At 41.1% G+C, this 72089-nt stretch overlaps 1 long non-coding RNA gene across 1 annotated transcript; it reads left to right on the forward strand.

Moving 5' to 3' along the window:
• The first annotated feature begins 14229 nt into the window (after positions 1 to 14229).
• LOC141512590 (uncharacterized) lies at positions 14230 to 28634 on the forward strand. Its single transcript, XR_012475536.1, has 3 exons — positions 14230 to 14443; positions 14606 to 14754; positions 27953 to 28634. It is a non-coding gene; the product is annotated as an uncharacterized LOC141512590 (long non-coding RNA).
• The last annotated feature ends 43455 nt before the right edge of the window (positions 28635 to 72089 follow it).

The raw sequence follows: 72089 nt of genomic DNA on the forward strand, positions 1-72089 counted from the left end.
GTCTATGGTTCCATGCTCATCACAAGCAATCACACAAACAAATGAGTCAAAAAAGAGATTTTTTTGTTCTGGGGTTATTGCTTCAGCCTCCCTGAAATGTGGCCATTTTATCCATGAATGATTGCAAGTTGGCTGATGTGTGTGTGTGTGTGTGTGTGTGTGTGTGTGTGTGTGTGTGTGGTGTGTGGTTAAGATAAGGATTAGGCAATCAAACAAACATTGTGTGAGGAATCTGAGTGAGACAGTAAGGAAGAGGAAGAAGTGACTGCCCCCTTCTCATATGCTATCCGCTAAGTCATAGGATTCAGAACTCTGAGGGACTCACAGACAACTATACCCAATGCCACCATTTAAGAAAGGATCAAACTAAAGCCCAGAGAAAGGATAGGGTTTTCTCAAGGTCATGATAATTGCAAGTAGTATTTTGAACTCAGATCCTGAGATTTCCAATTCAGCCTTTAGACCAGGAGCCAATCCTGCCTCTCTAGCAGCAACCATCCAAAACAAGAGATCCAAGGTCAGCAGTTTTCTGCTTGGGCTAACAGACTTCCTGAACTAAACTTTCTGGAATTAGGAAGTGCCCCTGCTGGCAGACCACTTCCCAGCCACTCACTGTTCCCTGAAGAATACAGGCTGTGGGTATATAAATCCAGTTCATCCCAATCTGAGAGCCATCCCCTTGGCTTGCCTCCTTGGGGCTGCTCCCATCCTGAGCAGCTGGTCTCTGATTTATTGATCCCCTTTCCCTGGTGGGGCTGTGTCTTCTTGGGGCTTGGTAACCCTTTTCCTCTCTCTGAAGGAAAATGTGCACTGGATGCTGGAAGGAGCAGCTTTTGCAATGATGGACGGCTGCAGGAAATGATTTTTCAACACTGAACGGCACACATGTGTGTCCTCACTCTGGTGCCAGGCCCCCACTGAGATTCCCGCTGCTCCAACTCACTCGGCTGTTGTCACCTTTTCCTCTTCTTCTGACAAATAGACCTATTTCACGGCATGAGTGACTCACGGCTATTTTGAGCCATTTCCATTAACCCAAAAAAGACCCAGCAGAATGGGATGACTTCCTTAAACAAGGCTTTGCTCGTGGAACTTTTCTGCTCTAGAGCAGTCAATGGCTCCTACTTATACCCGGAATGAATTCCAAAATCCAGAGCATTGGATTCTAGGTCACCCACCATTTGGACTCATTCTTTTCTTCAGGAATATTTTTGTCACTGCTGTCCAGCATGGGCTTTCTGCTTCAATTAAGCTCTTCTACAGAGACTGGAACAACTCAGAGAGACAGACAGAGGGACAGAAACAGAGACAGAGCAGGATAAAGGTAGTCAGAGGCAGAAAGAGAGAGACAGAGAGAGAGAGACAGAGAGAGAGAGACAGAGAGACAGACAGAGACAACAAAAGAGACAGAGAGAGAAAGGGAAAGACAGAGACAGAGAAAGAGAAAAATAGAGACAGAAGAAGAGAGGCAGATGCTGAGAGACATGAACAGAAAGACAGGGACCCAACTAGGTGGCACTAGAACATCGGCCCTGGAGTCAGAAGGACCTGAGTTCAAATCCAGCCTCAGACATTTAATAATTGCCTAGCTGTGTGACCTTGGGCAAGTCACTTAACCCCCATTGCCTTGCAAAAATAAAAAAGACAGGATTTGAGAGATAAATACATAGAGATAGAGACAGAAATATAGAAACATAGATACAAAGAGGGATAAAGGAAAGACAGATTTAAAAGAAGAGAAAGAATGAAGATTGAGGAGAGATAGGGATAAAAACGAATCTTAGTCACTCATCTGCTGCTACTTGGGAAAGGCAATATTACTGAACATTAATTGCCAGAGATAATAAAAAGCCTTGACGCATTCTGATACTCCAACTTTGAGGAGAAAGATAACATCCAGTTGGGGTGATTTCCTTCTGTATTGTCATGTATATAATATATTATCATCTAGGAAGAGGAAGGAGATGGGGTAATTGGAACTCCACTCAGGGTTGTTCAGTAGTCACATGTCTTCAAACTCTAGTCTTATCAAAACATGTGTTCCTATGGGCTAAGGCAAAGGTATGTTGTGATACCTTTTCAGATAGGCATAATATTCACTAGTTAGGCATTTAGTGAAGATGACATCAATTAGTCTGAAGGCCTTGCTTCCAGGGCTTTATCTTGGTCCCAAGATGTGACTTGGTATTTGTGTTTTACACCTAAGAAGGACAGGACAGCTGTCTTCAAACAGTCGAGGCTTTTCATATGAGAGAGTGCTTGGGCATGTTCTATTTGAAGAACTGTGATTAGGTATATGTTACCAAAGCAAATAAACCAAATGATAAATTTAGGCTTAATGGAAAGAAATATTGGCTAATAATCATAATTATCCAAAAATAGAAAAGACTCCCTCAGAAGGTGACAGGTTCCTCATCACTGAAAGTATTTAAGAAAATGTCATTTTACCACATCAGGTACGTTCTAGAGGGAATTCTAGACTAGGCTTCTAGAATCCCCAGAATGGAGCAACACCTTCTGCTGACCTTGAGGCCAGAGATTTGAGCTTTCTAAATGATCTGTTTTTGCCATCAGACCTCCCTGATGCTCTGCTTTGAATCACATCTCCTCATTAGTAAAATCTGAATCTCACTTCTTACTCTCCAGTGATACCCAGTGATACTTAATCTTGCTTGGAAGAACAAGTCCCTTTCCCAAATCTCATCCATCAACTGTTTTTACTCCTTTCATTTCTTTTAAACTTGCCTCTCTTTACCCCCCAATATTCTGACTCTCCGTTGTATTTCCTGGAGCTCCCATTCTATAATTAAGAATAGATTTCATTTTAGACCTTTCATCATCCTGCCCTTTCCATCTTCTGGCTCTCATTGAACATTGGCTCCTCATGATGATAATGCATCCATAGACACTCTTCCCATTACTGATGATAACTTTTATTACATGTCCCAGCTCACTGAGCTCAATGGTGATGTTGGAACGTTCCTTGCCACTCTCAGACATTCTCCCAGAATCACTCAGCAACTTATCCTCCTCTAAAATTTACACCATCTCAATTCATCAACTCATAGTTATTATATATTGACTCCCAGGACATGATTCCTCATTTCTTTACAATTTCATCAACTCCCAAGATGATGTTTATCTCTAAGCAGATGACTCTGAGTCCTAGTATCTCTCCTGAGGTCCAGTTCCACATCATCAACTGCTTAGAGGACATTTCAGACTAGATTGCCTAGAGACATCTCAAACTTAATATGTCCAAAATAGAATTCCTTGTCTTCCTCCCAAGCCTTCCTCCCTTTCCAACTTCTCTATTACTGTTAAGGACACCACCATTCTCCCACTAGCTGTCTGGATAATTCAAACCCTCCATATCTGCTAAATCATACATCTGTGTCAGGCTTAAGACCTTTTTTTCAAACGATGCTTCTTTCGGGAGTGGGATTTGCCATATGTCCAATAGACGAAATCCCCTTTGTTTCTCCTTTCATTGATATTATCTCAGATGCTGTTCACTACATTTCTATAACTGAGTCCTGACTTTCCTCACATGAATGTACATTTTTGAAACATAGATTTATTCTAATTATTTTAATGAGAACATACTCTTTCTTATCCATATTGACATCATGGTTTCTCTATGATAAACCCTCTAGAATACCTATGAGGATGAATTGACCTCCTTGACTTGGAACCTTGAGTTTCTTTAGTTTGTTGTTGAAATTTGAGATATTTCTATATAAACATTTGAAGTCAGTGGGATTTCCTAATGATTCCTGCCTTGGGCTTTGTCTCCTATGACCTTTGAACTTCTGGCCGGGATTAGGGAGATGATGGTGGTGCTCTACTTTCCCCTGGTCAGATTGCAACTAGAATTTTGTATTTGCTTCAAGAAAGATGTAGATAAATTGAAGAATTATGGAAGAAGTAGCCAGAATTGTAAAATGTCTCAAAATCATACCATGTAAGCCTTCTGGAACTTACATTCTTTTGTTGGTGAAGAAACAGTTTATTTCAAGGCACTTTGAGGAAGGCGTGAATATTAACTAAAGGGATCATGGAAAACTGTATGGAGGAGATGATACCTGAGCTTAGCCTTAAAGAAAAATTGTGGGAGTGGCTAGGCAGTGCAGTGCATAGAGCACTGGCCCTGGAGTCAGGAGGACCTGAGTTCAAATCTGGCCTCAGACACTTAATAATTACCTAGCTGTGTGACCTTGGACAAGCTACTTAAGCCTTGCAAAAACTAAAAAAAAATTGTGAAGGTTAGAAATAAGGAAAGAGAAGAAATTCTAGGCATGGAAAATGCCTTGTGAAAAATTCAGGAAATCAAAGATTAAGTCCAAGAAATATCTATTTAAGTTGAGCTATAATGATTCAGTAGGAATGGGAAGCCACTAGAGGTGTCTGACTAGAGAAAGGACCTAGTCAGACTTATGAATCAGGAAGTTTATTTTGGCAGCCAAGAGCAAAATGGTCTAGAAAAAGGAAAAATATGAATGCCAAAATTCTAATTAGAAAATTATAATAGCATTTTAGATACCAGAGTAGAAATTTGCATTCCTATGGTCTGAATCCCTAAATTAAGCCCCTCCACCACCACTACCAAAGGGCTTCCCTGTAAATTCAGTTAACTCTTAGAAAAGGCATTTATAAACATGTAAGAAGGAGATCCATAGTTGCAAAGCATTCCCACCATAAACCTGGGGCACACCCTTCTTCCAATACAGCATTCCACAGGAATAGGCTCAAGCTTTCAATTATAGTTAAACTATATTTGTAGAATGCATCATGACAAAGGCAACTCACAACTCCTCACACTGTAGGAATTGCAAGTCTTTTGAGAGTTCATGCACAGCTCTCCATGGGTGAAGCATCTCTAAGTAGCTAGATTGATTATTCATCTAGATTCTTGAAGTTTACTCTTCTAAAAAGTCTGATTCTCTTCTCTGCTGCCTCTTCATTCCTTGGGTGATTGTATCCATGTTTATCTGGTGTGTGTGTCCCCTACAGGAATTCTCAAAGCTACTTGGCTAACCTTGAAACTTGGTGGAAGGGGACAGAGAAGGAAGTTCACCTCCACCGATAGCTCCTTGTTTGCCATCTCTTTCACACTTCGACTGCAAAAAAATCATCTAGGACTTAGATACTGGTATAAAACTACCACACTGTGGTTACTTTGTTTTCTCATAAATCCATGGCTTCTCAATTGATTCAGAGAGGTTTGTGTTTCATAGACGAATCAAAAGTTATCACCTCTTGTTATAACAAATTAAAATCTCCTAGAATTCTGTGGCAGTATCAGCTGATTGAAAGGATCACAAATCTCATTCCACTCCCTCATCTGAGATCCTATAATACTATGGTCAAGGTAAACACATGAACAAATTGGCCAGGCCTGTATGCTATGCCTCATTCTGCACCACAAGTTCAATAGAAAGAGGTGGAACACTTGTTTCATCCTTCAGATCATCTACTCTCATTTTACTGAGAAAGAAACCGAGACCTCAGAGAAATGTAATGTCTTGGCCAAGGTTGCACAGATAATGAGTGTTACAGACAAAACTAGAAACCTGACTTTTGGCCTCTTGGGTCAGGGCTATGCTGACTTTCCTATAGAGCTTCCTAAACTCAGACTCACTGAAAGACAAAAGCCCATTGGGCCACGGAGCAGCCAGTGCTTTCATGTCTGGGAAAGTCCCCTTAGCATATCTCTTGCTTTCAAATCTCATCTCTGTTCTCTGTCTGTCATTTTGTATAATGAACTAACTATATTTGTCCAATGTTTTAATAATAGCTGCTTGGATTTCTAAAGCACTCAGAGGTTTCCAGAACATTTTACAAACATGATTTCATCTTGTCCTCACAGCAACCATATGACTTGTGCTATTATTATCCTAATTTAACAGATGAGGAAACCAAGGCAAAGAGGTTTGTCTAGAACAATAATGTGGTTAGTAAGTGGCTAAGGCGAGATTCAAACTCAGCTCTTTCCCATTTCAAGTTCAGTGCCCTGTCCATGGCATTACCCTAGCTGGCTCCCAAGGTTATTGGGATATGAAAACGATAAAACGATAGCTCATGCTGACATATTTATATTTATAATTTTGGATACAGATATATAGGTAAATAGTGTGTGTGTGTGTGTGTGTGTGTGTGTGTGTGTGTGTGTGTGTGTATGAGAGAGAGAGATCAATTGAGATATTTCTATCAGTCTATCTAAATATATATCACTGTGAGTTTGGTATCACAATAGATATGTGAGTGCTAGGTAGTGTTGTGATTATATAACTATCTAGTTAACCATAGGACACCTAGGTGGCACAGTGGATAGAGTACTGAACTTGGAGTCAAGAGGACCTGAATTCAAATTCGGCCTCAGAGACTTAACTCTTACTAACTGTGTGACCTTGGACAAGTCCTTAAACCTGATTGCCTCAAATACAGCTCATCCCCAGGCATCCTGATCCATATCTAGCCACTGGATCCAGATGGCTCTGGAGGAGAAAGTGAGACTGGTGACTTAGCACAGCCCCCTCCCCACCCCAATCAAACTCATGTGCTTGTCATGACATCACCTTCCCTGACATTGTGGTTTTCTTCAAGAATGAAGGACAAGCATTATTATTTAGTTAACTATAAATCTAGTTATAGCTATAGCTAAATTCTTATCCATTTGTCTATCTGCCTATCTATGTCTATATTTATCTAGCTATCTTCTATCTATCCATCTATATAAATTTCTTTCTTTCTATCTTTTTCTTTCAATCTTTCTATTTATCTATCTGTTCTTTCTATCCATCTGTTCTATCTTTCATTCTATCTTTCTTTTTCTTTCAATCTCTCTAACTTTATGTCACCTATCTTTCTATCTATCTGTTCTATCTTTCTTTCTATTTATCTTTCCTTTTATCTATCATCTATCTGTTCTTTCTATCAATCTATCTTTCTAACTATCTTTCTATCTGTTCTATCTATCCATCTTTCTTTGTATTTTCCTTTCTATCTGTTCTTTCCATCAATCTATCTTTCTATCTAGCTATCTATCCATCTTTCTTTCTGTTTGATGGTCTATCTATTCTTTCTGTCTGTGTTCTTTCTTTTTTCTATTTGTTCTATTATCTATCATCTATATCTAGTCTTATCTCTCTGTTCTATCCATCTATGTGTCTATCTATCTATTTATCTATCATCTAACTACTATCTTTCACTATCTCCAATCTTATTGGCTTCTCATTGTTGTGTTGGAAGGAAATGAGCAGGTTTTTGTTTGTTTGTTTGTTTGCCTGTGTTTAGCAGGGGCTAAAATGTGCAGATCATAGCACCACCCCCAAGCTGCACAGGGAAGGCCTTATTGGAGTAGGACCCTCTGCTCCTAGAGTCCCATGATCCTTCAGCCACTCATCACTTCCATGGGAAGAAGCCCTGACCCGAGATCCTTTACCCTAAATGCTTAATCCCTGTTTTCTCCAGTTTTAGTTGAGCTGGAGACTGTGTTTGAGCTAACACTCCCCCCTAGTGGCAAACTGGCTGAATTTTTTCTTCAAATCTCACTGAGATGACTTTAAATTGCATATCATTTAATATGGACCAATCAGAGCTGACAGGACCCCAGAGATCCTCTCGGCCATATCTTATTCTCTCTCTGCTTTTGTCCCTTCATCTTTCCAGCATCTCTCAGAACATTTCTCTGCAGTGTCTCTGACCGCTTGTCTCTCCTACCCAAGATTTGGGTTGTACCTCTGACTAGTCTGTCTTCATCTATCAGAGTCCATCAGCAGACCCAATTGGCCTTTACAGCATCTCTTCTGACTTCTCTTGTCTCTTACTTCACCTGCAGACACCTGGGCACTGTCCTTCAGCACCTGTCGCTAAGCAGCAGGTAGGTCTTCTGGTCTCCACCTCCTCCCTGCTTTGTTTTATGTGTTGATCAGCAGCATTGATTAAGTCTCTCCATGTTCCAGACACTGTCCTGGGCACTGAAGACACAAATATGAAGGATGCAATGGTTCCTTACTACAAAGAACCAGCATTGAACAGGAGGAAAAAACCTACACATTTAGAAATATGCAGCATAAATATACATTTAATAAACACAAATGTATTCCAAGTATTTAAATAAAAGGTGGCTTGGAAGGAGGGCAACAGCTTGGAAGTGGACTAGGAAGGGCTTTTCTATTGAGGAGAGATTCTCTTAAACTGCATCTAAAAGGGAATGAGGAGCTCTATGAGGTAGAGCTGAGGAGGGGTCAAGAGGCTGGGTGGAGGACTAAGGGGTATCCGTGTCTCCATGTGTATATTTGTGTGCGTCATTGTGTCTCTTTTATGTCTGTGTGTGTGCCCACTAGTACAAAGTTCTTACACACCAAAATACTGAATTCTTCACTACATGTGGTACAGAAGCTAGAACTCTGGGCCTGGAGTCAGGAAAGATGTGTTTTTAAATCTAGCCTCAAATACTTACTGGCTATGTGACCCTGGCCAAGTCATTAACCTATGACTGTCTCAGATACCTCAGTTGTAAAATGGTGGCAATAAAAGCATTGACCTCCCAGGCTCATATTTTAAAATGTTTTGTAAAGTGCCTGCCAAATACTAGGTATTAATAAATTATTTCTCCCTCTTTCCCCTCTCCTTCCTTTCCTCCTTTTACCTTTCCTTCTTTCCTCTTTCCTTTTCTAGGGTGGGTAGGCAGATGTGAAGGAGGCAACTAATCCCTCTATTTCTCGCAAGAATATGGTCATTTATATTCTTTTCAGTGACTTGCAATACTTGTGGGTTTGTGAATGGTGAGGATGGCCCCCGATTTTATATGTATAAGAATGTGGCCTAAACTATCTTGGAATTTTACTAATTTAAAAAGAAAACATGTCTTTATTTCTAAACTCCAGTCCTGATCGGGGAACTGTCTTAAGATCATTTTTATAACTAAACGATGCTGTGAGATGATCAGTTAGGATGAACACAGCTCCCGTCAGCAGTTCAGTGATCAAAGACAATCCCGAGAGGGCTGGTATGGAAAACACCATCCACAGCCAGAGAAAAAACTTTGGAGTCTGAATTCAGAGCTAAGTGTTCTTTGTTCACTTGCAAATGGATGAATGGTGAAATTTATCTTTGCTGTAACTAGAAAAATAAAATAAAATAAAAATAAAGTAATAAAATAAAATCATAGGGAATGTTGTACCTAAAAAACCTAAAGAATGTTGTGCTAATTGAATTAACCTAAAATGTATCTCTTGCTAACGGGCTATATTTTTGGACTCCAATGCCTTAGTATTGGTTTGTATGTTCATTTTCTTTTCCATTGGGGACAAATCTTGATTGAAACATTTCTGGTATCATTATTGATGGCACCCAGGCTTTCTAGAAGGATTATGAATGTGAATGCAATTTTAAACTTTTATAGGGAGTAATGTTTCTAAAAAATGGCATAAAAGTCAAAAACAAAAACAAAAAAAGTGTTTATACATTGAACTAATGGGAAATATAGAATTTGGTTCCCGTGACCCTGAAAATGGTCATCTTTCATTAGAGATTACACTTTTCTGCATATAATTCTTTTTAATAAAACACTTAAAATAAAAAATAAAATTTTATAATAAAAAATTTGTGCTTTTCCTAATAATCATAGGATAACCCATAAAACATAGTCCACTAAATTCAATTGATAATATGTAAAAGTTTTTTTCTTGCTAATAATTCCCTAGAATTCTGCAACCTTTTTATGCTGACATCTCAGAAAAAAGTTGAGTTCTGTTAGTATTCACTGTTTTAGCTCCATGAAATCTATTGTGCCATAAATACTGTATTTATTAAATAAATTCTTAAAGTTAAATTCTTAAATACAATTCTTAAAATTAAAATATTTTCATCTGAATTTTACTTTTACTGTGTCAAATGATTCCATGTGGGTGTTGGGCCATGTGCTATCCTACTACAGACCTTTCTTTCATGACTATTTTTTGAAAATCTGGATCTTGAGTCACTGCATCGGAAGATGCCAAGGTTAGTGAGGTTGCCTCATCATCTTCAACACTCTGTCCTCCATGGCTGATGAATGGTGCTGGAGGCCATGAAGGATCCACCAGCTTGAAATTATCCATCAAAGGTGTTTATTTCAGGATGTTTGAGATTCTCAGGGTTCTCCCAACTTCCAGTAACTGCAGATTTTCTGACAGGAAGTTTATTTAGCACCTGTATTTTCTCACTAAGCTTCACCACTGACTTTGTGCACTTGGGTTTAGAGCCCAAAGGACTTGCCCTCTACTTTGGGGTCACCACTGAATCATAAAACTTGAGTTTGAAAGGCAAACAATGAGCTCTTTATAGTCATGGGGTGAGAAGGAGCTATGAAAGACTTAGGAGGATCCTAGTCACCTCATGAAGTTGGTCCCATTGCACTTTTCATTCTTTCTCTATTGCACTTAACCACCAATGTGGGAGGTTACCAGCATGAAAGTGAAAACAAGATTATTCATAAAATCACACATTTCCTTAAGTGTGAATGTTGAGGATTGGCTGTATTATATTCCATAACTTTGTAGACTGGGACATTTGCAGGAGGTGCCGTCTTTTCAAATAGAAGCAATGAATGTAGACTGAGTAGATAAATTAAGATTATAAACAAGGTCATTTGGTTCTGCTGGAGTTCACTCAAAGAGGACCTGAAGACAATTTCATAGCGAGGAATCCACTCCCTTCGTGGTCTCTGATATTGCCATCAGCTCCCTGATGCCGCGGTCTGCTTCAGGAATGACAGACAAACATCATCATCGATAACAACAACCTGAGTTGGAATTATCAGGTCTGTCCTCTTCATCCAGACTCCAGGTTTCAGAGGCTTTAGTATAGGCAGCTCTTGGCAGTATCAAATGAGCCTTGCCATTGCTAATCCAGATGATCATTTCATAATATGTCTAATGAGGCACCTGCTGGTGCCAAAACTATACTCATTTCTATCTACTCATCCCCCTACTATCTGGGACCTGTGGTGAGCAGGTGGTTGCTTAAGTAATGAAGTGATTGGGGAATGTGAAATATGTAGAAACACATATCACAAATACACACAGACATATAGACATATACCTGCATTATGTCCATGACCACAGACAGTTTTTGCTTTACATAAGTAGACATTCCAAATGTGGATTTTCTCATAAATCTTGGAAAGAGAGGGGACCTAGCCCTGCTGGAAGGAGGGTTCCTGTATGTTGTTCAAGGAAATCGGGGCTAGGGAAGGCACTTAGGGATAGAGAAGTGAAAGTAAGAGGGGAACATAGGGAGGCTAGAGTCAGCTATGTGGGGGACTGGCCAAATTTATGAGAAAGAATACTTGGGGGAATGGACACAGACACAAAAGGGGGGATAGGTGACTTTTGGGGGTCAGGGACAGATTCATGGTACCCAAAGGCAGGATTGATTTGAAAGACAAACATACATTGGGCACCTGGCCAGTGGGGACTGAGTGGGGCAAAGTCTCCTCTCTTGAGGGTCCCCATTCAAGGGTGGCAATGGTATGCCATCCTTCTGTTTCCACTTGGGAGGATGAGGGTTTTAGGAGTGGGGGGAGCCTGGAGGACAAGAAGCCCTGAACCAAAGGGCAGGAGAGGAGAGTACACAATACTGAGCAGTAAAGTTAGCCTAGGTGTTTATTTGGGGTGTGAATTTCTTTCAGAACTCTATACAAAATCAAATTTGTTAAGGGAATTTATGTAATACCAGAATTGTCTGACATGCATATTATGACATGGCATCTCCATCTCTCTCTATGTAGTTTTGATAAATTTTCATAAAATCTTTCTATACCAAGGTGAGCATGTTCAGACTTTTTCCTAATAGCTGCTATAACACCCTCATCCCCACCTCTAGATCTCCACCTACAAAGAGTAGAGAACACTTCTACCCCATCCCTGCCATTCCACATCAGTCTGGAGCTGGGGAGTGGTGAGGATGGCTTCACATGATCTTTCAGTCTAAGCACATGAACTGGGATTTATAGAAAATTCATGAAAAGTTAAAATTCCCTTATCTTTTTTTTAGGTTTTTGCAAGGTAAGCGGGGTTAAGTGGCCTGCCCAAGGCCACACAGCTAGGTAATTATTAAGTGTCTGAGACCGGATTTGAACCCAGGTACTTCTGACTCCAGGGCTGGTGCTTTATCCACTATGCCACCTAGCCACCCCTCCCTTATCTTTTTAAAAATTTTGTTTTAGGAAAACTTAAAAACTAGCACATTGACGTGACAAGTGTTCAGAGAAAGGACATGAAATGCCAGCTGGGAGTTGGACTTCCTTCCCCGTCTGACTGTGGCAGAGGTGCCATGGTGGTGGACAGTTCCATTGATCTCCTCACATTTGGGACAACTCTGCTCAGTCTGAGTCACCAAGTTTAGATCCTTGCTGTTGCCACCATAGACCTTGGGGGCATTCCCAGCTCCTCCTTCTCTCCTGCTCAGGCTGGAGCGACAGCGCTGGGGAAGGGGTTCAAAGACACCTCACCCCACCAGGCTGCACTGCCTACTCCTCAGCAATCACTCCAGTACTGACTACTTGGAAGGGATTTCATGGAACAGTAGGTCAGGGAATCCAGTCTTTCTAACCCAGTCCCATGGCTGGATGGTTGGCTGGTTCTTGTCCTTTATTATCAAAGAAGACCAAAGTGACATCACTATGTTTGAGGCAAATGACAGTGTGTCTGACTGTGGTTGATCAAACCGATCAGAGCTCAGAATGTTCTACCATAGGTTGGGCACAAAGAGTCCATGGAAACATCTGGGGCTGGATCTCTAAACTAATAGATGTCACATTTCATTTGAACTGCTTCCAGTCTGTCCTCCTCATAGAGGACAGCATTCTCTCTGATGAGGGCATGTCATACTGGCTGGTCCTCTGCTCATGGCAGGAATGAAGTGCAGGAAGATGGACTGGAAAGAGAATGGCCATCTCTCTTTGGTCAGAGCAGACTAGGTCAGAAGACAGCCCACATGAAGCCCCATGTCCTACCTAATGACCTCTTGTGGGATGTCTTCCTATATATCACTTATCCTGCATGAGGTGGTGGAGGGTGGTTGGTTTTAAACCCACTGCATTTGAGTAAGAAGTAATAACTGATGTTTGTTGATCTTTCTGATCACCCCTAATCATATGGAGTGACCTCCAGGGATACAATCCGTGACAAACCAAACATGTTAAAAAAAAGTGATGGGTAGATGGCAGAGAGACTCAGACTGGGAGTAGAGAATACCTGAATTTGAATCCAGCCCAATACACCGACAAGCTGGGCAACCCTGGGCAAGCCAGTTAATCTCTGTCTCCCTTAGGGCAGGTAGGCCACAGTGGATAGCTTGGAGTTAGGAATAGCTGAGTTCAAAGGCAGCCCACTTTCGAGCTGTATGACCCTGGGCAAATCACTTCACCCTGCTTGCCTCGGTTTTCTCATATGTAAAATGAGTTGGAGAAGTAAATGACAAACTACTCCAGTATCTTTGGCAAGAAAACCCCAAATAGGGTCATGAAGAGGTGGATATGATTGAACAATGATAGTCTTCATTTGGTCTTCATTTGTAAAATGGGGATTAAAAATAGTGCCTTCCTCACTGGGCAGTAGTGAGAATCAAAGGTACTCTCTCTCTTTCTCTCTCTCTCTCTCTCTCTCTCTCTCTCTCTCTCTCTCTCACACACACACACACACACACACACACACACACACACACACACACACACAGAAACCTGAGGGCTGGTCTGCATGGAGATGCCTCGCTGCTGTCTCCCCATAGATGGAGCTCCAGGAGGCCAGGGACCAGCTTCTGTCCTTCTTTGCACCCCCAGAACGTCTCACAGTGCTTACTGACTGAATGATTTCTCCTCAACTTCCCCCAAACACCTTCGCCCCAACTCACCACCCTCCTCTGCCCAAGTAGCTTTTCTAATTACCTTCTAGAGAATGGCATTTATTTATTTGTTTGTTTGTTTATTTTATTTTATTTTTTTTAGTTTTTGCAAGGCAATGGGGTTAAGTAATTATTAAGTGTCTGAATCTGAATTTGAACTCAGGTACTCCTGACTCCAGGGCCAGTGCTCTATCCACTGCACCACCTAGCCACCCCTAGATATGGTTGTTAAGGTGTGACAAGATGCTTTGGAGTTGCTAATTGTGATGTTAAATTATCAATGATGTGCTAACAGGGGGGAAAGAGAGTGAAGGAGGCCCCAGTAATTACCAGATAGCTATCTGGCCCAGCTGTTCTGCAGGATGAGCTGCTAGGAAACCCCCCCAAAGCTGGAGGATCTCACTTACAGTAAGTCCTGAGAAACACTCCACCCATGGCTCCTAGCCAAGCTCTGCAAAACCAGATTGTCTGGGCAAATGGGAGCTGGGACCTAACTAGACAACCTGCCTCTTACACAAGGATCTGGAAGGCATTTCACAGATAAGGGACCAAGGTTTGTAAGGGGCCAAGGTCTCCTTCTGAATCCAAGTCCAGTCTCTAATTTGGGGGGTTTTCTATGGTATGGTGAAATAGTTTGTGATTGTTCCTGGTTTCTCAAACTCATAATCACAATAGTAATAATAACCGAATGCTTATGTGTTTTTTTTTTCTGGAGGCTCCCACACCAAATCCATAGGACTTTAAAAAGAAACAGAAGAAAAGAGAGAACAGGGTCTCTGCTTGTCCCCAAACTGGAAAGCAGAGAGACAAAGGGAGAAAGAGGGTCCCAAAGGACACATGCCAAGGAGGAGACAATCATTAAAGGTGTGACTTGGAGAGTCAAATACAACCAGGCTGGCTCCTGCTGAACCTTAGTGCTGTGAGACCCAGGACTGGTTCCTGATTGTGCAAGGAGGGGCATGGAGGCCTTGAATGAAAAGAGGAGTGGGAAGATGCTTCCCAAGAGGAAGGGGTGTTCATAGGCGGAAGGCCGAAGTGTATCAGTCCAGGTGGTTGAAGATACTGTTCAGTACATAATTTCTCATGTGGATATTTCTTAGGATTTCTCACAGACTTTGAAAATGCAGACAGAATTTCTTTCTCATCCGCCATTGTTGAGTAGTAGGTGGGCTTTAAGAAATACCATTCTGTAGGGGAAGCTAGGTGGCGCAGTGGAGAGAGCACCAGCCCTGGAGTCAGGAGGACCTGAGTTCAAATCCGGATTCAGACACTTAATAATTACCTAGCTGTGTGGCCTTGGGCAAGTCACTTAACCCCACTGCCTTGCAAAAACTAAAAAAAAAAACAACATATATAACTTCTTACTTATAAATGAAACAAATAAGAGGACGTCAAGCTCTGTAGAAAATCTTTGAGAGATATTATCTTTATTTTCTCTTCAGACCCCGAAGTCTTATCTTTTCTGTCTAATTTTTTTATAAGTTGCCTTTTCTAACTAAATCCCCTGTCCTCTTTCTCCTGCTCCAAGATAGCTTTTGGACAAAACCTCCCAAAATATGTTCACTTATTTATTTATTCTCTTATTCATCTATCAATTTATCAATTATCTATCTACCACCCATCAATTTATCTATCATCTATTTGTTCATAAATTATTTTCTGATAAGGGTATAGGATCAACAAGTTTTTCTTAAATTATTTCCTAACAATCTATCTTAGCTCTCCCCTTCCCAAAGCTGCCCCACCCCCACCCCCACCCCCCACACCTGGCAGCTCTTTGCCTGCCAGTTCCAGAAGGACAGCAAGGAAATAGGCAAGCTCAGATGTTCTCTGCTAGCTTAAGACTATCTCTCCCAGACCTCCTGGGAAAGGGGTGGCTTCCAGGAACTAAAATCATTCATTTGAATAGCATCTTTCTTTTCTTCTTTTTTTTTTTTTTAGAGTAGGGAGAAAAATTTCTGAGTGTTTTGAGTTGAAGAGCAAAACAATTTCCTTTCTGCCAATCACTCTAATGCCTTTAGATAATCTTATTAGACTCTGTAGAATATTATTGTGGTTGATAATCCTGCCCATTTCAGCCCCAAGAGCCATTAAAACTCAAACGAAAATCAACTGAACTTAGAATCCGACCTCTGACTCAATGTATTGCAAAATGTTAAGACTTTCCCCAAAACGATGTTAATTCACTCACATTGCTCCCATTATACTATCATTTATAATTATAATAAATAATAATTAAATGAAGACATAAGGTTGCAGAATAATTCATAAAATCAAATTCCAAAACTATGATTTAATACATTTTTATCTCATCATTATTATTTCTGTTCTTGTATTTTATAACAGAGTCTGTAAATGCAGTGAGACATGCTGGAAATGTATAAATAAATAGGTAGGTAGATTAATTAGTAAACAAATGAATGTTGGGGGTTTGTTGGTTTAGTTTTGTTTGGTTTGGTTTGATGGCATTGAATACCCCCCAAAATTTAAAACTCTTTTCCGTAGAGAACTTCTCAAACCACTCCATCCTTTAGGTTATTCAGAAGTGAGGGTTCAGGGAGGTAGGGGCTTTTCTAAGGCCACACACCTGGCTAAGATAAGTGACGCAGCCAGAAACACCCCTGCCAGGCTCTGTGACAGCTAAAGAGTAGCAGGGGATGTTCCAGCAGATGGCAGCAGAACTCACCTCATCACAGCAGAGAGAGGTCCCCCCATTCCCCCCAGGACAGGCTGGTGTCTTCTTTTGTCCCACTCAGGAATCATCATCATGAGCATGTTTTCACAAAAGATGTAAGATGATGAGACAATCTACCAAAATGTCAACTGAGAGAGAAACCAACAACCCATGCTCACACACAACATACATGCACATACATGCATCTACACATACACACACATAATCCTCACCCATAAAGAGCCAACCCATGAAGAGAATCTCTGGAGAGTTGAAGAGTAATTTGAAAAAGTCATAGAATCCCAAGATTGAGAGTTCAGAAGAGTGTAGAGACCAAAGAGCCCAATCCCCTCAACTTATGAAAAAAGGAAACTGAGCTAGAAAGGGGTGCTCTCTCTCCAGGGTGAAATGAGTCCTAATGGAATATTGTTAGAACTTGAACCCAGGGCTTCTGGCTCCTGATCTTTTTCTTGTTCCACTCTCATTGAGAAGACTCTGAATCCCTGGATTGCTTTTCTGTCCGAACATTGTAGCCTACTCCTTTGGCCCCCTAGAAATATGGGCACCATCTGATGACCCTTCCTCGTATTTCTTTATTGGAATTCAGCTCTTTGGCATCAATGTTTGCTGTTTGGCAAGGAGTTGTGGCAAAAGGACTCAATGATAACTTGGAGGACATGGGCTCCATCCCTGGGCCTCAGGCTCATAGAATCTCCAAGTTGGAGATGTCAGAGCCCTACTAGCCCAATCATTATCTGGCCTGGCATCTTCTCCAATATTCGTCCTACCAGACGGTCCAGCCCTTGCCTGGGGACTTCCAGAGTGGGGATCCCACTCTGGGTCAACTCTCATTCTAGAAAGATTTTCTTGCTATAGTAGCCAATTGTCTTCTTAAAAATATATCAGCCATTCAATGACTTGAAAAGAGCTCTGATGTGTTCCCTGAAACTTCTGTTCTCCAGGTTCTTCTCTCAGAGCTAGACTCTGAACCTCCTATGACATGAAGGCAAAGCTCTTCTCCATACCGTTTGCCTCCTCAGGATGGTCTTCAGACCTTTCTAAGCTGTGGTTTAGCTTGAGTTTAATCATCTCTGAGACTTCATTTCTGGACAGCCTGCCCTCTGTATCCTAACCCTCTTTAGGGATGTTCACTTGAAGCAGGGCTCCTGACATCAAGGAGTCTCTCTGGGCTTGGTGTGGTCTGACCAACAGAAAGATCAGTAGAGGCCCTTTCTATGAAATTTATTATCTTAGAGATTTGCCCAAAACACTGAGAGATTTGCCTAAAACAGTGAGGGATTTGCTAATTTATTCATTAGGATCTATTCACTATTCATTATTAATTTATACATAGGAATCGTTGTCCAACAAGGGACATGAATTCAAGGGCTTCCTGACTTTGAGGACAGCCCTTACCCACTATGTCCACTATTTTCCTTTCAACACTGAAGGACAAACCTATAATGATGTACAATAACCACCTTCAAGGACCTTGCCATCTTAAAGAAGGGATTTCTATGCACAAGGCTCAGTGTAATACAGAATGTGATGGGGCCTGAGGAAAACAAGGCTGAGAGACATTTTAAGAGAGTGGGATCACTTTCCTTTCTCCAGTAGATACTAGGGAGAACATCAAAAAGAGAAACCAAATCATTCTCTCTGGGTCTTTGGTGGTGACGATGAGGATGAGGATGAGGATGAAGAAGAAGGTAAAGAAGATGGGGAATCCAAATAATCTTCCCGGGGGGGGGGCAGTTAGTTGTGGCTGCCACGGGAGGCAACCTTGAGGGAGAGGGCAAATAAGATTTTGATTTATTCTGATTTCTGGTTGAGTTGTCTGAGATCTGATGGAAATGGGCTTGGACAACTGAAGGCATTCTTTTTGGGGTCAGGTTTATACAGTTTATTGGGCACATTAGTGCCCATCAAAGATAGCATGTATTCGTCTGCTGTGTTAAATAATCACATGGATTTCCTAATGAGCTAGCAGAGGCTAGGGTCATGGGGGCCATAATGTTTGTGCTCTAGGGAGTGCAGGACTACAGAATCCCCTCCATTAGGACAAAGAAAAGTTTCTTTTACTCAACGGTTATGGTTTTTGTCATTGAAGACTCAATATGATACAATGACATATAGTTCTTACCCCACATGGGTTATATTTACCCTCTGCTTTCATCTCAGGGCGGGAGATTTGCCCTCACTACAATTGCTATTCATTCCAGATACGGCATTTCAGCACCAGCTTAGTTTTCCACCTTTATAGCCACCATATAAGTTCTCACAACCCACTTCTTCTTCCTTCAATCTAATGACTCTAAATGTGAGTCTAATCAGGAGACCCATTTTACTAAAGATAAGTAAGTTTGGAGACATCAGTAGAGGCTACTAAAGGGACAGCCTCTACTAGGGTTTTCGGGGAGGGGGAGATTTTAATTGGTGGGCCAAAGAACACCTAGTAACTGGAGGGATGGGGTGAATCTCTATATTAACTCAGACCCTGGAGTAGGTTGCAGTCAAGGAACTTATGCCTTTTTAAAATTTTTTTATTTATTTAAGACAATGGGGATGAGTGGTTTGCCCAAGGCCACACAGCTAGGTCCTTATTAAGTGTCTGAGGCCTGATTTGATCTCAGGTCTTCTTGACCCCAGGGCCAGTGCTCTAGCCATTGTGCCACCTAGCTACTGGAACTTATGCCTTTTTACCTACCACCATCACTGCAATTGCACACAACTCATGATGAGGATGGTCCTGAATAAGACTTTTCTGGTACTGTGTTTGAGAGACACTGGAGGCCAATTCTGAACTGTCATCAATGTCTTCTCCATCTTCCCCCACAGTCCTTCTGCAGGGTTGGACTTTGGATGCTATTTTATGTACCTATTGATTGAGTTTGATTTCTCCTCCAGGATTAGTTGTTAGACTTCTATTCCATGTGAGTTGTTTGCATGATAGAAGGTTTTCTAATTTTGACAAGGACTGGGATGTGATGGAACCTGAACTCAAATCTCAGCTTCCCTATTTTCTCTCAGCATTCCAGGAAAGATAATGAACCTTTTTGGACTTCAATTTCTCTTTGTGTGCAAATTGTATGGTATAATGTAAAATTATTAATCTCACATGTTGTATAAAAATAGAATGCACTCTGTTGAACATTAGGTGCTTGCAGTATAAACTCTCCTTATTTCATCCATAGCCCTATCGTATAAGGTGAGTGGCGTTGTACCATTGGATACAAAAGCCTAGAAGGAAGAGTTTCTTCCCTTTCATGCTAGATTCTCCATCTACCAATCACTTCACAATATTTTCCTGGACCCCATTAGCGACCAGTATTAACAGAGTGCCTCCATTTTCTGTGTGGCTCCCCTTTTTCCAAGCTGATTCCTGTGGGACAACACTCCCCAATCTTCAAGGCCAACTCCCTTTGCCCAGGTCAAAACTCTAGTTTGTGATTAGAATTCTATTCATTCCACGTTCCATTTGACTAGGTTTCTCCACTCTATAGGATAAGGAGACAATGAAGAAGGAGCATCATGACTGTAGAGGAATCCCATCTCAGTGTATCTGTCATTCTCTCAAATATGAGGACCACTGTTGTGCTAATCAAATCCCTCTATCCCTGAGCACTTTCTCCTTTAGACCCTACTCATTGACACATGCCAGCAAATAGTTCTGTTTATATTCATATGGTGCCCTGATTCTGGGAATTACACAGCTTATTATCTTGTCTGTATTATTCCTGTTTGGAGAGAAGAATGTTATCTAGCAAATTGCTTCATTTTCTTAAAACACCAATGCAATCTTAGGCTACGTTAAATTTAATTTAACATTTCACATTGAGAGGTAAATATAGGGGAGCATCACAGAGGGCAGGCTAACCTGGAGTGAGGAAGGTATATTTTGAATCACAACTCACAAGTCACTTAACTTTTCTCAGACTCATCTTCAGAGGAATCTGGCCCACTGTCAGACCCCATCTTCTTTGTAAATTGGCATCAAGTGTAGGACACTAGGAAGGTGCTTCCTGGAAAGTTGTGATGATGTTTGGGGGGGGGGGCGTACCTATGTGGATAGGTTTTAGTTGGTTCTACTTGGCCTACCATAACATTTGGAAGCACTCTTATCTATTGACTGGAATCAGACCATCTTTTAAAACCCTTAATCAGTTCTACCCCCCTCTATGATACATTTGCATTTGGGAGAAGGAGGTGACTCCCTCAACCCAGAGTCCAATGAAATGAAGTGTTTCAGGGAGGCCAATGGTTCCTTCCCCAACCCAGATCATATGATCCCTGAGAAACGGGGCTGCCTTGATCTTTTTTTCACCCTAGGTTCACAGAATGAATTCTCAGATATTATGTTGTTCAGTTTGACTTCCGAAGGTAGAAACAGGAACAATGGTTGGGGGAAAGGCAGAGTTTTTCCTTAATGTAAGAAGAAAAAACTTTGCAATAATTACACCTGTTCAAAAGATAACTGGGATCCCCTAGAAAATAGTTCATTCTCCCTTAGGAGCTCTTGTTTCAGGTATAAGTTGGATATTTGGTTGTGGCCAACTCAAAGATGCTCTTCCAGGCAATGTTAAAATAATATTCTCCCCAATGTTACAGATCAACTTTCCTAGTATTGTATGACAAGAAAAGTATTGAGCTTGGAGGCAGAAAGCCAGGACTCTCATGCTCTGGCACCATCATTGCTGACTGCATGATGGTGGGTGAGTCACCTTAACTTTCAATCTTCATTGAGAAGGTGAGGATCCCAATACTTATAGGTCTGCTCTGTAAGATCTGCTGCTGTGAGGAAAGAGTTTTGTCCTATAAAAATGTCTTTGGAAATGAGAGTTCTTGTGATTCTCCCAGCTCTGAGTGGAAGAGAAACATAGTTTGCTTTAGCCACAGGCCCTGTCCCTGGTCACTAACTGCTTAGCACCTTTGGGTGCTAAGAAAGCTAACGACCTTTCAATGTGTATCATCAGGGTATAATCTTCAGCTTCTGGGTGGACTTCAGTAGGAATAATTACCCACTTACTTCATTTGGAATGAGACTACATTCAATATTTCTCCTGGATCAATGTTTAACTTTCCTTCCAAAATAACAAGGATGCTCATGTTTCTTCTCCCATCACCTTCCCTCTCCAGGAAGAATCACCTCAGTCCCTCCAACTCCTCCTTAAATGACATGGACTCACAAGAATTTCGTCATCCTCGTTTTTCTCCTTTGGTTCCTTGCCAACTTATTAATGTCCTCCTTATAATGTACAACACATAATTGAATACAATATGATCTGACCAGTACTGAGGGCAAGAGAACCACCAATTCCCTCATCCAGGACATTATGAGAATTAAGAGAATCTCTCATAATGCACTCGAAGATTACAATTGCTTTTTGCTGCCATTATCATACTTTTGACCCCTAATGAGGTTTCCCTACAGTAAACTTCCCATGTTTCCTGACAAATTATTGCCTGCCCATACCTTATAGCTCTTGTGTCTCAATTCCATTTAATTAAATAAATAGTTATTAGATAATAGGTTATGTTCTCTGCGCTGGAGATTTGACAAAATGAAAAATAAGTCCTCACCATCGAGTAGGTGGTATCTTCACTGGGATGGTATTGAGGAGGGGAGGAGGCACACTCTCCACCACTTAGGAACCTCTTTAGGCACTGAACATGAGAGATTCTTTCAAGTGGACATGAAACCATTTTTAGCTATTTACTAAGCTCTACCTTACACATTCCATCTTTTCCACAAAAGGCAGCAGGAAAACCTTAGAAAATGCTTTACTGAAATCTAGGGAAATTATATCTCCGATATCCCCCAATCTAATAATATGAGTCCTATCAAAATAAAAAATTGAATTTGGCATACCCTTTTTGAATGAAGCCCTGGTGACTTGATATTCACGGGTCATTGACTAGACTTTAATAAGATATCAGATTGTTTGCTGCCATGGGGAGGAGAGGTGGAAAAGGAGGGTGGTAGAAAAATGTGAAATTCAAAAGCTCACAAAAAGATAAATGTCAAAAACTATCTTTGCATATAATAGGAAAAAAGTCATTAAAAATAAATATTTTTTTTTGGTTTTTGCAAGGCAATGGGGTTAAGTGACTTGCCCAAGGTCGCACAGCTAGGTAATTATTATGAAGTGTCCGAGGTCCTCCTGACTTCAGGGCCAGTGCTCTATCCACTGCACCACCTAGCTGCCCTAATATATAAAATTTTAAAAAAAGATAATCCTGTATGTAAAAAGTGATTAAATAGGTAATTGCAGAGGTAACTGGAAAGACCTATAGGAACTGATGCAGATTGAAGAGAAATAATGTGCACCATTACAACAAAAAAGTAAAGAAAAAAACTTTGAAAGACTTAGAACTCTAATCATACGATGACAATACCAAATTCCAGAGGATCAGCTGTGAAGCATGACAGCCAGCTTAGGCCACCGAGAGGGGATAGCATAAAAGTTCTATGAGGCAGACATTTCTGGCTGGGGTTAATGGGAGAATAAGTTTTGCTTTGCTATACATATTTAGTATGTGTTTTTTTCTTTTTCTTTTTTTTTTTTTAAATTTCTATTAGAGGTTTGTGAATATGGGAGGAATAGAAAACAGATACTTGTTAGCCAGGGGAAAAACACAATTAAACAGTAGGTTGTGAAGAATTTTGCCCATGTTTGATGTCAACATCACCATACTGCGTTTGCCGACTGTTCTTTCTTCCCTTATTGGGATGACATTTGTCCTCTAGCAGTCTCTTAGCATCTCTCTCATTCACTGCAACCTTTAACAATGGCTCGCTAATAGCAATTTCCAGTTCCTTCGGGACCTGAGAGTATAATATTTCTGGTCATGGTTGCCTGGACTCATCAAGGACATCTAGGTGTTCTCTTAGGCATCTCTTGCTTTCTCCTCTGTTGGGATTTGAAGCTTTTATTAACCATTTTTGCCCTCTCTTTCCTACACCAAGTTGAACAGCTCTGGTGACCATGGGATTTCCTCCATTCACCTGAAACAGTTAGTCCATCCTTTTATTCAACTCCTTCCTGTCCCCAACATATTCATTCCTACAAACATACGTACACACATGCATACGTATGTGTGCATGCTCCCTGTGGCTGTTAATGCTCAACATCAGGGCCAGCTCATTGAGGGACTTGGCAGAGTTGCTATTATTTCCCTCAGCAGACTCAACAACTCTTCTCTGTGCATCCTTAGTTTCTTTCCTTTGCTTCCAAAGTCTTTGAAGCAACCTCAGTGGGAGGTCACATTTCGGAATCTATTTGATACCAGAAAAGACTAGGAAGGGATAAGAGGTCTGAGGCATCCTCCCTGCCTAAGGTTAACTAAGTGGCTGGGCAGCTAAGTGGCACAATGGATAGAACAGAACACTGGGCTTAGAATCAGAAAAAAAACCCATCTTCCTGAATTAAATTCAACCTCAGACCCTTAATGGGTGTATGACCTTAGACAAGTCATTTCACCATGCCTTAGATTCTTCATCTGAAAAATGAGTTGGAGAAGGAAATGCTTACTACTCCAGTATCTCTGCCAAGAAAAGGGGTCAAGAACAATTGGACACATCTAAAATGACTGAATAATAAAAATGTTAAATTAATAAAACAAATAAATAAAAATGTTAAGCAGCAATCAAAAGCAAGATCAATACCATTTGCAAAGATAAATCTTCCTGACTTCAATCCCAACACTGGTTTAAAAGAAATACACAGATGCATAGATAGATAGATAGATAGATAGATAGATAGATAGATAGATAGATAGATAAAATGATCATTTGTTAAATGCTTCCTGGCTGCTGGGATTATGATACAGGGTGGAGATATAAATCCAAACAAGCAAGAGGGTTGGTCCTTAAGGAATTTCCATTTAAAATGGACAAACTTCTGAGAAGGTTGATCTTTGCAAACTCTCAGCAAGTCACTTACCTCTGATTGCCTCCAGTCGTCCTGATTCAAATCTGGCTCTGGACTCAGATGGTTCTGGAGGAGAAAGTGAGACTGGTGACTTAGCACAGAATCTCTGTCACTCAAAACCAATTCATGCACTTGTCATGGTATCACCTCCCCGATGTCATGGTCTTCTCCAAGAATGAAGGACAAACAATACAAGTCTGAGAACTCAGGTAATTTGTGTCTTAAAGGGAAGGGTTGAAACTACTGTCCCCTGGAGATGTGTAGCCATCCCCCAAGCAACTGCCTCCAATCACTTCCAAGTTTTACCCTCTACTCTCAGCTCCATTGGGTAACTAGTTCTAGGGTCTACTGTAAACATTGGGTGTTTGGGGGTCACACAAAGAGGGAAAGGTGAATTTCTAGCTAGTGCCTAAAGTGTGCAAAATACTTTATGATCGTTTTCTCAGAAGAAAAGAAGCTTAATAGGTAAAAGAGGAAAATGAATCAAATAAGTGGTAATATTGACATTTTTCAATCTCAAATGGAACGTAATGAAAGAGACAGCTAACCCCAGCCAGGAGCCACAAGAACCCCCCCCCCCCCCCCCCCCCGCCCAGGATCTGGCCATGCAGACCTGGGCTCTTCCTGCTAGAACATAGATAAGGGAATAAGACTGAAGGGAATCCACCCAGATGGGGCACAGGCAGGAGGGCCATGTCCACATCTGTGCAGACTGAAGGACAGATGGAGCAGCTCAAGCCCAGACCATGGCTGGCTGGCTTAAGCAGTGATTCCCCAAGGAGTTGCCTCCAGCTCCCTTTCCATGCCCAAGACTCACATAAAGCAAAGTCTCCCTGGATTGGTGAGTTCTATGTTCAAGGATACCTGTCTTCTTAGGCAGTGCTGTCCCAGAGTTTGTGACTTCAATTCAGAAGAGACATTTTTTTGGCATCCTGCCTCTGAAAATGACTGTGTAAGGAGGGGAGAATAATTGAATCTCTCCCAATTTCCGTTTCCTAATCCATAAAGTTCAGGGAGAGAAATACCTCTAATACCTGTTTTGCAGGGAGGTTGTGGAGATGTGATGAGACACTGCATATAAAACTCTACCAGCACTGGATTATAGCATCCTTATTGTTGGTGTGAATCCTCTCTGGAATCCATTTTTGTCTATGCTTTGAGGATTTCATTCTTTGGCTCCTTCCAGGCCCTTGTGGCTGCTTCCTCTGCAGACTCTTGGACCAGTGGCTTCTAAGGGTCTGATCGTGTTGGAATCTGCTTGACTGTTGTGGCTCAGCCCAGAGACTTCTATCCCAGGGATCTGGTGAGCATCCACTCCCCCATTGATTCCTAGACCTTCAGAAGGCTGAAGATCATTTCACCAAATCATGACTTTGTCTGCTGCTCTATGTTTTGGTAGAGTAGGAGTTCACAGGCCCAAAGTGTGAAAGGAACCCTAAATCTGATGCTGTTCATACAAAGGAATACATGCTAAGCCCTTTGGTGAAGGACATACTCAGGATGGAGAAATTTAGAAGGAAGCAGGGAAGGAGGCCTTGGGGTGCTCACTTCCTTCTGGATAATCCACAATGGGGAACTTCCTGAGCCTCAAAGTCATGTCCTACTGCATTTCCTCATTCTAACTCCATCTCCTCCTCATCTAAAGCATTGACCTCTACCGCCAGGACCAGGGTCCTTTACCAGGCCCTCACTGTGATGCCTCCCAGAAGCAGCCTTGGGAGACAGGTGGGCTTGGGGATGGTCACAGATCAACAACTCAAACAATGACTGGGAAGGAACGGGCACTTTGCACAAACCCATTAATTGGTTTTTAACAAAGTATTGAAACTCTAGTTAGTCAAAGTCATCAGAACAATATGGTCATCAGAAAACTCTGCCCGGGGACTGGGCAGCACAGACATTTTCTGCCTCTCTTTTCCTGTCTTTGTCTCTCTGTGTCTACCTTTGCCTTTGTCTTTATGTGTCTGGGTCTCCTCCCCCTGTTCTTGTCTCTTTGTCTCTGTCTCTGTCTCTCCCTCTCTGTCTGAATGTCTTTCTCATCTCTGTTTCTCTGTCTGCCTCTCTCTCTCTCTCTCTCTCTCTCTCTCTCTCTCTCTCTCTCTCTGTCTCTCTGTCTCTGTCTCTCTCTCTCTCTCTCTCTCCCTCTGTCTTTCTCTCTCCATCTCTGTCTCTCTGTCTGTCTCTGTCTCTATCTCTTTCATATCTACCTAGTTAGCCTAAAGCAGCTAGGGGTTAGCATGGGCTGAGTCAGCAGGGTGACCAGCTGCCAGAGAAGCTTCCCTGAGCTGAGCCAATATCAGCTGAGGCCCAGCTAGGCAGGATTCTAGTTGCCCCCTCTTCTGCCCTGGCTCCCTTTTACCTAGAGGCAGGCCTGCCTCTCAGGGGCCGATGTAGTGACATCTCAGTCCAGAGTCTCCTGCCTTCTCTGCTGCCATCCCAGACACCCAGACATCAGGTCTCCCCTCTTAGGCTGAGCTTAGCATTTGAGAGATGTCAGAGGCTTCCTGATTTGCTTCAATAGAATGAAAACTTTTCAGACACTTACTAGCTGGGTGACCATGGGTAAGTCATTTAACCTTGTTTGCCTCAACTTTATCATCTGTCAAATGACCTGGAGAAGGACATACCAAACCACCTTGGTATCTTTGCCAAGAAAACCCAAATGCAGTTGGCCATGACTAAAAAATGACTAAATAACAACAGGCCTTCGTACTTTCATTGACAAATTGGAGAAGGGAACAAGAAAATGTTCACATTTCTGCCTAACTTCTGCAGGATTAGGGACATAGAAACCTAGCATTAGACCTTAGAAGCCAGGAGAAGCAAGGTGATATAAGGGTGAGAGCCCTGACTGAAATCAGGAAAACCTGTAGTCAAATCTCATCTCAGAGACTTAAGAACTGTGTGACCCTGGACAAGTCACTTAATTTTTCTCAGATTTGGCCTCAATTGCAAAATGGCAAGGTGGAACTTAGTGGTCTCAAAGGTTCAACTCTAAGGCTGTCCTCCCTAGACCTACTCCACACCTTTCATTTAATAGCTACAGAAATCAACTCCCAGAAAAATCAACTCCCTTATTCTATGGAATAAGGTCACCTAGGAACCAAATATCAGGGGGAAGCCTGGATGACCATTTCTCATGCAGGGTCTTCTGGTTCCAGTGTAAAGGGGATTCAGTAGTATTTGAGGTCCCTTCTAGGTTGAATGCTCTCTGACTGGCTGAATTGGGACCCTGAGTCTGGTCAAGTCTCTGCTAAATTGTGTTGCTTGAGATAGAGGCAGATAAGGGCACATTCATGTCCTTGGGAAGGTCATAATTTATCTATAGTGATAAGATATCTATTCATTAGGCAATAGACAGAGCTATAGTAATTACAGCTCACATAGCTTAATCACTTAAGATGATGGTTTTAAAAAATGTGTTTAAATCATTTTGTTTCCTTAATGTCCCTCCTAGGACTTATCCAAAGTTCTCTGTCAGAAGAAGCTGGGTCTTTGGGAGACTATGCTCATGAGAAGATTTTTCTTGTCAGGACCAGGAAGGGTTCTGGATTCCTCAACTTTAGGACTTGTTCAATATTTGGAGAGTGGCAGCCCTTGAGGATGGTGATAATCAGATTTCTTAGCCACAGCCCATAAAACTCTCCTGCAGTTCTGAAGACTCTGAAATTTGCTTCAGTAGAGGAAGAACCCCCATTTGGAAACCCCAACCTTTTGTAATTTAAGCGACAATTGGTTTTATATCTCATTTATAAATAACAAAATCTTGATTGAGTATTTCTGGGCCAGGATCGCTTGTATCGATTGCCCAAGAGTTTGACCACCTCTCAGTTAAGGACAGTGCCCTAGCTTAGAAGAGACCCCCTCCTTAGAAGTAATCCAAATACTTGATTAATTTGGACAAACTACAGAACTTGAGAGATATGTCAACATTCATCTAGTCCAATTGATACGAGAAGATACTCCATCTCAAACATACTGACAATGCAGCTTCCAGTTTCTGCTTAAAAACCATCAAGGAAAGAATCCAATACTTCTGCAGCAATCCATTCCTCTTGGGGATAGCTCTCAGTAGAAAAGTCTTTCTTGACTTCTAGTCTGAATTGACCTTCTTATGACATCCAATCATTTTATTCTCTCCTGATGAAGCTAAATAGAAAAAAAAATAAAAATAAAAATGCATCTCTCTTTCACTCAGTAGATTTTTCAGGTATTTAAAGACACTTATCATTGCCTCCCCTGAGTTTCCTCATAACCAGGCTAAATGTGCTCAGCATTTTTGTCTAATCCTCATGTGAAATGGGTTGAAGGTCCTTCAATGTCCTGGTTATTTTCCTTCATGCACTCTCTGGATTATTGTTTCAAGGATCACCTTCAACTCTAAGGCTCTGCTCCTCAGATCTGCTTGGTTTTTGAACCATGATGTTCAAAACTAGACATACCCTGACCACTGCACTGCATCCTCCGCAGAATTGAATGTCCTTGTATAGTATGAATGGAAAGATCTCTCTTCACCTGGAGTCTCACCCCCAGACATATTAGCATATAAAATTCTGCCATTAGAATTTGGGGTGTTAATGGAGGAGGATGTTTGTCCTTTGTCCTTAAAGGGAGATGATTTCACAACAAGCACATGCATTGGATTTGAGAGAGGGGGTGCTGTGCTATGTCACCAGCCTCACTTTCTTCTCTAAAATCATCTGGTTCCAATGACCATATATGAATCAAGATCATTGGAGATAGCCCTGAATGTGATCAGAGTTGAGTGACTTGCCCAAGGTCACAAAGCTAGTTAGTATCAAATATCTGAGGCTGGATTCAAACTCCCATCCTCCTGATTCCAAAGCCACTTCTCTATTCACTGAGTCACCTAGATGCTCAGTGGAGGACTAGCACCTCTGGTGATTAGCTTTTCAGGGTTAAGCATGTACTTTGGTCTCCAACCAGTCCCTCAGTGTAGTATGCACAGTCACCACACTCCAATAAAATCAACTAGGCAGACAGGCTAAAGGAGGATAAGGGCAACTGAGAGGGCTCACAACTATCAATGAATTAGGGGAATGTCTACCCCAAGTGTGTGAAGATTTTCCCCATCAGAATGGGTGTATGATAATAGTTTATCCCAATAACCATTAAGGCAGATGAAACAGGAACTGTGGAGTGTTTAGAACTTGATTAGACATCAAAGACAACAAGGTCATCTATGGCTTCCCAAACCATTTTTGACTTTCATCTTGCCACTGGATTTCAAGGACTTTGGTAACAGTCAGGTTGATGACTTTGTATAGCTCTGCTACACTTAAATACAGCTTATAAGCAAGCCAAAACATTGTGCTACCCTGGGTCCTCTTTGAACATGAAGGACAAACCTCACCTCTTTCCATATTCCTCTTTTGAAACAAAAGACAAGGATTTGGACACAGCCATTTTCACTGATTCTTTGGGCATTTTGCATTTTGGGATCTCTGAAAGAAAGGATCACAATATCAAAAAAACATTGAATGAAGGATTCACCATATTTGATAGAAAAGGGAGGGGAGGAGGACACACTACTCCACCCATTCCACTCCCCAGGTCTCTCCTCAACTGGGTATTGAGGTCAGGTCAGAAGATACTCCCAAATCTCAGTTGGCAGTTCTCTCCCTTCCACTCACACTACCTTCTTTTTGAAAAAAAGGGTGACCCCAGTGGATGCCAGCCATCTAGGAAGGACCTGGGTTCTTGCACTGAAGCAGCTTTCCAATGACCCTTGGGAGATGGATGGAGAAGGATCAGGAGAGGCTTTAGCCATAATTGAGAAGAGCCCATGAAATACCAATCCAGGAAATGAGCATGAAGGACAGCAATCTCCTGGGGCAGACAGCAGTTTTTTTGCTGTCCATTGCTCTAGATATTGTGAAAATTCTGAAAGATTCAGGGCAGACAGAGTCCCAGAGACATCTGATAGTCGAGGAGATAGAGCATTGAGCCTACAGAAAGGAAGACCTGAGTTCTAATCCAGTCTCAATAACTTGCTAGCTATTTGGTCCTGGACAAGTCACTAAGCTCCTATCTGCCTCAGTTTACTTCACTGTAAAAGGTAGATAATAATAGCATTGTTGTCCCAAGGTTATTTAGGATTAAATTTTTTAAGTGTTTTGTAAAGCCTTCAAATGTTAAAAAAAATGCTAGCTATTTTTATCTTCTGCTCATCTATGAGCTTCTTCAGCCCCCAAGTAAAACAGCATATCATCTATTTTCATTTCTATCTATGTATCCTTAGTATCTATCACAATATTTGACTTTTGAAGGGGAGGGAGCATTCATACTTCTGATTTCATTAATGTGGAAAACTCCCGGATAATAAAATTCTCTCTACCAGTGCAGATCTCACCTATTCTGCAATGTAAGCTCTTAGATCTTTGCCTGGGACATTGAAAGACTAAGTATCTTGTCCAGAATCACACAGTCAGTATTTTTCAGTGGTGAAACTTGAACCCAGGCCTTCCTGACCTTGGAACTAAGATTCTCTAATAAGGGAGTTTTCCTTTATCTTGCCTGGAATCAGGTCCCCATGTCATTTTCTGATCTTTTGAAACTATGTCATCTCACCCACCCACTTCCAATTTGACCTCTAGCTTCACTGTATGTATTCTCACTTCCCATTAGAAAATAAGCCTCTGGGGGTAGGGGGAGTAGGGATTGTATTCCTTCCACTTATATTCATCTCAGAGCCTGATCCAGCAATTGAAAGATTTCAGAATGTTTTTCATTAATTCATTTCATTCATTCATCCATCCATTCTTGAGTCCACAGTCTGCCCCTCCCCCATGAAGCATAGTTGACCGTGAATTCTTCTTGGATTAACTTTAAATATAGACATTTCTTGTTTCTTTCAAGACCAAAGCTAAAAATAATACACATTTGCTTTTCACGATGCATCAAAGTTAGAAAGCTCTTTGTTGGTTCCATTGAGCCTCCTCAGTGGCTTAAATGCCTTTAAGCCGTGTTATCTATGTTGTCTTTGTCTCCAGGAATCTCTATTCTCCTGGGAGGTTCCAGTATACCTTATGACAAGAACGCTTTCCTAGTTTACTAATTGCTAATACTTCTTCTGAGTAATAACTCTGTATATATGAACCCATAAATTTCCCATGAACCCATCATAAAATGGGGATAGAAAGGTGGTTCCACTAACCCAGATTTGTATCCACTGAAATTATGTATCTAAGTCTGTGCTCTTCTGCCTTAAGCAAGAGGAGTTAGAATTGTTCTGTTTGGCTCCAGAGGGAAGAAATAGACCCAAACTTTGGAAACTGCAGAGGCCGAATTAGGTTGGAAGCATTTTTCAAGTTTTTGCTTTTGTTTTTCTCCATACAGAGACTCCAGGGACTCAATCAGAAAGATGCATCACACTGCTCAGATTTTGGCAGCACAGACTCCTAAGTGCTGAATCTATCCATGGAAAAGCTGTAAGCAGATCTAAAAAGTAGTTCCATGTGTGACAACACATCCCATTTTAGCTCACAACACCACTTACTTTGAATATGGAATAGTGAATGTCGAAGCTGGAAAAGACAGTAAAATATAGAACACTGTTCATAGAAAATAAAATATGAGTGATAGAGGAGGAGTTAGAACAAAGAGCACAGGATGCCAAAGCTGGGAAGGAACTTAGAACGCAGAGCATTCAATTTTTGAGCTGGGAGTCACCTTAGAATATGGAACACAGAATGTCAGGACTAAAAGAAACTTCAGTTTATCCAGTACAGCGCTCTAGTATTTTTCCTTAACATAACTGAGGAATAGATTTCAAGAGTCAGTTGCCCAAGGTCACACAGCTAATGAGTGGCATCATTTAGGACCAGAGCCCAGGTCTTCTGACTGAAGCCAGATGCTTTTCCCATTAGTCCTAATTGCTTGCATGCATCAACAATAAAAGCCAATACTTCAGCAAGAAGTGATCTTGTGATGTTGTATGGGGTTAGGGTTGCGGTGGGATCCATCTAAAGTCATTGGCATCAAAACTTCCCTTTCATGTCTTGGAAAATAATTTTGCTCCCGTGGAAAGCAAAAGGTGATGAACTACAGCAACGGGTGCTGTCTGTGGTCCTGAATTTGTGAGTTTATGTAGGGTAAAGACATATTTCTAAGGAGCAGGCTCACTTAGCATAGTTGCAGCTTCATGCTTTTGGAAAAGGATTGTGTGACCCTAGCTAAAAGGACCCATATGTTTACTCAATGAGTCACTAGCCATCTTGTGGAATGTCAGAATGAATTTTAGGAAGAAACCACCCCATTAGCAAGCAGAATTTAGGTGACCATACCACTGGGCACTCAGGCAGAGGAGTTCATAATAGAGCCTTGGTCTATCGACTAGCTGGTTCAGTGCTTGTAAGACTGAATGGAGCATGCTGTACCCCACATAGCAGCCAGAATTCTCCTTAACTGTAATGGATTATCTTAGAATTTTATACCAGGACATTGATACCACCACTACAACTTTAATTGGGGTAGACTTCAAGAAGAGTCTATCCCCCATCTGGTGACCAGTTTTATCTTTCCTCATTCTTGGAATCCCCACGGATGTAGCAGCAAAGAACACATGGCTTGGCATCTGTCAGGTTGTCAAAGATAAATCTGTTAGGTAATCTCTATAAAGAGTTGGGGGAGGGACTCAGAATTGTCTTATGTTACAGTCACATTATCAACATGATATTGTAGTCCAAGCTAAGATTTCTGAGGGCATCTCATGCCTGTCTTGACCAAAATAAGGAACAGTCTGAAGGTGAAGGAAGATTCATCGCAAGGTACTGTGCGGCAAAACCAAACCAAACCAAATAAAACCGCATTCATATAAATAAGTCACTAACAAAAAAAATAACTCTCATTATCAAAGCTTTTTTAGAACATTAATATTCTTCCTACCCCTAATATTTCTTTCCCTCCCAGTGGCTCATCACATATAACAAAGTGTATTTTTCAAAGAAAAAAAACAAAAGAAAAAGAAAAAAAGGATGAAAATATCATCATAACTAATCAATACATTAAGGAAGTCTGAAAATGCATGCCAGGTACAACCCTTTCAAACCTTTCACTTATTCAAAAGGTTTGAGTTGGACTGTATTCTTATTTCTATTCTTTCATTTATTGTTGTTCAGACATTTCAGTCATACCCAACTCTTTGACTCCATTTGGGATTTCCTTGGCAAAGACAGGAAAGTAGTTTCTCATTTCCGTCTCCAGCTCATTTTATAGATGAGGAAACTGAAGGTGACTTGCCCAGGACCACATAGCTAGTAACTGTCTGAGATCAGATTTTAATTCCATTTTTCTTGACTCCCGACCTAGTGCTTTATTCACTGTACCACCTAGTGGACTTCCTTCAAGTCATACTTGTTCTTTAGACTTTTGCAATGTTCCTATTTTTTTCCTTTTGTGGTAATTTCCATTAATATTGTACACATAGTGGGGTTTTTCATATCCGCTGACTTCACTCTGCATGTCACATCAACTTTTCCAAGCTTCTCTGTATTTGTGGACTTTGTTGTATCTTAAAGAATAGAAATATTTTCTGGAGTGTTCCATGTTTTCCATGTGCTCTCCTCACAATAATGTCATAAGGTAAATAGAGTAATTTGTAAATGAAGAGACAGAAGCTCACACTGTTCAAGTAACTTGATTGATGACTGATCTCTGGCAAAGTTTTGAACTGGAACTAGAGCCCAGATCAAAGAATCTCAAAATGTCAGAGGCTTGGACATGATTCCTATATGGAGCATTAGTATTTGCTTGACTTCTAGTGACTCCTAGTGACCTCTACTGGAGGTCTCATAGCACCTCCCAAGGCAACCCCTTACACTGTGACTTCTAACCTAAAGTGACCCCTCTGAAATTGGCCCTTCTCACACATACACTCTTGAGTCTAACCTCTAGGACCAAACAATGAATTTATTACCTCATCCAGAATAGAAGCGCTTACAGACAGTTGTATGTGTGGGCACATACTCATAAGCACCAGCACAAACATGAAGACATAGAGACACTTCTTGTTAAATCATATTTTCTACAGGCTGATCATCTACATTTCCTTCAGCCCATCCTCACAGAGTTAATGCTTGGGGACCTCCAACATCCTGTTTGTCCTCCTGCCAATATTTCTGATGATTCATCCTAAATAAACACTGAGGCCAAGTCCTGAATAGAACTCTGCAGATGTGCTCTGCTTGTGTAGAGGAGAGAGGGCTTATTACCTCCCTTGACCTAAATACAATCTCTTCATATTGCCTAATATGCCATTAACTTTCCTGGATGACATGGCATCCTGCTGATATGCATTGAGCTTGAAGTTCATGAAAATCCCAGTAACTTCCCACAGAAATCTGAGTTTCTAGAATGTGGATTATTCATGGGGGTCACTGAGCTAAGGGATCTGCATGGTCTAGAACTGCCTCCACCACATACACTTGTTAAGAAACCATTTTAGGATGCAGAGACTGTGAGAACCCATGTGGCAGGATGCTACAGTAGCTTCCATTTCAGAATAAACAAGTTATTATGGACAAAAGACTCCTGAGAACTTAGAAGAACAAAGTTAGGAAGCAGTCATGGACTCTAGCCAAGCCTCAAGGAGGAAAATGGCAGAAAGGTGTGGATGGTCAGATCTATGGGAAGTAGAGCAGTTTATGGCCAAAGAAGAGATAGAGAACATTAGAAAAGGCAAAATGGATCATTCTGATTTCAATAAACTACACAAATAAAACTAATGCAACCAAGATTAAAAGGAAGGCAGTAAGTTGGGAAACAATTTTTACAATTAGTGTTTCTGACAAATGACTATTATATAGAGAAATGAATCAAATTTATAAGAAAATAAGTCATTCACCAATTCATAAATGATCAAAGGATATTCAAGGGCAATTTCCAGATGAAGAAGTTGAAACTGTGTATAGTCATAAGAAAAAATGCTCTAAAAATCATTAGTGATTAGAGAAGTAGATTTAAAATAATTCTGAGGTACTATCTCACACCTATCAGGTTGACCAATATGACTAGAAAGAAAAATTATCAATGTTGCAGGGGATATGGGAACTGGGAAAATAATTCATTCTTGAATTTTGTTTGATTTTTTTATTTACTTAAGGCAATGGGGTTAAGTGACTTGCCCAGAGTCACACAGCTAGGCAATTATTAAGTGTCTGAGGCCAGATTTGTATTCAGGTCCTCCTGACTCCAGGGCCGGTGCCTTATCCACTGCACCACCTAGCTGCCCCTCATTCTTGATGGGGTTATAAACCGGTCCTACCTTTCTGGAGAGCAATTTGGAATTATGCCCAAAGGAAAACAAAACTATGCATAATCTTTGATCCCATAATACCACAACTAGTTCTGTATCCAAAAGAGATTACAAAAAAAGGATAAAATCCCAAATGTACAAAAAAAGTTTATAGTGGGGTGACTAGGTGGCACAGTGAATAGAGCATCGGCCTTGGAGTCAGGAGTACCTGGGTTCAAATCTGACCTCAGACACTTAATAATTACCTAGCTGTGTGGCCTTGGGTAAGCCACTTAACCCCATTGCCTTGAAAAAGAAAAATCTAAAACAAATAAAGTTTATAGCAGCCCTTATTGTAGTGACCAAGAATTGGAAATTGAGGAGATGCTCATTAATTGGAAATGACTGAGCAAATTGTGGTATATGAATATGTGATGGAACACTATTGTTCTATAAGAAATCATGAGGGACAAGACTTCTGGAATAGCTTGGAAGGATTTGCATGAACTGATGCTGAGTGAAGTGAGCAGAACCAGAAGAACATTGTACACCCTAACAGCAACATTATAATCAACTATGAAGGATTTGTTCATTTCATCAGTACACTAATCAAAGACAATTTTGAAAAACTTGTGATGGAAAATACCATCCACATCCAGAAAAGGAATGGTGGAGTTTAAATGCTTAACAAAGCTTACTCGCTTCAATTTTTAAAAGTAATCTTATGTATTATGTCTTGTTTTCTTTCTAATGATTTTTTCTTCTGTTTGGATTTGATTATTCTTTCTCAACATGATTAATGTGGTACTATGTTTAGCAGGGCTATACATCTATATCCTAGATTAGATTGTTTTCTGTCACAGGGAGGGAGGGGAAGGGAGGGAGGGAGAATAATGAAAGCTCAAAACCTTGCAAAAAATGATTGCTTAAAACTACAGTTGCATGTTATTGAAAAAATAAATAAATAAAATATTGAAATAATTTTAAAAAATACAAATGTGTGGACAGTAAAAAAAATGTGTGGGCAGGAATGATATATTTCCCTGTTCTCAATGTGAAGTTTATGGGAACAGAGAGATATAGTCACCTTTACTCTTTCTATCAGAAAAGAAGAAAACTGATAGTGAGGGCACTGTCATCTTGCCAAATGAATGCCAAGGTCAAGATTGTAGTATATTTAACCTCAAAGTTTAGAGGAGATTTGTTATATGCCTTCACATAGTTGTAAAGTGGAAGAGAGATCAAATTTGTCCTGTCTATTCCTTTTGGTCAGATTTTCTACAGAAGAATGTTTCAGCTGGATATTTTAAGAATAATTGCTTTTCAACAATGCAAAGAGCTACTTTAGAGATTAATGAGTTTCCTGTTACTAGGAACCATCTTCTGACTTTGAATGACCCCTTGCCAGATATGGTAGTCAGGGAATTATGAGTCAGGTATGAATTGGATTGGTTGGTTGTTGTCTTTATTTCTCAAAGAGGATTATAACAATATCACTATGTTGGTCTTGTGGTATGTCTGATCGTGACTGATCAGACCAATACAAATTCAGAATGTTCTACCATAAGTTGGGCACAAATAGCGCATGAGATCATTTGGATGAATTCTCCAAATTTGTGCATCTCATGTTTCCTTTGAGCTTCTTTGTTTATACAGTGATGAGGACATGCCATTCTGGACTGCCCTATGCCAGAATTTTCCATGTCTCACAACTGGTTACGAAATTCTAAAGTGAGACCTTGAGAGTGTCTTTGTATCCCTTTTTCTGACCATCATGCATGAGGTCTCCTTAAAAATAGTCTTTTTTGGCAAGTATACATTTGACATTTGAGCAGTATGGCCACTCCAGCCCAGTTGGATTCTGTGTAGTAGAGTTTGAATGCTTGGCAATTGACCTTGAGAAGGGACCTCAGCGTGTGGGATCTTCTCCTTCCAGGCACCGAGCTTCAGAGTCTTCCTAAGACAATACAAATGAAAAAGAGTCAATTTCCTTGCATGGAGCTGGTATGCTATCTAGGTTTCACAGGTACAGAACAATGAAGTCAGCACAACGGCTCTGTAGACCTTATATTTGGTGGTGGATTCCCCTTGAAGTTCCTTCTGACTCTATTTCTTCATTGGTAGTGGACAAGGCAGAAGGAAATGATGAGTTATATATTTGAAGTATAGGTTGGAGCTTATTCCATCAGTTATTTAGTCATCTGAAGGGGCTGTGAAGCCAAATACATTTCGAAATGATCCAGAATCCAAATGCTTATAGTGTACCCTTTCACATAGTTTTGCAACATTTTTCTTAATTATTCTTTCTACATCTGAACACTGATGTTTTTAAGACATTGTTAGAATATAAGGGATATTGGTGGGCACTTGACATTATTGGAAGAATGAAAGGAAGCCAACCCTCATTCTGTACTTGAATCCTTCCTACCTCAAGAAGGCAGCTCAAGTACTAGAAGGAAGCCTTTAAGTTGGACAAGGTATGCTTAAACAGGAGTTTCTCTGAAATGAATTTGGGGATTTGCATAGACCAGAAGATTGATACAAAGCCAGCATTAGATCTGACAGTGAAAGAAGGTGAGTTGATCTTGCTTATGTTAAGAAATGCTTTGTTAGTTCCCAAGAATAAGGAAGTAGTAGACTTTTTGCATTCTTCCCTCGCCAGATCATGCCTGGAACATTGTGTTTAGTTCTAGCCATGCCATTTTAGGAAGATATATTGACAAGTCAGAAAATATTTAAGGGAAGCCAACAATATTAAGACCTACTTTGCCATAAGTGGAAAAGGAATCCCAGATGTTTATCAGAAAAGACTTGGACAGGGAGATGGGAGGAACAAGTGAGAATAATAGTTACATTCAAATAACTGAAGGATTGTCACATAGAAGAGACACTATGGTCCTGACTTGCCCAAGAGAGCAGAAGTATTCAGAAGAATCAGTGAAAGCTTCAGAGGGAAAAAAATGGCACTTGGCTGAATATCATCCCTAATCACAAGGGCTTCCCAGGAATGGAATGGGAGGCCTAGGGAGGCTATCCTAGTTCAGATTCATTATCTGGTGTGAGTCTATTGTTCAACAAAATGATCCATTTAATAAAATATATTTAAATATTCCCTGATAAATGCAATCCCCATGGTGATCAAGAAACAAAACAGCAAACCAAAACAAAAATCCCTGAGAGGCAAATAAAGGTAGATAAAAGCTACAAGGGAGATTAAAGAGGGATGAGCAAGGAAGTTCTCTAGTGTCTCAACCATTCCCTTCCAGTCTTAGTAAGGACTTTATATCTTCTTTGATAAAAAGGAAGAAAGATTTGGATAAACTCACTTAGAACCAAGTTAACTCAAACTTCCCCAGGATTGCACACATTTTCTTGATTCACATCAACCCTGACTAGCATTGTGGGCACATGGGAGTGAATTCTAACTTCCCAAGTTCCGCTAGTACTCTGTGGCCAGGTTTCCCCTCATTGGATGTTCTCAAGTAAAGGCCAAACCATTTTTCAGGCACTTTGAAGAATACAGTAAAAGCTGGCACCAAGATTTTGTTTGATAAATGGTCAAAGGATATGCAAAGGCAATTTACAGATGAGGAAATCAAATTGATCCATAGTCATATGAAAAATTGCTGTAAATCATTACTTATTAGAGAAATACAAATTAAAGCTTCTCTGAGGTACCATCTCACACCTCTCAGATTGGCCAATATGGCCAGAAGGATAATCATCATTGTTGGAAGGGTTGTGGGAAATCTGGGACATTGATACATTGTTGGTGGAGCTGTGAACTCATCCAACCTTTCTGGAGAGCAATTTGGAACTTTGCCCAAAGGGCAACAAAAATATGCATCCCCTTTGATCCAGCAATACCACTACTGGGTATATACCCTGAAGAGATGATGAAAAAGGGTAAAAACATCACTTGTACAAAAATACTCATAGCAGCCCCATTTGTGGTGTCAAAGAATTGGAAATCAAGTGAATGTCCTTCAATTGGGGAATGTCTTAGCCAACTGTGGTATATGTATGACATGGAACACTATTGTTCTATTAGAAACCAGGAGGGATGGGAATTCAGGGAAGCCTGGAGGGATTTGCATGAACTGATGCTGAGTGAAATGAGCAGAACCAGAAAAACACTGTACATCCTAACAGCAACATCTGGGCAATGATCAACCTTAATGGACTTGCTCATTCCATTGGTGAAACAAGCAGGAACAATTTGGGGCTCTCTGTGATGGAGAATACCATCTGTATCCAGAGAAAGAACTGTGGAGTTTGAACAAAGACCAAGGACTAGTACCTTTAATTTAGGGGAAAAAACCTGCTATCTTATTGTCTGATCTTGTTATCTCTTATACTTTATGTTTCTTCCTTAAGGATCTGATTGCTCTCTCATCACACTCAGTTTGGATCAAGGTACAACATGGAAACAAAGTAAAGACTGACAGATTGCTTTCTGTGGAGGGTGGGGGGGAGGGAAGTAAGATTGGGGGAAATTGTAAAACTCAAAATAAATAAATTTTTTTTAAAAAAGATTATATTTGATAATGAGGGGAAATGGGCATATCAGGATGTGAGGTGGAGAGATGGCAAGGGCACAGCCTGAGTACTCTCCATTGGCAACCTCACAATGTCAGGTGAAGAGAAGTTGAGGAAGGTGTCTAGAATGATGGGTGAATCCAGGCAGTAAAGTTATGTAGACAAGAGTTAAACAAGATGGCTAGACATGGATGGGATATGATCAGTGCCATTAGAGGGAACATCTAAATTGGTAGGATCACACATCCATTAGTCCATCTATTGTATACATGTCAGTTGTTTTTTTTTTTGGCAAGGCAATGGGGTTAAGTGGCTTGCCCAAGGCCACACAGCTAGGTGATTATTAAGTGTCTGAGGTCAGATTTGAACTCAGGTCCTCCTGACTCCAGGGCCGGTGCTCTAGCCACTGCACCACCTAGCCAGCCCTCAGTTGTTATTTTTCTGTTGTTAGTCTCGTTGTGGCTGTTTTGGTGATTTTGTTGGTGGTTTTTGTGATTATTATTACTGTTCAGATTATGAGGGACAGCAGTCATCGCCACCACCTGGCAAATAGTACCTGCTCCTTGGGGGCAGGGTCATTTCTTTTTCTCCTTTCATCCCTAGCACCAGGGATCAAATGGACAGTTAATGATTGCTTGTTGATGGACTGATTGAGGCAAAGATGATCAAAGGCATTTTTTTACAGAAAAGGAGCAAATTGTCATTTTAGTGGTAAAACTGTGACATTGAAATGTGAAGTGGCTCAGGAATCAGTGATTAATGAAACATATTTATTAAGTTCCTGATATGGGTCAGGGACTGCTTTTGGTACCAGGGAAAAAAGGAATTAAAAAAAAGCGTACCTAATCTGTGCCCAAAGAAGCAACAATCCATAGAGATATGCAAATATACAACAGAGGAAAATACAGGAGGTTAAATAGTCCAAATGGTAGATGTAGAGTCCTGAGACCTAAGTTCAAGTCCAGCCTTAGATTCTTACTACTTATGTGATTCTAGGAAAATCATTTAACCTCTGTTTGTCTCAGTTTCCTCATCAGAAAAATGGGGATACTAATAGAGGCTAACTTGAGATATTACTTGGAAAGTGATTTGCAATCTTAATGTGCTATATTATCATTAAAGTTTTCATCCAAACCCTGTTGTCAACTTCAACTCCCTTCCCTTTGGGGACGGCTGTGTTCCATTTATATACAACTTCCTTCTTTCTTCTCATTTCATTTCCAGAGAGAATACTGAGAGTTTACTTGCTCAGTAGGAGACAAGGATCTGCCACTGAGAGAAGCACCAGCCCCTTTGAGCACATGGGGTCCATGGACCTACTCTGCTTTCTTGCACATCTTACTCTTCCACCATGACTGTGGAAACCAAGGAGTTCCACACAAAGTGGAGGAATTTTCCTTGTTTCCTGAACTGAAATTGGCCAAAGAATTAATCCTGGTTGCCAACCTTCCAGTGTCAAACTTCTTCATTTTTCTCAGAGAGAAAACTCAGTTGATAATGTGTTAAACTTAAAATTTTCAAGGTATTCTATAGAAATTATCTAATTTGGACCTTGCAATAGCCCCATGGTATGGGAGGTGCTGCCAGTTTTTACAAAATAAAACTGAGAATGACAGCGGCAAATGTCTGGTTGCAAAGCTCATGTTACCTGGGTTTATTTGGTCCCATTCTCTAAAGCCAAAGTGTCTTCCATTCTCCACCCCACAAAGATTCTCCAGTACCCTTAAGATTCTCTGCCACTGTCTAGATCCCCCATCCTCGCATTCCCCTTCCTGAGGGGGACTCCAGTTCCATGCAGTCATTTAAATGAGGTTAGTTTCTACAAAGGAATATTTATTTCAGAAATATAGCAAAAACAAACTTGTCAAAATTTCCCCAATACCTTGGAAACATAATCCCCACTCCAGTTACCACTACAATCTCTGAGAAATGGGGGAGATCAGGTTTCTTACCTGGTTCAGTTTCTACATATCATTTATCCTCCCATCTTCTCAACCTAGGCTCAAGCTCCCCAAGACCCTGGCTTCTTATGGTTCCTAGACTCAATCTGGAATCCTGACTCAGTTCCCTAGGACTTAGGCTCCCACTTTGGGGACTCCCTTTCCCCCTAAAACTGAAAAGAACACATGTTGGTTTCCATTGATAACATGGCTCAAGGCAAGGGGGAGAGGGAAAAGGAGGAGGTTATCCTCAGGTCCTTCCCCCTCACCACCCCCTTGCTGCTTGCTTTCTTCTCTAAATCCTCCATCCCTAGAGAGAATTGCAGGAAAGGGAAGGGCTATGCTATATAATTAGGTGAAATCAGCTAACAATTCTTTTTTGTTTGTTTGTTTTGTTTTGGGTTTATCTTTGCAAGGCAATGGGATTAAGTGACTTGCCCAAGGTCACACAGTTAGATAATTACTAAGTGTCTGAGGTCAGATTCGAACTCAGGTCTTCTGACTCCTAGACCAGTGCTCTATCCACCACACCTAGGTAGCTTTAAACTCAGTAGGATAGGAGTTTGAATCTGCCCTCAGACACTTACTAGCTATATGACCTAGGGCAAGTCACTTAACCCTGATTGTCTTGAATCCAGGGCCATCTCCTGATTCCTATCTGGCCACTGGACTCAGATGAGTCTAGAGGAGAAAATGAGACTGGTGACTTAGCACAGCCCCCCTCACTCAAAATCTCAGAATCTTCTTTGAAAATGAAGGACAGGGGCGGCTAGGTGGCGCAGTGGATAGAGCACTGGCCTTGGAGTCAGGAGTACCTGAGTTCAAATCCGACCTCAGACACTTAATGATGACCTATCCCTGTGGCCTTGGGCAAGCCACTTAACCCCATTGCCTTGCAAAAACTAAAACAAAACAAAAAAGAAAACACATGAGATGGAATCAGCTGATTGACTCCAGAGCCTCCCAAGACTAGCCCAGAAGAGATACAACCCAGCCCAGGGATGAGAAATTTCTTTGGAGGTAAAATCCACCTATATCTCAGGAAGAGCTCCTTCCCCTTTGCAGACCTTCCAACTCACATCAGACTCTTCACCATAATCACCACTTAATGAATATTTAGTGACTTGAATTGAATATTTCCTCTCTGTCCACTCACTGGTAAATTATTCAGACTAAAATGAAGTGGGATTCTAATTAATACCTTGCAAGTTGGGAGGTCCTTCAGTCACTTAATAGTCTGGTGAAAGTTAAATGAATGAAACCAGCCAATGGGCTGTTGAATCTGGCTTACTCCACTTTTATCCCTACCCCCACTTCTCTTTATTATTCCCACTGTCACCAAATATGGCAGACCCTCCTATTGGGTCTCCTTGCCTCCGATCTCTACCTGCTTCCCCCCATTCCCCACAGAGCCCCCCCAAACTAATTTTTCCCCCTAAAGCACCGATCTAACCATGTGTCTCCTCTACTCAAAAAGCTGCAGTGACTCCCGATTACTTTTTTCAGTTGAAACATTTAAACCCTTCCAAAATCTGATTCCTTTCCTGTGTTGGCTCAGGCTAAATTCTCCCCAATCCCCATTCTCTATTACAGTCAGAGTAATCTCTCTTGAAATTGCAGTGTATGGATTCTTTATGATTCATTATTCATACTCATTGGGACCTAGCTGGATTTACTTTTGTGGCTCTACATTCCATGCCCTAGTAAACAGGTTGAAGGCAGGGATTGGGGTTTTTTGTCTTTGGATTCCCCAACACAAGCACAATATCTTGCATGGAGTTGGCATTCACTTATATTTATAAATTTTTAAATGAATTTTATAAATTTATAAATTTGTCATTTATAATTTTTTTAGAAATTGAATGGAACTAAATTTGGAGCCAGAAGTTGGGTAAAAGGGCATCAGAGGTCACCTGGAACAGAGAACATACTAATTAGTAGGTCCTAAAGCTCATCCAGTGCAATTGTCCACTGTTTTTCAAAAGTGTTTTGAGATCAGTTGGTTTTAGATAAAATAAAATTTCCAAATAAATCCCCCTCCCTTTTCTTATCCTAGAGCCATCTTTTGTAAAAATAAATAGGCTTATGAAAGAGAAGTAGAATGAGAGAAATGATTCACAAAATTAATGACGTAGCAACCAAATCTTGACATTATCTGCAGTGTTTCCACAAAGAAAGAAGGGATCCTTATGGGGAACTAACCGAGTTGGTCATCATACCTACACATGTGCAACTATCTCCTTCTTCAAAGGAGGAATCTTAGTCACAGGGAGAGGAAATGAGTAACTTGACATCATACCAGTAGTAAGTCAAAGAACTGGTCTTCTAACTCCAAAATGAGGACTTCTTTCTACTGTACTAGATACAGATGGAAAGCATGATGAGAGAATATAGAGCTGGTGATATGGGAAGCACGATAGGACAGAATAAGGCAAAGTCATTTCCAGGGGGATTTAGGAGGAGGAGATAGACTGAAGGAAGGAAGGGCAGCGGGGATCATAAATGTCTTCCCAATGTTGAGTGTAGGAGCTGCACCTTCAAGGAAGGGGAGAACACCAACCTGAGAGATGGGAAAAGGGAGTAGTGGCCCAAGTGAGAGGATCAGAGTGAATGTTCTTGGGGAAAATCATCAATTGAGATGAGAAGGGAAAGAAAAGAGCTGAAAGAAGCCAGTCTTAGTCTAGAAGCAACTGATAAGGGTCAACAAGGGCCTCTGCCCCATGGTCTCACAGTAGGATTAGGATCATAGGCTGGGGTTGAGGAATACCTCCTGTTTTCTAGTCCAACTTTCTGTTTTGATGTTTAGAGAAAGGGTAGGAACTCATTCAAGGTCACACCAACACTTTTATGAGGTCTATGATTTTGTACCCAACTTCTGGTTGCCTCTAAATCATCTTGAGCAGTGAAATTTAAGGTTTTCCATATGCGAAAAGTGGAAATGTCTATCTCCTTGTGGTATTCTGAGTGAACAACAATTCCAAGAGTTTATACAACTCTTCAAGGTTTGCAAAGGGCTTTCATTGTATTATCTCATTTGTTCTCATAGTAACCCTGGGAGATGGGGAGTTGTTCATCTCCCACTCTAACCAATGGGGAACTAATGCAAACAGAAGTAAAACAATTGATTTGTCCAAGGTCCCATAAGTACTGGAGGGAGGATTCCAGCTCAGGTCTTTCAGGCTCCAAGTCTCGCCCTCTCTGGACTAGTCACTTAGTTGTCTTTAAGAGATAATGAATTCAAAGATTTTCGGGATGGCGCAGTGGATAAAGCACCAGCCCTGGAGTCAGGAGTACCTGGGTTCAAATCTGGTCTCAGACACTTAATAATTACCTTGCTGTGTGGCCTTGGGCAAGCCACTTAACCCCATTCATTGCCTTGGGAAAAAAGACCCTAAAAAACCCTGAAAACAAAGATTTTCAAATTGTAGAGAGACTTTGCTCAAAGAGATCCCCGTGTCTTTGGGTAGTAGCAACTTGCTGCAGGACTTTCTACAGTCTTCTATTGTGCCTTGTATTAATGATTAGGATAGTGTTCAAACCCAATTGACTTTTCTGACACTTTGTGAGAATTTTATTTAAGATTTTTTTCTGGGGGCAACTAGGTGGTGCAGTGAATGGAGCACCAGGCCCTGGAGTCAGGAGGACCTGAGTTCAAATCCAACATCAGACTCTTAAACATTGCCTAGCTGTGTAACCTTGGGCAAGTCACTTAACCCCATTGCCTTGCAAAAACCAAAAAATAAAAAATAAAAAAACCAAACCTACATATTTGGGCAGCTAGGTGGCACAGTGGATAGAGCACTGATCCTAGAGTCAGGAGGACCTGAGTTCAAATCTTATCTCAGACATTTAATAATTGTCTAGTTGTGTGATCTTAGACAAGTCACTTAACCCCATTGCCAGAAAGAAAGAAAGAAAGAAAGAAAGAAAGAAAGAAAGAAAGAAAGAAAGAAAGAAAGAAAGAAAGAAAGAAGGGAGGGAGGGAGAGAGGGAAGGAAGGAAAGAAGAAAGAAAAAAAATTTTTTTCTAGATTCATTTGGTCCCCAGGGGATTGGGGGTGGTTGGGGGTGGGTACCCCTACAGACAGAAGGGAAGGTCAGTGATGAGGGTCTTTTCCAACCAATCTCATCCCATTTCCTCTACCTCAAACTATACAGATCAGTCATAAGGATGAGTGGATCTCTGATAATTGAGGAAGATAAGAAACTCACTTTGACAGAGAAGACATCTATAAAAGGTCCTAATCTACAAATAACCATTGGGCTGAAACACAACATAAACCCCAGAGGGAGAACAGAGATTGAGGAGCAGTCACTGGCTCCTGGAGAATTTGATCATGTCTTGAATGTACCTCCTGCCATGGAATGGGCTTTCTTTACAAAGACTCAAAAAACATGAACCTGTGGGTGGTTTTCTACATCAATTTTCTAGCATTCCCTAAAGGTTTATTGATTTTTGAAGATAATTCAATTAGTCAAGTCAAGAAAAAAAGACAATCTTTTCCTTCAGTGTACAACAAAACAAGTACTGCAAGAAAAGCTTTATGTTGCCTTAAGCTCCTGCAAATCCTGAATGACCTCCCAGAGGCAAGAGAATAGTTTCTGCCTGTTTCCTCATCCCTGGTCTTGCCCATCTTGGATTTTACTATGACCCTGTCTTGGTTGCAGTGCCTTGGTGGACACTTAAACAATGCTAGCTGGATGGGATGGGATCTTCCCAAGAAGCTGGTATGCCAGCATCACAGAATGCCCACACGGGCAGGGGACTGGAAGCTCCTAGGATCTTAGATTGTAGCTGGAGGAAATCTGGAGTTCATTGAGGAGATGGAAGACCACTATCATCTAGAAAATGAGAGAGTTGGGAATGGAAGCCAGGCCCTTTGGATCCCAAACCTAAATCTTCCCCTACATCATACTGTCCTTTAAGTCACCTGGCCCAACCTCTTTCTTCAAAGAGAAGGCCATGCAGAGACATCATTCAATGAACCAACAAGCTTGTATTAAATTCCTACTGGAATTCATAAAGGGTAAAATAAATGATTTAGTTCACCACCAAACATCAGAAGATGCAAGAATGTGGCACAGGAGTGCTCAACTTCCAATGACAAGAGGGAAAGTTTGGCTCCTCCTCCTCTATAAGACTGTCAGTGCTCCTTGGCCCTCCACAGCCATAGTTGAGATGGAAATGTAATCCTGATACTGGCAATTGGAGGCTACTCCCTGGAAGGACCCAAATGCTTACAGTGCCTTTGATGTTTCCATTCACCCTCAAGACTGCCAGGGGAAACTAATTCTTCTCTTTGGAGAGTTCCAATTATCAAGGAGTTTTAGCATCTATTGATTTTCATGAAATTGGAACCTCTGAAACTTCCCCACTTTGCTGCTGGCAATGTGAAAAATGTGAACAGCACCCAGAGCTGGAAGTTTGCATTGAGTTTTGAGTTTGTCATCACATCTGATCCTCATGACAAGCATGGGGGAGAGGCAATCCTATTAGTCCCATTTTACAAATGAGGTTATGGAAGTCAAAGAAATCTGAAGTAACTTGCCCCAAAGCACATAGCTACAAACTAATGTTAGATTCATACATAAAGAACAGGTGCTATGCTCCCCTAAGTTTCCTCTTCGCTAAACTAAATGTCCAGTGCTCTACTGAATCTATCCTCATGATGGTGTTTGTTTTTTTATCTCAAAGAAGACCATGACATCAGAGAGGTGATGCCATCACAAACACACGAATGGATTAGAGTGAGGGATTGCTGTACTAAGGAGCTTGGGTCCAGAGACCAAATATGAATCAGAACAACTGGAGATGGCCCTGCATTCAAGGCAGTCAGGGGTAAGTGACTTGCCCAAGGATGCACTGCTAGTACATGTCACATATCTGAAGCCAGACTTGAACTTCAGATCCTCCTGTCTCCAAGGCCAGTGCTCTATCGACTGTGCCACCTAGGTGTCCATTCAAATTTCATTTGACATTATTGAAAAACTTTTTATACTAGTGCTAGTCTCCCTCTAGACACTATGTGGCTTATCGTTCTTTCCAACACATACACACAACAAACACAGATACACAAATGCATGTATGCATATACAGACAGATAAATGTACATTATGTCTGAGCTCCCTATCTGTACTCAATATCTGAAATTCAATTTGATGGAGACCAAGGACAAAAAGCAAACCCAAGGTCAATATGAGGACTCAAGGTGACACTGCAGAAAATTAAAAGAGCTTCTCTTACCTTAGGCTACAGGAGGGACAGTCCTGCTATGCTATGGAGAACAGTATCATGGAATTCTAGAGCTTGAGAGACTTCAGGACACAGAACAGCACTGGACTCAGGGGTGTAGTAGATACAGAAGTAAAAGTAGTAGGAGTAGCAGCAGCAGTAGTAGCAGTAGTAGTAGTAGTAGTAGTAGCAGTAGCAGTAGTAGTAGTAGTAGTAGCAGTAGCAGTAGTAGTAGTAGTAGTAGTAGTAGTAGTAGTAGTAGTAGTAGTAGTAGTAGCAGTAGTATTAATAGTAGTGGTAGTAGTAGTAGTAGTAGCAGTAGTAATAACCTTTCTTGGATCCCACCTCCTCCATCCAAAATGATAACTATCCTTCCTAGTTTCAGGTAATCTTCAAATTAATAAGCAATCCATCTATGCCTTTATCCAAGTCATAGACATACATATCAAATAATACACTGTCATGGAATCACTCTTAATCACTCTTTCCATTTAACCAAACCATTTAGAATCCATTAGGCTTTGTTAGTAGCTGGTCTATATCCTCCTATCATATTGTATTAAATGCCAGGGTAAAGCCTAGGCAGACAATTTCATATTAATCTGATTAATCTTAGTTAATTAAATTAAATTAAATTAAACTAAATTAAATTAATTAAAAGGATTGATCTCTCCATCAGAAGAGGCACTAAGGAGATGAACTGTTCTTGATGATGCAGAACCAGGTCTTTGGAAGGGTCCTGTCCCTTTCCCCAAATGTTCATGAATCATGATTTTAATGACCCATTTTAGAATTTTCCCAATAATCTTGATTGCTTTGTTTTAGCAGTGACTTTGATGGTTCTGTCTGATTTTATTTTTTAAAAGAAGATAGGAAAATATGGAAAAATATATATTGCAATCAGGAGGGTTTAGAACTGGCTAGATAATTGGAATCTAAGAGAAGTTTTAATGATTCAAAGTCAACAGGACAGATTTATAATTCACTCTGTGCTATTTAATATTTTGTCAATAATGTGGTTCTAGGCATGTGGGGTCTACTCATCAAATCCACAGATAAAAAAAGCTAGGAGTGATAACTAATACACTGCATGACAGATTTCAAAAGTTGATTTCAAAAGGCTAGAAAAGTAGGCTTAATTACATAGATGGAATTCAATAAAGGCAAGTGTAAAATTTGTTTAAAAAAATCAACCTTACAAGGATATGATGGAGAAAAAACCTAGTAAGATAGTTGGTGTTCTGCAAAAGATCTGGGGATGTTAGTGGGACTGCTCTGTGGGAGCACTCTGAGTGGGACATGGAAGATAGACAAGCTCAGGTAACCTAGGGTTGCATTAAGAGGGGCTGATCTCCCAAGAAGAAAGAAATGGCCATTCCAATATATTTGTTTTATTGTTGTTTTCGCAAGGCAATGGGGTTAAGTGGCTTGCCCAAGGCCACACAGCTAGGTCATTATGAAGTGTGAAAAATCGGATTGGAACTCAGGTCCTCCAGACTCCAGGACTGGTGCTCTATCCACTGTGCCACTTAGTTGTCCCTCCAGTTTACTCTTCAGCCCTCAACAGACCAAAGGCATGGATTGTATTAAGTTCCGGGCATCATAGGACTGATACCCTGGCATCACCAGGCAAGAGGAGCCATGATGGGGAAAGACCTTGAGTGATGGCATAAAAGGATCAGTTGTGAGAATGGTTATGCTTGGAGGCCAAATAAAGGCTGTCTTCAAGTATGTAAAGGAGGCAAGATCATACTTGTGCTTGACCCTGTAGAACTGGTAGCAATGGGGAGGGGCGTGCTGTTTGCAAAGAGACAAAATGATTATTCATTTTTGAGAGAAAAGAAGCTCACTTTGCAGTTGATGCTCAAGTATGTCATAGTGAGGGTTTTTTCCAAGCATGACCTGGCTTCAGTGACCTCTGGGGTCCTTTCCACTCCTCCTTTCTTTGAATCTGTAATGTTTCCTGGTTTCTTCTTTGTAGGTTCGAGTCTTTCTTCTAAAAATTACAAAATTCCCTGTTGTCAAGATCTTTGGTTCCTCATCTATTCTCCAGGGTTGTTTCATTATCATTGAGGCTCAGTCATAACATCTGGCAGGTTTTTGGTCCCTGAGGTTCCAGGTGAGAGGACTTCCTCAAGGTCAGCGAAGTTTTCTTTCTGTCTCCTTATTTATGAAAAGATTGATAATATTGATAATATTATCACTTCCTTATTGATTATTTACAAGTAATTGCTTTTGTCCTGTAAATACTTATGGTAGGGTTCTTTGTCTCTGAACTTAGTTCAGAGCTCAGTAGCCTGGAATAGATTAAGTCTAAAAATTCAGCTCTTTTTCTCAAAGAACCTTGGTCACCTTGGAAAGTTCATGTGAACAGAAAGGAAACTGAGCCTGATATTTTCACTCCACCCACCCATCCTTAAAAGATGTCCAGCTTACTGTTCAAAAGTCTGAGCCACCAGCTTGGACTTGGACTCAGACAACTGGACTTCTTAATTTCACAAGGGAATAAAAAGGGGGGCAGTCATTGCTAGCCTCCATTACTGAACTTCCAATCAATCATGTTCTTCCCAAGCCTCAGTTCTGTAAACAGTCACGTTGTCCGTAATCCCATGATGTCACTTATTCTATTCTATTTTTTGTTCTCTCTTCCCCAAACCTAAAAAAGAGGAGTTGTCTTTTTGTATGGGCTCTTTGGTATTAATGGAGGAAAGCTATTGGATCCATTTTTTGAGAGATAGTAAGGGTATGCTAATAATTGTTAGCTTGCTTAGAGATCTGCCTCAATTTCTCTTTTTTGTTAAAATTAAACCCTAATACTTATAAGCTTTGTGTTAGACATTCCTGTTGTGCTTTTTCTATTACCAAGAGACCCCTTCTTTGGAAGGGAACACATCAAACTGAGAAATGAGCATCTTCCAATGTCATATTAAAAAAAATAACTTTAAAAAATATTTCCTGTAACTTTCTTTGTCATCTCAGTCCATCTTGGTCTTTAATATCCCTGCTGTTATTTTCACAAGTATGGGAAATAGGGGCAGCTAGGTGGCTCAGTGGATAGAGCACTGGCTCTGAAGTCAGGAGGACCTGAGTTCAAATCCAAACTCAGACTTAATAATGACTGAACTGTGTGACCTTGGGCAAGTCACTTAACCCCATTTGCCTTTTAAAAAAATAAAAACAAGTATTGGAAATGCTTTCTATTCATGTTGTATTAGCTTCCTTTGCTCCTATCTTCTCTACATTTCTTTTTTGAAATAAAAGTTGGTTTGTGTGCTCCATGTGTATCCATATTAATCTTTTCAGACCTAAAACACTTCCATCATTCCACTCCATTGGAAAAGTCTTTTTTATGACCTCAGACTCTAATTTATGATAGGGTTTCATGGTTTCATGACTCCTGGTCTCACTAGTCTTTAGAACTTTTGCCCATGGGAGCCTACCTATTGTGCATTCTATTTTTTTTAAATTAGTCTTCTCCAAATCTAAGGTGCTTATCAGAATGGACTCAGTTTTCCTTTTCTCCATCACAATTCTAGAAGTGAATATCGATTTCTTCCAGGATTTCTATCACTCACATCCCAGCATTTCTGCCATGTTGGTGAGAATCAAATCCAGAATAGAATTTCCCCTTATTGGTCCTTCCACCTTCTTCAAGAAGACATTTTAAGGCAAGTAATGAAGTAATTTGGCTTTAGACAGAAGAAGAAAGGCCCAGAAAATATATGAATAAGTGCAGTTTTCCATCAGCATTATATATATTACCATCTCCCACCTGACTGATCTTCTGGTCTTCACCATTGTCTCTAGTAGCTGCTCTTGCAGCAGGATGGAATAAATGCTGAACCTTCTCATTACCTTGCCCTGGCGGCAGCACCTGTTCTAACTCTAATTAGAAAAGTTAGAGGGCAATTATTAGTGCAAATTCATCCAAGATTGTTCAGTAATGAAGAGAGGCCAGTATAGTCACCTTGGAATCTTTCCCTTCATTACAGGTCTTCAACATTGCCCCATTCCAACGATTCCCTTCTCTTTTCAGTTTCTTTGTATGTGTTCTCTCACCTACTGGATTGGGAGCTCTTTGAGGATAGAGCCTTTCTTTGATAAATGGTTTTTGACTAGATTACTCCCTAGACTAATACTGTAGCCCATTTCCTGAATAGCTCCTCTATTTCCTCTTTCTTTTCTGGTGATTTATAATAAATTCTAATGTAAAAATCACTTCTGTTTCTCCTCCCATGGACTTTCACCAAAGCTTCTCCATCATGCTCCCCACTTCTGCTTCCCGGATCTCTCAATCCAGAATGCTGCTCCATTCACCCCATTTCTTAGTTATTCTACAACTCCAGTTGACTGAGAGTGTTAGAGAGGAGGGAGGGTATAATTTTAAGGGAATAATTATAGTCTGAAGAGCATGACAGCAGCAAAGGTCTTGGGTATGTTAAATGGCTGGATAAATGTGAGAGCTCTTTAGAGGATAGAAAGAGTGTTGCAGTGATGGTATCGTTGATGTATGGTCACGTGTCTCTTCTGGAACGATAGTGAGCGGTTGTACAGGGATGTAAAGAGGAAGATTTAGGTTTGACATCAAGAAAAACGTTCTCGCCATTGGAAGTGTCTCAATATGCAATCTACTGTTATGGAAGGTGGTAGTTTCTGCCTTTCAGACCACTAGAGATTTCAAGAAGAGATTGAACATATGGGTATGTTATATTGGCTATTATTTCTGGTGAGGAGGGGATTTCAATGGTCTTTTAAGTACCTTCAAATACTGAGATTTTGTAGAATATCTGTAGATTGCATTCCTGAGAGTCTCAGTAGAGGTATTTGACAATAGGACAGTGTGCTCCCTGTTCTGGAATTTGGGAAGTATTCCCAAACAAGGAAGAAGAAATCAAAATTCATGTAAACTGAAAGCTTTCTTTGACAAAGTTTGCTATATGGAATATGCACTGTTTCTATACCCCATGTTTTACACACCCCATCATCACCTCCCCTCCCCAAGTTAACGTTCTCAGTATGATTTTCTAAAAAAAAAAAAAAAGAAAAGCATTCCAGCAAGAAAAACAATGTTTTTGAATATTTTATATGATTGAAATGAAAATTTAAAAAATAGACTTTCTTTCAATAAGAGGATTTTAAATTGGAGCTACAAATCATGTTTGGTTTCTAAAGCTTGCAGGCATCCATGTTAAGTATTAAAGATGGTTAACAGGAATATGGAACTTAATAAAGAATGAATCATTCATTTGGACATGTTTCTCCGATAGCTGTCAGCATCCCTTTGAACTCTGGCAATATGTACCCACAAGGCCAAATGTGCAGACTCGAGGCTGGAAAGAAAGAAGGAAGGAGAGAGAGAGAGAGAGAGAGAGAGAGAGAGAGAGAGAGAGAGAGAGAGAGAGAGAGAGAGAGAAAAGAAAGAATGAAGGAAGACAGAAAGAGATAAACAAAGAAAGAGACAGGAAAGAGGGGCAGTTAGGTGGTGCAGTGGATAAAGCACTGGCCTCAGAGTCAGGAGTACCTGGGTTCAAATCCGGTCTCAGACATTTAATAATGACCTAGCTGTGTGGCCTTGGGCAAGCCACTTAACCCCATTGCATAGCAAAAAACCTAAAGAGAGAGAGAGAGAGAGAGAGAGAGAGAGAGAGAGAGAGAGAGAGAGAGAGAGAGAGACAGGAAAGAAGGAAGACAGAAAGAGAAAGAAAGAAGGAAGGGAAGAAGAGAGGAATGGAGGAACGAGGAAAAGAGAGAGGAATGGAAAGAAAAAGGGAAGGAGGGAAATGAAGCATTTAATTCCTTTTCTGACAGGGGACTTAACTGGCCCATATAGAACAGATCTTGGAAAACTAAGTTTTCCAACAAATTCTAAATGAGGATTACCTGTGAGGAGGTGGGAACTGAAGCTAGAGAAGGCTTGATAGGCACAAACATTGTGCAGCATGTAGCGATAGGGAGTTAAGGAGAAGTGGAGTGTACACTGGCATTATAGAAAACTATTGTTTTGGCCTGGAAAAGCAAATTCTCAGAAGGAACTGTGTTCCACTACTTTAGTGACTGCTCTGTGAAAGAATGATCACTCTGGTTCTACCTGACCCTGGAGGACAGTCAAGAGCAATAGAGAGAAAATTGGCCTTGACTCAATTGCTAAGAGAGAAAAGGGGCTGAGAATAGGGGATAACCAAGTGCCGGTCCATGTATGCCATTGGTGTCCTCATTCTCTTATGACAGAGCACGGGAGGCCTCCAGTACATTGGGCAAACCTCCTATAGGGAATTTGTGGGAGGGTATGGATGGGGAGGCAGGGGTCACTGGTGGAGATTTCTATATCTCTGAGTACACAGACTCCTTAGACAAAGTTAGTCCTTAACTGAATGATTGAGAGAAGGCTGCAGCTGTGTGTTATCTATTGGCATGCAATCTAAAGTCTCTCATGCTCTCCCTGTGTGCTAGACAAGAGAGCAGTTACATGGAGAGAAGCTTGTTTAATGGCCAGACTCAACACATGGCCATTAAGTGGTTTGATGTCAACATAGGATGTCTCCAGGAGAGTTCCCCTGGCAGCTGTGCTTGACCTTTGGTTATTTAACATTTCTATCAGTGACAAAGTCTGCTCCTGGGGTGCGAATGGTCCCAAGGTGAAAGGGAGACTGAACGCAGTGGTTGACAGAGTCAGGATCCAAGCACTCTGGACTCTTAGAGCAGTGGGATAAATCTAAGAAGACAAACTCAATCAGGAGAAAGTAGACTTTGATACTCAGGTGCACAAGTTAGCTTTCTAAGTCCAAGATGGGAGAGAGTTGTGCTTACACAGCAATTCACCTGGCAGAGATCTGAGGCTTGCAGTGAATTTCATGTTCAATATAAATTGATAGCAAAGTAGGCCAGATGAATTGTAATGTGATTTGGAATGCATTGAAAGGCATTAACATCCAGAGTGGTAAGAGTCCTGCTCTCAGCTGCCCATACAGGGATATCGAGGTCAGATCTGGGGAGGGTCACAGTTTAGGAAGGAGTTTTCTACCTGGAGAGAGGTCAGAGGAAGACACCCAGGCTAGGGAAGACCTTGGAGTCTGTGGTATGTGCTGCTGGAGCACCTGGGGGTGTTCCAATACTTCCATTTGTTGCAATAGTTCAGGGGCTGCTATGTAGAAGGATGGCCCAAGTTCAACCTAGCTCCAGAGGATAGTCAGGAGCAATAGGAGAAAGTTAGGGATCGACCCAGCCAGCTGAAAGGTGAAGCCCTAATACCGTAGCTGTCAAGATTCAAACCTGCATCTCCAGAGATCTGCAGTCAGAGAGGAATAGCTCCAAGTTGTCTTAGGATAGCCCACTCCTCACTCCCCCGTCATCCACAGGCATCTGGCAACTCAACCATACCATGATACTTCAATTTTCCTTTTGCAAAAACTGCAGGGACAGTGTTCAGATGGAAGAGTCTTGTATTGACCTTGTAGAATGCTGAGAGCAGAACATTAAATCATGACTAAGGGAAGACTTTAAATATTAATTTTCCAGGGAGATCTTTATTTGGAACACGACTTGGAACCTTTAAGTAAGGTAGTTCCTGTGGTCGAATTTCAGACAGCAGCCAGTTGGGGTGGGAGATGTTTTTTTGAAATTACATTATGTAAGCAATAAACTCTTGTGACCATGATGGGGTCTTTAGCCTGTGTTTGCTAAGGCCAAATGCAGGGACCTTATTCACAAATGGAATAATAGAGGAGAAATATCAGCTCTGACAGATACTTTAGAATATCTGAGATCAGGGGAAGGGCTTTAGAACCCAGAACTCAGACTGCTAAAGTTGGAGGGACCTTTAGACACTGGAGTTAGAGGATGGAGCCTCCTCAAAGTCCTGGAGGAGGAACAGGCCCAGAAAGGTTCAGGTGGGCAATCCTCAGGATGAGAAATGCAACCTCACAGACCTTATCCTATGGTTCCCCTCCCCATGCCAGCAGTCTAGAGTGACAGTTCTTTCTGTCATCAATCTGGGGGCCCAAAGGTCAATCAAATGAGGCCAACAGCAAAGGGTCTGGGGTCCCAGAACCTTCATTAGAGAGATCTCAGAGGCTGACTCCAATTCCTGCTGAGCCACATCTCATAGAGAAGGTAGTAAAATCTGGGCAAGAAATGAAAAGGTGAGTGCCAGGCCTGGGCTAAGCTCCAGGCTACAAAAAGAGGCAAAGACAGTTCCTGCTCCTAGGGAAGGAAAGAGAGAAGAGAGGAGAGGAGGGGAGGGGAGGGGAGGGAAAGGGAGGGGAGAGAAAGGATATGCGTGAAAATGCTTCACTTGGAGTCAGGATATGGACCCCACCTCAGGCACCTCCTGGTTGCCCCCATCACAACTTGACATCTTAGGTAGAGCAGAGGTCTTAGAGTTAAGAAGATATAAGGTCTAACCCTCCCTGTAATACTCCCTCAACAAGACCCTGAAACTTATTGAGACTCAGTTTTCTCATCTATGAAGTGGGTATGTTATGAGGATCATGCAAGATAGTGCTTGGGAAGTGATGCAGAAATTGCAGTTGTACCCTTTCCATCCTCCTCCTCCTCACCAACAATGAATGGCTATCCAATCTCTCCTTGAAGACTTCCCCAGAACTGTGAGCAATTGCAAAGTTGGTCCATGTTTAGGGGGCAGCTATTCTCCATGATCTGAAAGGGGCCTTCCTACTTGGAGGCTCAGGGCTACTCTCTCCAGACCCTGTGGATCTTTGATCAGGGAAGTTCCAAGGGAGTGTCACGTCCTATCATAGCTTCGCCTCCACACAGAGATCTAAATGGATGTCATGGGCTGTCCAGTTCAGACTGGAGCTGACCAAGCAATGAAGGGACTTTTCAAAACCATACCTTCCGCTCAATGGGCAGAATGGAAGTATTTGTCACAATGAGAGACAAGACCTTTTGTACTTGTGGGGTAGAGAAGGAAGGCTTCCCTCCAGGCTCAAAATATCATGCAATTAGGGCAGCTAGGTGGCACAGTGGATAGAGCACTGGCCTTCAAGTCAGCATCCAGCCTCAGACACTTGCCACTTACTAGCTGTGTTACCTTGGGCAAGTCACTTAACCCTGATTGTCTCTCATTTCAGGGCCATCTCCTGTCATCCTGATTCATAGCTGGTCACTGGACCCAGATGGCTCAGGAGGAGAAAGTGAGGTGGGGACTCAGCACAGCCCCCTCACTCCACTCCAATTGTCATGGCCTTACTTCCCTGATGTGGTGGTCTTCTTCAAGAACAAAGGACAAAGATTAATTAATTATCATGCAATTAATTAAAGAGTCCTTCTACTGAGTTCCCCCAAAAGTCATAAAAGACAGCTCATTTCATTTGTAAAATCACCTCTCCTGCACAAATGCTCATGTGCTACAAAAACAAATCAATCTTTCCAACCTTTGCTAAGGATGAAGGCAAATGTGAGGCAGAGAACCAAGAGCAAGGGAAATGTTGAAATCAATTGGAAACAAATTTTGTAATCCTTTTGTTTTCATTGTAAAAAAAAAATCTTCATTCTTCCTTTATCCCCTTCTCACAATAATCTGTTTTGGGGCGGCTAGGTGGTGCAGTGGATAAAGCACCGGCCCTGGAGTCAGGAGTACCTGGGTTCAAATCCAGTCTCAGACACTTAATAATCACCTAGCCATGTGGCCTTGGGCAAGCCACTTAACCCCATTGCCTTGAAAAGACCTAAAAAACAAACAAACAAAAAAACCCAGTAATCCATCTTGACCTTCAGTCTGAACTTGGCCACATTCTCTTTTGGTAAGGGGCATTAGGCTGGGCAGTCACTGGAAACAATATCTGAGGCCACTCATACTGGAATTCCAGACTCTTCGATCCCTCCCAGGCAAACTCTCCACTGCGGGACTTGGTCAACTCCCAAGTCACCACCTCTTCCCTGATGGGGAATTTAAGGAGATTTTGGGAGGGACTCTGGCTCTCTTTTTTCCAGACTTTTACTAGCCTAGCAGTTGGCCTGCCAAGATTAATTATCATTTCACATGGCTTTTTCTTCAATCTCTTCTTAACTTTTCTCTAACTTTTTTCTTGTGTGTTGTAGCATCTTTTAATAAATCTTTTTTTACACCTGCACCAGGGCAAAGAGTGATTCATCACAGGCAGAAAATCAAACATGTGGCAACAAATGGGCATAACAATTCATTGTACTTTAACCAAAACACTGGATGAGGGTCCAGAGACCTGAGCTCTAACCCCAACTTTATTTTGCTGTGTGCCCTTAGGCAAATCATTTTCCCTCTTGGGGATTCACTTTCCTTCCATGCAAAATGAAAGGTTAGGATTATATGGTGTTCAAGATTTCCTTTAAAATCTAATATTTTGCATTCCATGTTCTAAGATTCTTCCCAATCCTGCCATTCTATCTTCTATATTATACAGGCCCTGTAAGCACCACCATTCTTTCTATTTTGCCTAAAGGAAGCACCAGCTTTTAGTGTGAGGTTTTTACCTGAAGTGATATTAAACATAAATAGATGATGGAGAGAGAAAAATATTTAGATGGATGTGCACACACCTGTACAATTATATAGGCGTGTGTGTGTGTGTGTGTGTGTGTGTTTATTCGTCTAGAAAATCATCAACAAACAAACATTCTAGAGACAAAGAAGGCTAGACAATGGGGATCCGTTTTTAATCCTTGAATCCATTACAGTCAGCTTGTTCCTTTTAATAACCATTCAATTTAACGGGTCAGTACTGACACTGTCATGCTTGTCTCTGTTCCTCTCTGAACTCCCCTATCTGGTCCCTTCTGTTTATTACATGGAGAGAGAGAGAGAGAGAGAGAGAGAGAGAGAGAGAGAGAGAGAGAGAGAGAGAGAGAGAGAGAGAGATAAATATAGATGGATATGGATATGGATATAGATAGATATAGGTAGAGAGAGAGAGAGAGATAGATAGAGATAGATAGAGATAGGTAGAGATAGGGATAGATATATAGATAGACATAGCTATAGATAGATATAAATAGAGAGATAGATAGAGATAGATATGGATATAGATAGTAGATATATATGTGTATATATATATATATATATATATATATATAAATGTTTCATTGATGCTCTTTTCTTTTCTTTTTTTTGGCATTCTAATTTCTATACTCATTGCATTTCTTCAATTCCCTTTCCTCTCTCCCCATCTCCAAGAGCCCTCCTTGTAATAAAAAAGTACATACTCAAGCAGAAACAAATTAGCATTACAAGGGTCATGGCTGCAAATATACCATATTTCCCCATTATAAGACACTCCCATGTTTAAGATGCACCTTGATTTTGGAGCCTGAAATTTTAAAAAATGTATTCCATAAAGTTATTGAACTCATTTTATTCATTATCAAATTCATACAACTCCTCATCACTGTCAAAACTCCTATCTATTAGCTCATTCCCATCTGTGAATCACTGTCTTAGGAGAGGCTCTGCCCACTCTTCTGCCTGGACTCTGGTCTGGGGTTGGCCAGAAAATCTCACTAGACAAGTCTGGGGTTTGGACGCATGCTTAGTCCATTCTGTTTCATGAACCTGAAGCGCCCATTGTGTCCTCCTTGGAAATCAGTCACTTCTTGTTCATCAGTCATTCTTCTGGCCTCCTGCTGAACCATCTCTGTGGACATAGGAATTCCAATGGCCCTTTGTTCTTCCGTCCATCTCTTCAATTCTCTCTCAACCTCAGGACATTTGGCTGCCTTGCCTCTCATGGCCTTCTTCTGTCAGGGCATTTTCAGTTGGGTTTCTTCTTCCTGGAGCCAGTCTTGGATGGTTTCCTCAGTTGGAGGAGGTCCAAACAATGATTTCCATTCAGTTGGCCAGAATGGGTCACTTTGAACTGGAATTCAGCACTAGATGAAAATCTTTCCTGAGCCATTCTGGGCAGAACGCAGCAAACATCACCTAATATACTGGGAACAAATGCAAAATAATGAGCTCAGAGACAAACACCAAAAAGTAGGACATGCAATGGAAAAAATCGGCAATGACTGTATAAGATGCTCCCAGTTTTTAGGCCCCAAATTTTGGGGTGCATCTTATACATGGGGAAATATGGCATGTCTCATTCTGCAACTACAACCCACCCTCTCTAAGATGATGGTGGCATGCTTCACCCTCAGGCTTCTAGAGTTATGATTGGTCACTAGGTTGATCATAAGTCTTCCAGAGACTATTTCCTTTGTATGTTTTGGTAATTACATAAACAAATCACCTTGTTTTGCTAACTTCATTCTACAAGAGTTCAAAGAGTTTTCTCAGTTAGTTTTCTGTTCTTAGGTCCTTCCCAACTTGGACAATCCATGTTCTATATTCTTAGGATGCTTTTGGGTCTCACATTTCATGTTATAAGGTTCCAATGCTCACATTCCATGTTCTATGTTCTAGGGTCCCTCCTAGGAGTCACATTTTTTTTTAGTTCCTAAGAGTCTTCCCATTGTATGGTTTTAAAACCCTTCAAACCTGATCCCTTTTTGCTTGTTAAAACATTGCCTTCCACAGACACTGTGCAACTGGGTGGTCAGTGCCTAGAGAACTGGACCTGTAGTCAGGAACTTAAGGATTCAAATCTGATCTCAGGTACTCAATAGGTCTGTGATCCCAGGCATTTCATCAAAATAGCACCTCCATTCCTGAGTTATTATGAGGATAAAAAGCCTAAAAGTACTATGTAAATCCTAGGTATTATTACTGTCTAGTGAAACTGGCTTCCTGGCTACTCCTTCTGCAAACACCCCTTCCACCTCCCAGCATTTGCTCTGGCTGCCCTTCCAGCCTAGAATACTCTCCCTATTCACTCCTGCCTCCTAGCTTCAGTATCTTCCCTACAGGTCATATCCCAAGTCTCATTTTTTATAAGAAGCTTTAAGGCTAATATCTTCCTCTTAACTTTTATCTCCAGTTTATCCTCCCTGTATCTTACATGTACATCACAGTTTCTGTGTTGTGTCCCCTGGCCCCCACTGGACTATGAGCTCCTGCACTTACAGGGTGGGATCATCTTTCACCTTTCTTTGGATCGCTGGAGTTAACACAGGATGGTGGGGGCTCTATCGGTTGTTAATGTTCTCGATGTTTTTCTTTATTCTTGAAGATGATGACATTAGGAAGGTGATGCCATGAGAAGCCTCTGAACTGAATTTGAGTGAGGGGCTGCTGGGCTAAGTCACCAGTCTCACTTTCTCCTCCAGAGCCACCTGGGTCCATGGCCAGATACAGATTACAACTGGAGATGGGACTGAATGTGAGGCAGTCAGGAGGAAGTGACTTATCCAAGGTCACACAGCTAGGAAGAGTCAAGTATCTGAGGCTGGATTCGAACTCCTGTCCTCCTGACTCCAAGGCCAGTACTGTATCCACTGTCACTGCTTGTTGACTGACTGATTGACTCCTAATTCTGACATTCTCTGTTCTCTGGTCTAAGCCCCATCCCCCCCCCAATTCTGACATTTTCAATTGGGAGTTTTAAGCTTCTTCTCAGTTCTAACAGTCTATATTCCATGATTCATAGAAACAGGATTTTACAATCGACTAAGACCTCCTGTTCCATCCTATACCTGGATTACGCATATCTTCTATAGGAAATCTCTCCCTTTTAAAACCAACAAGGAAGGGGGACACACAGTACCTGTGTGCTCCCCTCCTCCCAGGCACATTCCATTTGGGGATAGCTCTAATTGTAAAAAAAAACTACTCCTTAGTCTCTCTAAGGTCTTTAACCTGAGAGTAATGCTAAATAAAGATGCTAAAGACATGGATGGAGATGAGGGTCACCTATCTCAGATCTTAAGAAAACCACATCCCTTCATAACCTTTGCCTTATGTCATCGTGGTAGGGGGTGGGGATGGAGAAAAGAATCATAGCATCCACCCTGAAGAACAGAACCATGGGGGTGAAGAGGTCTGATGACTCACACAAGGGCAAGTGGCAGAAGGCGTCTGCCAGATTTAACCATATCCTTTTCCTTAAATCTAACTACCAGACACTAGAATATGGAGATCCAAAAATAAAAATTCAAACAGATAGAAATTCTCCATCAGAACAATAAGACCCATGTTTTTGAAGGGCACAAGAGAGAATTGATGGCTAGGAAATAATGAATCTTCTTCCACCCTTGTGGAAATAGGAATGGTATTTCTAACACTCTGTGACTAATAACTTGATTGTTGGGCAATTGATCCTTAATCTCTAAGGGCTACAGAGAGGTGAGGGTTTGGGTAGATAGAAGATAGATAGATAGATAGATAGATAGATAGATAGATAGATAGATAGATAGACATATATATGTATATATATTTCAGGTTGGAAAAAAAAAGGCTGAAGCCATTTTAGGAAGGATGCTACAAAAGAAACAGCAGTTTCTATCTGGTCCTATAGACAATAGAAGGTGTTAGCAATTTTTGAGAAGGAAAGTTACCTGGCGAGCTCAGTGTTTTCATCAGATCATTTAGACAATGCTATATCAGAAAGAGTGAGGACTTAAAGAGGGAAGACAAATTAGGAGACCACTGAAAGAGTCTAGATATGATAATACTGAGGTCTAGAATGAGGCTGGGAGTTGGTGTGAGTAGAGAGAAAGGAGATGATAGGAGGGATGTTGTGAAGGTGAAATCCCTAAAACTGATTGAATATGGTAGAGGGAGGAAGAGTGAGGAGTCAGGGAGAAGTTCAAAGACAAGACCCTATTTGACAGAAAGAATAGTCCCAGGAACAGGCTGATTTTGCTTTCATAGGAGCGAGCTTACCAAGAATGGAGGTCAAAACCAGTAGCTCATCACCTTCATTGTGATGAATTCTTTCAGCATAATACTCTATTCAACAAAGAAATACAAAATGATGGTCCAGCCCTTTGCTCAGTCCTTCTGTTTCTGCAGTTGTGGTTCTGAATGAAAGAAAGGGAAGAAACGTGTCTTAGAATCACACAATTTTCAAATCATCCATAAATTATAATGGCAGTTGCTATTTGAAATGTTCTTTTTTTCTTCAAATGGCCAACAAGAAGACATGATTACTGCCGGGGCCATTATCATTATAAATGAAACCAAAAAATAGAAGGGAAATACAATTAGGTGAAAGAATATGTCATGGTTTCCTTCTTAGAGAGGCAAATCAAGAAATAGGAAGAATTGTTTTCAGCATGTGTCCAAAGACAACAGAAAACATTATTTTCTGAGACATCTGGTTATTACATGTTTCAGTGCTCATGCTAAGCATTTGTAAAAAGATCAACATGAAAACCAGTGTAGTTCATGAACCAACATCTGGACCAGAGGATGGGGGAAGGGGAAGAATTCTAAAAATAGCTTGGCAAGACCCTCTAAATGAAAGCAATGCATTCTCTGATGCAGAGTGAAGTCAGAGCAAAGGCAGCAATAATAGGGATGAGAAGAAATATATAGGAAAGCATGGGTGAAAGAAAAAGGAAAAAAGAGAGCAATTCTATGCTTCAAGATAATTATTATATTATTTGAAGAAAGACTCAAAAGTGGTGAATACTGAATAATATCACAAACATGAACTGGATTCATTTTGATAGTCCAGAAATAGCTTCTAATCAGAGTATGAGAAATTCCACCACACCACCGACCTGTAATAGTAAAGGTGTTTGAAAATGTAAAAAACTAAAGTAAAAACCAAGAAGTCAGAATTGAAATGAGAAAGAACTGCCATGCCATGGAAAAAACCTAGTCCACATCTATTCAAATAAGTTATTAATAATAAAAATGGGGGACGGAAAGAAAAATATAGATCCAAAGAATAATAAATCAAAGAAATTTAGGGAGACCTCTAGGCCATACAATTCAGTTGTCATATCCAGAAAGAGCCTAAAATGGACTTTGTCAGCAAACTTTTGATTTCTGTGCCAAACGGAAAGGTCATAATAAATATTTGTTCACTGAATATACCTGGCTCCCCACTTTCTGCAGGGTTCTTGTGTAGGTGGTCATCCAGCAAGCATAACAGAAACTGATCCAAGTGCTGCTGATACACAGACAAAAATGAAGTGTTCCTTGCCTTCAAGGAGCTTCCATTCTGTCAAGGAAAGACCATACCTGCTACATAAGCATAGATTAAAATAATAGCTAAAATTAATAGAAATTATATATATATATACATATATGATAGAAATAAAAAAGAATAGCTAAAATAAATAAAAGGTAATCATGGAGAGGAGACTCCCTTTTCTTGGGATCTCTCTCTTCCTATTGGTATGGGAAGTGTCCAGAGAGGGGACTCCTTCCCCCAATGCAGGTTGTTAACTCTACAATTTCAAGTCTTGGCAACTCACCTGGGTGACTTGCTCAGGGTCACATGGAGAGTATGCATCTGAGGAGGGTCTTGAGCTCGGAGCCTAGAACTCAGGAAGACAAGAGAAGACCTGGATGATGATGAGGCTGAAAAGAGCCAATAGACAGCTATAAGGAGAAACAAGAATAAGGAGTCAAGCTAACAGAGAGTAGAGAGAACCTAGGAAGAGATACTGGTCCATAGTATTAAACACTGCTGAGAAGTCACAAGAAGGAGGACTAAAATGAGATCATTGTCAAGGTCATCCCTTCATCTCTTCTGTCTTTCCTGTGTGGGGAGCAAAAAGTCTAATGCAACATTGCTATGTGGTTATGAAAACTCAAATGAGAACCCAAGCTCTATTTTAAACTTACAGAGGATGAGAGAAGGATGCTAGAACTTACAGATTCATCTCATAAAAGAGAAACCTTAGAAAGTCAGGGCAAATCGAACTAAACACTGCCTGACATGGAACCCCCATCATTTGAGGAGATAAAAATGAGAGTCTTCACTCACTGAAGTATTTGAGTAGGCCTGGGCTCCAAGGAGGGGCATCCATTACCTTCAATTCAGTAGCCCGATTCATTCTGTTGTGGAGAAAATGTTTCTCTCTCCTGCACCATTTTGTGGAGCCAAAACCTGCCTCTCAGTTTCTTCCATCCATCGTTGCTTCTGGACTCAGGCAGGCCAGTCTTCCTCTATTGATGCTCAGAGTATGTTCTTTCAAATTATTCCTTAACTCTAGTGTCAGAGGCTGAGTCCTGAACTGAAAGTAGATGGTGCTGACTCACTTGGATAGTTCTTCCATTACAAAGAAATAGGAAAAAAGAAGAAAACCCTTACAGAAAGAGAATGACCTGGCACATAACTGAGTAACAGGATATTCATTCTCTGAGGTAGGGCTGAGAATTGACTCCTACTTTCCAAAAAATAAGGTGAAATTATATAAAAGTTTCTATATTGTTTAAGGTAAGAACAGAGAACCCACTCCTGGGACTAGAGCCCCCTAAAGTTATTGGCAGAAAGACTTAATGTATAAAATGTTCACTGAAGCAATCCTAATAATAACAAGAGACAGGAAGCAAAATATGTACCCAGTAGTGGGAAGCTGAGGGAACAGATAATTAGATACTCTGTGGTGGGTGAAGGATAAAATGACTGAGGAAACAAAGGTTCCATCTTCTGAGTATATTGATTTATTAAGCTCATCATTGTTGCCCTTTGTTACCGAAGAGGATCAAAAATGACAACCCGATGTTGGGGACAATGTACAGCGTGTCCCACTAAGACTGATGGAACCATGAGCTCGGAAGGCTATATCACAGGTGAGGCACCATTTGGGAAGGGGCTATTTCTAAGTGTGCACATCTTCTTTCTGTTGGGCTGTAAAGTTTGGTTTGCTCACAGAGCACAATGCCTTCTGAAATTTCCCAACAAACTAGGACCAAGTCCTTCCACATGCTCGAGCTGGACCCTAGATACACGGAGAGTTAGACTTTTATACATGAGAAAAAAATCCATTAAATTAGGCAAATTAATTAAATGTAAAGAACATTAGGGACTTAGTCATTTGAAAGAGAGGGATAGGCCTAATTCTTTGAATTCAGAAAAAGAGGTATCCCACTCCCACGGTAGACCACCAAAGGAACAAAGAAGCAATACATGATTGACCTGGAGGGGGCAAGTTTTCAGAAAAAGTGATCTGCTTGAGTTACACAACTGTGAGAAAGCTCCCAGTATCAGTCTTTGAGCCTGATTATTTCTGATTAGCACAACTTAGGCTCTTCATTAAGGGTCTCTAAACCTCAGGTAGAGATGGCTGGCATGCAGGTTTAGGTACCATGAATGCAACAAAGTGCTCTCACACTGCCCACAATTGAATAACCTTTTCTCACAGGACAGAAATTGGACCAGACCCAAAATTGAATAGAAAGAGAATTAATCTGGCTCCAGAATTGAGTTACAGGATGGAGTTGGTGTAGTTGACTCAATTCCCACAATTAACTGCATGCTGTCCTAATCCCCTCAGTACCCTCAATTTTCTCAACATCTATAATGAAACAACTCATATCATTTTATTTAAACATGAGGAATTTGGATATGTCCAGTCACAGCCTTTGGAAATTGGTGGTGAGGTATAAGAAAAGAGAGATTTTCCCCTCCACTCCTTCACTGGAAGTCTCAAGGAAAGACTGCCAGAATTCCAAGAAATCCCATGGGAAGATATATCTGAAGTGATGAAGAGAGGGAAAAAACAAGTAAATCAAAATACCAAACCAAAATGACCACAGGCTCTGAGGATGGGTCCTCCTAAAGGACCTTTCCTGTACCTGGAAGTCCCTCCCTCTTTCCCTCCATCTTCTGACCTCTCTGGATTCATTTCATCCTCCACTAAAATGTTTTCCTTAACTGGGAGCCTTCCCCAACCCCTCTGAATTCTAACACCTTTGCTATTTATCCTGGAAATAGAATTTGGTCTCTTTGCATATCTGTTTGCAATTTGTCTCTCCTCTTAGACTGTAAACTCCTTGAGGGCAGGGGCTGTCCTTTGTCTCATTCTTTTGGTATCCCCAGAACTTGGCATGGTAGCTGCCATGCAGCAAGTGTTTAATCAATGTATATTGACTGACTGATTGATAGAGATGAGGGAGCTAGGAGGAGCCTGCCTTCTACAAAGTGATGGCAGATTTTCCTCAGATTCTTTGACTTGTTTTAACTTGATCTCAGGGTCAAACATGGTGGGAAAGAGGGAATCTCTTAAATGTATAACTTGACCCACATCTAGAGCCTCCCTGAAAAAAAGAATATTGTCATGTAGAAACTTCCCGTGCAAAGTACTCAAGAAAAGGAGAGGTATTTACTTGATCTATCTTATTTGTGAAACTCAAAAGGCAAAGAAGGGCATATTACAAAATATTTACCAACCAAGACTAATCCATCACTTTTATTATTCTCCCTTGGAAGGAAGGAAGGAAAGACTCCCAAGGTGCTTCAGAGCTGGTCAAAAGCTATTTCTTTTTCTCCTTTGAGTCATTCTGTTCAAGTAACTCACATGTGACATTTCCTGTCCAGCCTGGGAACCTGGACTTTTTTCAGTTCGTTCATCTGCAGGGACCTCCTAGCAATAATCATCCTTTACTCTGAGCAGGTTTTATCATGATCTGCTGGCCAATTAAAAAAAGTGGACCCAGGAGCTCCCCCTCTTTTGTTACTGATGAAACACCCATCTCAGTGTCACTGCTAGGTCACTTGTCCTCAGTGAATGAAAAAAAAAGCATAAAAATTAGCCTAAGAGTGGAGGTCCAGTCACAGCCTTGTGTAAATTGGTAATGAGATACAAGAGAGGACAGAATTTCTCCTCCCCTCCTTCAATGGAAGTCTCAAGGAGAGGCTACATCAGTTCCAAGAAACAAAAAGGTAAGGGGGGGGGGAGAGAGAGAGAGAGAGAGAGAGAGAGAGAGAGAGAGAGAGAGAGAGAGAGAGAGAGAGAGAGAGAGAGAGGAGCCTAATATCCAATGAGTATGCTGCTCCTATTGACTTGGTCACCTTGGTGACAGATCACTCATGTTATCAGAAATGACTAAAGCTAATACTTGCATATAATCTAAGGAGTCTGCCCATACATTTCAGTGCTAGAATTTGGAGAGAATTCCTCTGACCACCCCCATTACATCAAGGAAAATCAGCACAGAGAAGCAATACAATTCTGACTGATTACCATGGTCAGTGCCAAAGCTAAAGGTATATTTCTTCATTCTCTTAACATCAATAATCTGTTTTGGGGAGAATGCACATTAAAATGGCATTTGCTTAGGTCTTTGTCATGAAGTATCTTTTGTATCAAAAAAATGACCAAATTATTTTAAAAAAAGCAAAGCAAAAATACAACATGGGTGATATTTAAATCAGCAAACATTTATTTGGCATCTACTGGATGCAATTCATTGTACTTAATGTCTGACATAATGGGAAAACTGTTTAATTGAAGTCAAAGATTTGAATCCAGCCCTTTACTCCCTGGAGGACTGGGCAATTCATTTGACCTCTCTGAGTCTCAGTTTCTTCATCTGTAAAATGAAGGTTCGGGATAGTACAGTCTCCCTGACTCCTTTCTTTTCTAAGTTTATGAGGGGATGCAATAGCTTAAAGCCAGCAGCACATTCCTTATCCTCTGGGAGTTTCCAAGTTGATCATTGTCTGAGGTCTCAGTGTGGCTCCATGATTTTCTTTTTTGTGGCACCAATGATGAGGTTATTCTTCTCAGCTGGCATGTTACATTACTGACTCTTATGTAAGTCTGTGTGTGGTCCTTTAACCTTGCCTCCCCAGATATTTGGTGTATCAACTGCTGTCGAGCCTTCCATGCTCTAGCCTAAACTTGGGCCGTGCTCTCTACTGCCTATGACCCAAAGACATATCTCTCTTTCCTCTGGATCATGCCCATAATATGTGCTCAGAGCTAATTGTACAGAAAGGGCAACTGAGACTAACCAATATTATGCTTGCAGGTAGGAGTTTGAATCCAACCTCTGAGTCTTCCTAGCTCTATGACTTGGGCAAGTCACTTAACCTTGATGGCTTCCTATCCAGGGCCATCTCCAGTTGTCCTGATTCCTATCTGGTCACTAGACTCAGATGACTCTGGAGGAGAAAGTGAGGCTGGTGGCTCAGCACAGCCCCCTTCAAATCCAATTCATGTGCTTGTCATGGCATCACCTCCCTGATGTGATAGTCTTCAACAATGAAGGACAAACATATTTCCTAGTAGAGTATACTTGTCAATTAGGCCTTTCCCCCACTAGGTGGAGCTGCTTATCCAGAGAGCTAGATTATAAAGTCACCAGAAGCCAGATAAGGATGAATGAGCACCACCTCCTTGGGAGGCACTGCAGGAAGGATTTGGCATATGACCTGGGCTGGGCTTGCTCATTGATTCCACTGAATTCACACTATGTACATGCCCTAGGAGGGCGGCAGGAGCTAGAAAACATAGCTAAAGTAGGGTCCTTTCTGCCATAAGGAAGATCCCATCCTTAGATGAGGCTAGGGGACAAACACCCTTACAGGAGAAGTCAGTCATGGAGGATTTGAGAAGCAGACTCATGAGAACAAAGAGGGCGGGATATTACCAACATCCTGGCTCATAAACCTAGAGTTGAACAAGTCTTCAGAGGTTAGCTAGTCCCATGCCATCCAGGCACCTGTGTGCCCCTGGGCAAGTCACTCAACCTTTGTCTTAGTTTCTTCAGAAGTAAAATGGGAGCAGGCAATTTAATTTCAGAGACTCCTAGAAATTCATGCCATACTCAGGAGTTGAATAAATGCTTGTTGGATTGGATTGGATCCAATAGAATGGAATGCAATTGAAAGTACTTTTAGCCTCTCAAGTCCTTCACTCCTTGCTTCCTGGTAACTGGAATTGCATCCCCAGGGGCCAAGCTTACTTCTGAAAAGAGAGATCAGGGTTAGAATGAAGACCTCCCTTTCCATCCCTGCTCTCAACTAGCTCACAGGCAAAGACGGCCAACAAAATGGAGTTGCTAACAACTTTGGTTATTAGTTGGTAATAACTTTCCACCCTTTCACACAGGGATGTTGACAGGAGAAGCTTCAACAATCATAGAAATGGGAGGCATTATTATTTTATTAGTATCAAGGATGATGACATGGGGGGAGGATGTGCTGTGACTCTGAGGGGATGGGACAGGGACTTTGAGACTTAATGAAGGAAGATCACAGTGCAAATTTTCCCCCTGTGCCTAGAAGTTTAGTCAAAGATAGCTGGTAACTGGACAAAAACAATCTCCCCCTCCTAAGTAAGTAACAAAAATGGGGTTCCATTCCATTTTCCTTCTCTCCCTTCTAGGACTCATCCATCAAGATTCCTTTAGATTTACATGGTATGAGAGGTATTTTTCTCCCTTCTCCCTCAAGACCCCCCACTAGTCCATGGCAGAGAGAATTCCTGGCTCCCTATTCTCTCCAGAATCAAATATAAAGTGCTCTGTTTGACCTTCAAAGTCCTTCTTAAGCTGTCACCATCCTATTTTTCATACTTGACTCTTTCCTTGCAACTCTGATTAACTCACACTGATCTCCTTGTACATCCTTCAAAAAATTCAGAGATATATTGACGACTGGTCAATAGGTATCAATTCATCAATTAACATTAACTTCCTACTGTGTTCCAAACTGTGCTGGTTAATGAGGACATAAGGACAACATGAAGACATGCCTTTTCCTAAAGAAGTTTTCCTTCTTTTGGGGAAGACAAGGAGGCACTATGTGGGAGGAGCGGACTTCATTTAAAAGGTGACCCTTGTGCTTGAGTCCTGATGGAAACCAGAGATAACAAGATCCTAAATTGGGGAGGGAGGACATTCCAGAGAAGAAGGACAGCCTGTCCAAAGGCCCAGAAATGAGAACTAACTAAAACAAACCAGGAACCATGGCATAAGTGTTGGTATTCAGATGAGTATTGGCAAGTTTATAAACCTTTTTTGACTAAAGCTATCCAAGGATACACTTTGCCTTACCAACATGCCCAAGCTCTGGGATTTCCCCAGGAGGATGCTCTTTAGAAAGAATACATCTCCCTACAACATTTGCTTCCCTGGATCCTCAGCTCCAATATTGTAATTGTATCATGGAGTGCCATTTACAAATTTTACAACATTAGCCTTATTGGATTTGTTGAACACTCCCTTGTCAGGAAGCCCTAAGGGGTATAAACTGAAACCGAAATACCCCAATGTAATTACATCTCCGATCTTCAAAGGAAACCTCCACACTAAAGAGAGAATGAGGCAAGAAGGGATGTCCTCCCCCATCTGCCACAGCCAGAGCCATGGAGTCATGGGTTCATTTTTAACCCCCTGGTCAACTCCCCAAGTATTCCCTCTTTTCTCTAGTCATGGGGGCCTTGAATAACGTGACAGGGAAATAATGAGCAAATGAAAGAGCAACAAAATAGCAGAAGATGGGGGTACTGTGAGACCCTAATATATGTTAGAAGCTATGGATGCCCATCTAGAAACAAACTTGATCCTGTCCTGAAAGAGCTTGTTTTGGGGAGGGGAGAGAGGAGTGATAATAAGACACATCCACACAGACAGGGAAGTAGAGGAAGCTAAGTGGGGCAGTTGACAGAACATTGGATGTGGAATTAGGAAGACCTGAGTTTCTAACCAGTCTCAAAGACTTGCTCAGTGATTTGGGGCTAGTGATTCAATTTCTATTTGCTTGAGTTTCAACTACAAAATGGTGATGAGAATAATAGCTATATTCAAGGGCTGTTGTGAGGACTAAATGAGAGAATATTTGTAAAGTGACTAG

Source organism: Macrotis lagotis, chromosome 1, assembly GCF_037893015.1.
Source record: "Macrotis lagotis isolate mMagLag1 chromosome 1, bilby.v1.9.chrom.fasta, whole genome shotgun sequence".
NCBI lineage: Eukaryota > Metazoa > Chordata > Mammalia > Peramelemorphia > Peramelidae > Macrotis > Macrotis lagotis.